The 72,089-nt window shown below is 37.9% G+C and overlaps 5 protein-coding genes and 1 pseudogene across 5 annotated transcripts; 4 read left to right on the top strand and 2 right to left on the bottom strand.

The window, feature by feature from the left end:
• Positions 1–15,003: 15,003 nt before the first annotated feature.
• Positions 15,004–21,572, bottom strand: LOC126608331 (pyruvate kinase isozyme A, chloroplastic-like). The gene is made up of 6 exons (XM_050276197.1): positions 20,830–21,572; positions 20,645–20,735; positions 20,353–20,546; positions 19,113–19,234; positions 16,453–16,931; positions 15,004–15,770 (listed from the first exon to the last, which is right to left on the bottom strand). Exons 1-6 carry the CDS (start codon positions 21,565–21,567, stop codon positions 15,469–15,471), a joined length of 1,926 nt encoding a protein of 641 aa, XP_050132154.1. The 5' UTR covers positions 21,568–21,572; the 3' UTR covers positions 15,004–15,468.
• A 5,546-nt stretch (positions 21,573–27,118) lies between these two features.
• On the top strand, positions 27,119–30,528 carry LOC126609170 (uncharacterized). Its single transcript, XM_050277161.1, has 5 exons — positions 27,119–27,340; positions 27,689–27,756; positions 29,546–29,893; positions 29,963–30,171; positions 30,441–30,528. Exons 1-5 carry the CDS (start codon positions 27,142–27,144, stop codon positions 30,526–30,528), a joined length of 912 nt encoding a protein of 303 aa, XP_050133118.1. The 5' UTR covers positions 27,119–27,141.
• A 7,185-nt stretch (positions 30,529–37,713) lies between these two features.
• LOC126609169 (uncharacterized) lies at positions 37,714–38,569 on the top strand (annotated as a pseudogene).
• Positions 38,570–40,104: 1,535 nt separating this feature from the next.
• On the top strand, positions 40,105–43,107 carry LOC126608336 (uncharacterized). Its single transcript, XM_050276200.1, has 3 exons — positions 40,105–40,364; positions 40,619–40,834; positions 42,493–43,107. The coding sequence occupies exons 2-3, from the start codon at positions 40,643–40,645 to the stop codon at positions 42,850–42,852; spliced, it is 552 nt and encodes a 183-aa protein (XP_050132157.1). The 5' UTR covers positions 40,105–40,364; positions 40,619–40,642; the 3' UTR covers positions 42,853–43,107.
• A 6-nt stretch (positions 43,108–43,113) lies between these two features.
• Positions 43,114–46,683, bottom strand: LOC126608338 (guanine nucleotide-binding protein subunit gamma 2-like). The gene is made up of 4 exons (XM_050276204.1): positions 46,095–46,683; positions 43,601–43,653; positions 43,450–43,494; positions 43,114–43,365 (listed from the first exon to the last, which is right to left on the bottom strand). The coding sequence occupies exons 1-4, from the start codon at positions 46,227–46,229 to the stop codon at positions 43,281–43,283; spliced, it is 318 nt and encodes a 105-aa protein (XP_050132161.1). The 5' UTR covers positions 46,230–46,683; the 3' UTR covers positions 43,114–43,280.
• Positions 46,684–64,497: 17,814 nt separating this feature from the next.
• Positions 64,498–68,364, top strand: LOC126608333 (uncharacterized). Its single transcript, XM_050276198.1, has 4 exons — positions 64,498–65,332; positions 65,910–66,562; positions 67,344–67,534; positions 67,721–68,364. Exons 1-4 carry the CDS (start codon positions 64,813–64,815, stop codon positions 68,094–68,096), a joined length of 1,740 nt encoding a protein of 579 aa, XP_050132155.1. The 5' UTR covers positions 64,498–64,812; the 3' UTR covers positions 68,097–68,364.
• Positions 68,365–72,089: the final 3,725 nt, after the last annotated feature.

The raw sequence follows: 72,089 nt of genomic DNA, 5'->3' as shown, positions 1-72,089 counted from the left end.
TTCCTTTTCTCAAACTGAACCTCCCGGGTACAGTGAGGCTTAAAGGTATGGCGAAAGGCCTGGGAACCTAAAAACTCCTGCACGGCAGTCTCCCTCTCAGCTGGGATACTCTCATTTAGATCAAAAACCTCAACCAAGGCATTATCCAACTCCCATTTGACCTTGGATGTCTCAAGGATAGTCACATCCAACTGTTTCTTAGTCGCCTTCAACTCTTTCTTGAGCCTTAAGTTCTCACCATTCTACCTCGTCAACCTCTCAAAGGTTTGGTCCTTGAGTTGGACGACCTCAGTCAAAGCTATGTTCTTCTTCCTAGGGTCATCCACAAACTGCTTGTTCTCTATAAACTTCACCTTGTACCACTCGACCTCTCGTAGTCTGTCGTCGTACTTAGTCATGACCTACATGACAAGATGATCGTCACTACTAAAAAAAAAAGAGAAAGTAAAGAAATGACAAAGTATCACTTACATAAGCAGATAGCCTCATCAATCGGTCATGATCTGATTCGTTCTCAGCTAGTGGCTCGCCAAGCTCGTCAATAATGGATCGACGTCTTGCCAAGCAATTATTGACATACCTAAAGCTATTTGGCTACATGGCAACCTTCAGGTCATTCCAATAAATGTTGCTAACCTCTTCCTTGTACTTTCTCTTGCTGTTGGAGCTAGGGTCACCTTCCTGGCCAGTAGACTCCATGGCTGGAGGAAAAATGGGATCAATAGTTGGAAAAGGAGGCAACAGTCGCCTCTCATCCCTTTCAACTATGGCAACAGCACATCCAATAGCCTTGGTTTCAGCTTTCTTCAAGGCAGCAATCTTCCTCCTCTTGAGATTTAGGTCTACGGACTAGTTTCACTCGATGTTTATGAGATCCCCTAAGAAACATAATGTCATCTACATGAACTAACATGGGTGATTTCCCTTTCTTGGCGCTAGTCTCCCCTTTCTTGCTCACATTTTCCACTGAACAAGAAAATCAAAGTAAGGAATACAACTTTATAAAAAAAATTAAAAAAAAAAATAGGACAAATGAAGGATACGACTTACTCGCTCGTCTCTGGCACTCGGACACTAGAGGCTGGAAACAGTACTTTTGAAACAAAGGTCATAGCTTGCCCAAATGTCTATCCTCTTTTGGCACCCTCAACATCTTCTCTACTTCGGCCAGCTCTTACCCAGACAGTTTGATGGTGCCTCGGGTCACTGCATGAAGAAAAATGTTAGAAGCAAGTAGAAATCACAACAAATAGCAAACAATGCGAACAATGGATACATTACAACCTACGGTCTGGATATGAGTAAGAACACGTCGCTCAAGTATGACACCCCTAGCATGCTCCCAATCCTTATTAAGAAGGCACCAACGGTTGTTCCAAGTACAGTAAGCTGTTTTCTTACCAAAGACAATACGCTCCCTCTCGCTTCGACACGCACACTGGGCATAACCAGTGCATGACTTCACCGGACGCATCTTCTAACAATAACGCCATTAATGGAAGGAAGGCTTACCTAACCCACACTCCATCCAAATAATATAAAACACGATCAAGGTCTCCCAGAAACCAAGGTTGAGTTGCCCAAGTGCAAATCCAATGAGAGATAGCATATGTTGCAACCATGGGTGCAAGGGTAGCTTCACCTTTAAATTCACTAGTATTTGGGTGTAAAACATGACGTGACCCTTGGGTAGCTCAGTGATCAACTCTTCATAACGCACCAAACTCATTCCTACACTGCAAGGTATGCTACATGACTACCTTAGGGCCTCAATGCATGTTTGACAATTTTGAAAATCATCCAACATTTCTTCTGTACAAGACTCTAACAAAGGCCCTAAAGACTCCGACATTGCAGGCTCTAACCTAGAGCTAGAGCTAGGGAAGTCCTCGTTATTAGGACCTCCAAGCTTTGACATCTATAACAAACAGAAACAACCTTTATCACTACGTGAAGGATCGAAACCTAAGAAGTTCCTAGGGCATGAGACAAAGCCCAACCAGTTCATCATGTTCTTAGCCAAATGCATGAATTCTCAAACAATTCAACATGAATGAAAGCATTCGATCTAGTGGAGAAGACTACCAACCTAAAGATGGTGCCAAGCACTGCCAGAATCACTCTCAACTAGAGAGCACTCTGTCTTCAAAAATCACTACAAAATGAGCAAATGAAGGCAATGTAAAGAGTGGAAACGTATCCTTCTTATATAGTTCAACATGGCAAAAGAAATTCAAAATTCAAATTCAAACCATGAGAAAGCCCCACATGGAAAGTCTTCAAACTTCCACATAAGCTAGGGAGTTTCAAATTCCAAATTTCCAGTTTCCCCCCAAAAAAAAATAAAAAATAAAAAATAATCGAAAATAAATAAATAAATAAATAAAATTTTAAATTTTAAAAAAATTAAAAAGAAAAGAAAGGGGGAAACACAACAGCTTCATCAATGGAGGGCAACTACAATTCTCAAAAGCTTCACACGCTCTTGATCAAGATAGTGTGAAGCAAAACCAATTTATGGTGTCAACAAAGATTCATCAATGGAGGGCAACTACAATTCTCAAAAGCTTCACACACTCTTGATCAAGATAGTGTGAAGCAAAACCAATTTATGGTGCCTAACAAAGCTTCAACAAATGGAGGAAAACTACAAATGTCAAAAGCTTCACACACTCTTGATCAAGATAGTGTGAAGCAAAACCAATGTATGGTGATCAACAAAACGCTTCACCTACAAAGCTTGAACATAAAAGCTTCACCTACAAAGTTGCAACCATAAAGCTTCACCTACAAAGGTTGAACATAAGAGCTTCACCTACAAAGCTTCAACCACAAAGCTTCACCTATAAAGCCCCAACATAAAAGCTTCACCTACAAAGCTTTAACTATCCAAGCTAGGGGCCCAAACAAAAACCTACAATCAATAAACCCACACCCATTACACCATAACATACAATACAACAACAACAAAGCCTTTTCCCACTAAGTGGGGTCGGCTATATGAATCCTAGAACGCCATTGCGCTCGATTCTACGTCATGTCCTCTGTTAGATCCAAGTACTCTAAGTCTTTTCTTAGAGTCTCTTCCAAAGTTTTCCTAGGTCTTCATCTACCCCTTCAGCCCTGGACCTCTGTCCCGTAGTCGCATCTTTTAACTGGAGAGTCAGTAAGCCTCATTTGCACATGTCCAAACCACCATAACCAATTTTTACTCATCTTTCCTTCAATTTTGGCTGCTCCTACTTTACCTCGGATATCCTCATTCCTAATCTTATCCTTTCTTGTGTGCCCACACATCCAACGAAGCATCCTTATCTCCGCTACACCCATTTTATGTATGTGTTGATGCTTCACCGCCCAACATTTTGTGCCATACAGCATCACTGGCCTTATTGTCGTCCTATAAAATTTTCCCTTGAGCTTTAGTGGCATATGGCGGTCACACAACACGCCAGATGCACTCTTCCACTTCATTCATCCAGCTTGTATTCTATGGTTGAGGTCTCCATCTAATTCTCCTTTCTTTTGTAAAATAGATCTTAGGTAGCAAAAGCGGTCGCTCTTTGGTACTTCCTGATCTCCGATCCTCACCCCTAAATCATTTTGGCCTCCATTTGCACTGAACTTGCACCCCACATATTCTGTCTTTGATCGGCTTAAGCGAAGACCTTTAGATTCCAACACTTCTCTCCAAAGGTTAAGCTTCGCATTTACCCATTCTAAAGGTTAAGCTTCGCATTTACCCCTTCCTAAGTTTCATCTATCAACACTATATCGTCTGTGAAAAGCATACACCAAGGAATATCATCTTAAATATATCCCTTTAACTCATCCATTACCGATGCAAAAAGGTAAGGACTTAAGGATGAGCCTTGATGTAACCCAACAGTTATGGGGAATCTTTCAGTTTGTCCTTAATGAGTTCTTACGGCAATCTTGGTTCCATCATACATATCCTTTATAGCTTGGATATATGATACTCGTACTCCTTTCTTCTTTAAAATCCTCCAAAGAATGTCTCTTGGGACCCTATCATACGCTTTTTCCAAATCTATAAAGACCATGTGTAAATCTTTTTTCCTATCTCTATATCTTTCCATCAATCTTCGTAAGAGATAGATTGCCTCCATGGTTGAGTGCCCTAGCATGAACCCAAATTAGTTGTCTGAAACCCATATCTCTTGCCTCAATCTATGCTCAATGACTCTTTCCCAGAGCTTCATTGTATGACTCATTAGCTTAATACCCCTATAGTTCATGCAATTTTGTATGTCGCCCTTATTCTTATAGATAGGCACCAAAGTGCTCTTTCACCTCTCATTTGGCATCTTCTTCATTTTCAAAATCCTATTGAAAAGGTCTGTGAGCCATGCTATACCCGTCTTTCCCAAGACTTTCCACACTTCGATTGGTATATCATCTAGGCCCACTGCTTTTCTATGCTTCATCTTTTTCAAAGCAACAACCACTTCTTCCTTCCTGATTCGACGATAAAAGAATTATTTTCTACACTCTTATGAGTTACTCAACTCCCCCAATGAAGTATTCTTTTCATGTCCTTCATTGAAAAGATTATGAAAATAACCTCTTCATCTGTCTTTGACCGCATTCTCTGTAGCAAGAACTTTTCCATCCTCATCCTTGATGCACCTCACTTGGTTTAGGTCACTTGTCTTCTTTTCTCTTGCTCTAGCTAGTTTATAGATATCCAACTCTCCTTCTTTGGTATCTAGTCGCTTATACATGTTGTCATAAGCCGCTAGCTTAGCTTTTCTCACAGCTTTCTTCACCTCCTACTTCGTTATTCTACACCTTTCACCATTTTCATCAGTTCTATCCTTGTATAGGGATTTACAACATTCCTTCTTAGCCTCCACCTTTGTTTGTACCTCTTCATTCTACCACCAAGATTCCTTTTGGTGTGGAGCAAAGCCCTTGGACTCTCCTAATACCTCTTTTGCTACTTTTCGGATACAACTAGCCATGGAATCCCACCTAAACTAAAAAAATCACAAAACCCAAGATTCTCTTGAATCTGTACAATAACACACATTTAAACATAAACGATTTTTCTTTACATCCACGAGGTTCTTATCATAAATAGACATACATGTCCTATTAACATGATAGCTCCTTATTTAATATTATTATTGCTATGTATGTGATATCACATACCATTACCAGAAAACGTGATATCACACCTACTTCTATTATTTGAATGAATATATATAGGCATATATATATATATATATATATATATATATATTATAATAGATTAAAAACAAGTCAAAATTCCTAGTTTAATGGTGGACAAAAATACAAGAAATTCACCAATACTGAAGGTGCTACAAAACCTTGAATCTGCTCCAAACTTTTGAACCTCAACAGCGACAAGGGTAAGCTTCCAAGAACCAAACCCCTGCACTGTCACAGCAAAACCCAATTTTCAAGAACAAACCCAGACATTCTGCTATCCGCAAAGCCTTGCTGCCCAGACCCTCGAAGCTTGCAGATCATAAATGGCACCCAAGTCAGCCACACACGAAAACCTTTTGTAACTCGCGACCTTCCTCTAAGCTTCTACGACCTGCAAAAGCTTCAACAACAGTCCAATCGACAACCCCTTGTCTGGAAAAACTCACGAATAAGATAAGAGCATCTTTATCTTCCTTTTTAGCTCATTGTTTATTACTTTAATATTATGTTGACCAAAATCACATCACATACCATTTTATTATTTTAATCCATTAGACACATGGGTAGGCTGATCACATTCACCTAAAACCCTTTTTAATCCATACACCCACTACACCATTTATATTACTATTGTTATTATTACATGACAATTGCTAGTCACGTGGCATAGACTGATCAAATCACATACCTGATTCTTACAATTATTATTTTATTTGACAAAACCATTTCTATGACTTGTCTTCTTGTTAAATAAAATGTTGATACACAAATAAATTATTATTTTATAATTTTTACAAATGTTCTATTGATATAACAATTTTATCATAGGACATGGCAACTGCACCACATACATTCAATGGAACCAAAATTATGGATCGATGAGCCACATGCTTATTTTGACAACTGGGCTACTAGCAAGACACCTCCGTCGGCAACTTTCCTCGCCCGAAGACTTAGGGGACTTCCACAATATGCTAATACACCTCGGTAGTCGAAAGTTTCGCGACTACTCAGTGACTTGGATCTTTCAACTCCCCAACCGATAAGCTTTCCTCACTCGGGAAATTAAGGAAGCACTATGGCAACCTAAAGGCTTCACCCAGAAAGCTTCAACATACAAGCTTTAACAAAAAAAAAATTCAAAAGCTTAGTGAAGTATGCCTTAGTGTATTTAACACAATACGCTGAATGACATAAAGCCTATTCATTGATATCTCCAAGAAATTACAGCTATGTGCATACACATGAATCAAAACAAACAAACAGAATGGAGCCTTCAGAAAGGTTGCTCATGAGAAGCCTCAATACTCGACAGAGCCCCAGAAAGATGAGGCACCAGAGAGTGATCATTTGGAGCCTCAGCACTAGGTAGAACCCCAAAAAGATGAGGCACCAGAGGTTGATCATTTGAAGCTTCAGTACGTGGTAAAGCTCCAGAAGATGGAGGCAATAAATGTCTTTGGAACAAAACCACAAACCTCTGATAATCACTTAAAATCTGACTCTCGGATTTCTGCAACTGGTCAAGCTTCATCTTCATGCTCATGGAGTAGTTATGGGCAAGCATGTGCAACTCTATATTTTCATGCTTGAGCCCTCTGGTCTCTTGTTTGAGACTTGCCACCAAAGCCATCATTCAACTTGGCGGGTTCGAGCAAGTAGGCACTGGCCCATATTGGATACAGAACCTGCGCACTGAACACTAAGAGCCAGAGAATCCTGAATAGCCAACTCATTGGACCGTTTGAAAAGTATCCTGTTATCTTTGGGAGTGTGAAGATTCTTGGCCACCACCGTAGCAGTAATGTCATTCTTCATCACAGAGTCCCCAACAATAAGAGGACCAGTAAGGGATAATAAGGATGGGCGTCATATGTTGTCTTAAGGAGGCATGGCTGCCTCTTCCACAACATTCAAGTCCAAATGACGGTCGAATAGGCAAGCCATTTTCACAAATGATGAAAGAAAAATGAGGTCCAATAAATCTCAGAAGTATAAAAGTAGGGGAAATTTCTATGAGCAGTAACTTTCTGAATGTACTTCCTGAACACAATTGGTACCCCTATAAAAGAAAGTACAATAGGGCCGCTTGTTCAAAAATTGAAGAGGCACCGTTCTCCGGATTTTGAGAGCCAAATTTCCCTGGATGAAATTTATCTGCAATTTACACACGCAATGTTAGCATTCCGGATACCACGGGTAACTTTGCCAAAGATATCTGACAAAGTTAAGACACATAAATTTTGAAGGTCTAACTACACAACTATTACCCACCAGGGTAAAGGAACAGCACCACTACTTGTTAATTGGAAAATCCCTAGATGTGTCGACCTATCCTCCGTGGCAAAGCATACTTACGAGAATGCCTAATTTTTCCTCATCTCCAAGAATGCATCTTCAACATATCTGCTTGTTCAAAAATCGAAAAGGCAACGCTCTCCGAATTTTGAGAGCCAAATCTTCAACAGGGCTGTTTGTTCAAAAATCGAAAAGGCACAACTCTCCAAACTTCGAGAGCCAGATTTCCCTGGATAAAAGTTGTCTGCAACCTTCACATGCAACATCAACTTTTCGGATACCGCGGGTAATTTTGTCAAAGATCCCTAACAAAGTTAAAATGTGTGAATCTCGCAACTCTCACTACATCGCTATGACCGAGAAGGGTAAAGGAAAAGCATTACTACTTGCTGTTTGGAAAATCCTTATATATGTCGACCTTCATCCTCCATGGCCAGGAAGACCTACAAAAATGCCCAACCTTTCCTCACATCTGAGATGACACTCCCAACGAAACCTCTCGAAATACTTAGCTTTTTTCCCCACTGATAATACCTCTGCAAACAAGTCACGTTTTTTTCCACACTGATAATACCTCTGTAAACAAGTCACACCAGAGGAAGAGTATCTCATATCATCAGGGTCAAAAGCAAGAGTATCCCATATCATGCTTTTTCCCTATCTTTTCATTTGCCCTTACTCTTACATACAAGACAAGGAGAAAGAAAAAAAACAGTCGGAACCTGAAATCAAACTTCCTATCTGGAACTGATTACCCGAAACCTTTGCCTGGTTGCTTACCTAGCATTATTCTCGAGTACTCATCCTCAACTGTTGTCAAGGTCACAAATTCCTTCGGCAAATACCTCAAAACAGTTGATACGATATTGGCTCTTTACACTGAAGTTGCCAAGCATGGATGAGTCGCAGAGAAGTAATGTTCTGAAAGACCATTCAAATGCAAAGGTTGCACACCACTTCTGCTATGCAAAAGATTGAAGCATAAGGTTCAATGATGAGCTGGAACATGTCACTACAGCATGACCGTATAATCTAGACGGATGAGTCTAAGTCAAATTCAAACTCGGCATCGCTGCCTTATCCGAAAAGCTCGATAAGCTTCAACAACCTTTCGCTGACACCATCGCCAAAAAGCAAAGCCTCGCCATACCATATCCACTACTTTGTCAACAGCAAAAGTATCCCATATCATCAGGGTCAAACGTACTCTAGATTTGACAGACTTGTTTTGACCCTCAAATTCTTGAGTCAGCTCGCTCCTTTGGAGGAAACCAGAAAACCCTCCAACCCAATTCAAGAATAAGCCTGTGGAAAGTCAACAAGTATAACAAAACACGTGTTGATTCATCCATTACTCCTTCAAAAGAAAAAGTATCTCATATCATCTCTTCTCTCTGACCTTTTCTTTGTCCTTGTTGCTACTAGCAAAAAAAGGAGAAGGAGAACAATCAGCCGGAACTCGAAATAAACTTCCGATCTGAGACTAATTGATATTGCTTACCTTGTCTGTCACCTCTTTTGGTAGATCTCCTAGCACAGCGACTTGGGGGACTCCTACTATATGCTTACCTTGTGTGTCAACATCAGTTAAAGATACTACCCCTGGATGGAGGACAAGTACCTCCAAAGAAGATGCCACATCTGCCTAAAGGAAAACTAGAGAGCATGCCACTTCTACCTATGGGACAGAGGCAAGTGAAAACGATACCACACTTCGATACTTAGAAGTTTCATGATTACTCAGTGGCTTGGATCTTGCAAGTCCCTAACTAAGGAGCTTCCCTCACTTGGGAACTTAGGGAGCACTATTTGTACCATGCTTGACCAATCCCGAAACTACTGAGCATCGATCAGCATTATACCGTCAATGGCCCATAAGAATTTCCCTCCAACTAGGAGGCCAATCACAACGCGACACATGTCAACCTCATAGGCTAATCACAGCATGACATATGTCAATATCAGAGGCCAATCACAGCACGACACGTGTCAATGTCAGCATAAAGCTAGAAACTATCTTCTATAAAAGGAGATCATTCTCCTATAATAATCCCTAATGTCATTTGTACTAAACTATTCATGTGTCAAAACAAATAACAAACACGAGATTAGACTACTTTCTAGTCCAGTCTAGTCGAGTTTCACTTAATGAAGGCAAACAAACGTACCCTTACATTTTTAAACCAAGGCCAACTACAATGTATGTGTCCTAATTTTTTATGGGTTAAGAGTGACGCATAAGCCTGAAAGGAAAGAAAAGACTACACAAGAATATCAACAGGCCACGAGACCCTAGCCATATCTACAACTAGCAATCGGCGACACAGAGGAGATTGCTCAAAAAATTTGATTGCTCAAAAAATACTGCCCAAATTGTATGACAAATCCAACCGAGCTAAATCATCAACAACAAAATTCTTCTTACTGTAAATATGTAGAATTTCACAACACCAACTATGATGCATAAGAGCACAATAATTGAAGACTAAACTTCGCAAAGGGTGATTATCCACTTTTGCATTTAAAATAAGTTGTACTGCAAGTGCAGAATGTGATCCACCATAATCTTCTTAATTTTCATTGTTCCACGCAAGTTATAGCCCAATGAAAACACCCCAACCTTCAACACATAGAATCTCACCTCGACCAAGATTAGCACAAAAACCAAAGACTCATGCCCGCCACCCCCCCCCCCCCCCCCACAATCTAATTTGATTACAGGAAAAAGGCAAAACTCTGGCAAAGTTTTGAATTTGTTTTCGGAAACTGTTATTAATACTCCAAAAAAATATAATCCTACATGTCTCCCTTATAAAAAACATTACGGAGAAATTGCACTTTGAGGAGTGCAGATGCAACTTCTCTTCCAAAGGCTCCTTGTTGGTGTTGGCCCTCCTCAGTGTCGTATGTCTTGCAGTCCTTACCTTTCTCTTCAGAATAAGATTATTCAGTGCCAATTCTTCTAATTTCATTTCTATGCAAAAGTATTATTGTACCTTTCTCTTCTTCAGAATAAGGTTATTACAGAAATGAGATGCATTCGCAGAACAGATGATGCAGGAAATACAAAACCACAAATGCATGTCACCTTGTGTTCCTCGTTCCTATTTTGCAACTTTTTCAAGCGAAAAAAACCGTCAATTCGTAAATATGTAACACTGCTTAGTGCAATTATCACCTTTTCCATTACCATACACATTCAGAAGACATCGTTATTTTCCAACTTATAATAGCATCGCGTAGTGCAAGTAGCATCCTGGAGTGCAAGTATCAACTTCTATGTTTTGCACAGAACTGTTGTAAGATATATATGTGCGAGATACCAGAAGACCATAAGAACGAAAATAAAGTCATGCACCACCAAAGCAGAGTCTGAAAACAAGTCTGAAAATCAACAAAATTACTAATAATGTTGCATTAAAAACCAAAAGGATTCATAACTTGTAATTGCATGGAATTGTCATGCCAATAAACTACTTTTCTCCCGGATTTTGATCATCTTCTGGTTGCTTTGGCTAAAGATCCAGAGGCCCTTCACTGCTGGAAATTTTCCTCTTCTCAGAAAGTAGAGGGGGATATCTTCTGCCTCCAAAAAATTAAAGGGTCTCCATCAAGAAGGCAAAGGCTCCCCATGCAAATGGTTGCTTCAGAGCAACAATGAAGGCCACCAATTTCAATTTCCTTGACACTTTTTTCGCTAAATCAACCCAACAAAGCCTACCCATGTCTGTCATAAAAAATAAAAAATAAAAAATCACTTCACCATTCTTTGTAAGCACCAAAGGCTTGCAAGAATCATACAACCAAGGCACATCTCCATGCCGAATAGAACAAAGCACGGTCCAAGATTCATTCACGCCATGTTCCTTCAGAATCCAACTCGTCTAGATGTCTAACACAAGTACATAAAGAGTCTCCCAATACCTCCAACAACATAATATCCGCATCATCGACGGTATGAGTCGGAAATTGGTTATACTTCTCATTGGCAAGATCTAAGGTCAAAATTATGTTCTGGTTTATATCTAATGGGTTATACATCACCCAATTGAGAGAACCATTCAAAAAGATGATTTGAATTTCATGCATTTTAAAACCGTTGCAAGGCATGTTTTGGGTCATTTTCCGTGAGTTGGATTTTAGGTTATAAACACTGACTTGAGAACCCACAATAACATAATAGAAAACTTTATTTGAACCCATTTAACGTCTTTTTATATCCAACTTATTCTCTACACCTATATTATTTTTAATCAAAGAACTAATATCTCTTTAAACCCAAATTTATTACATAAACTACCCTCCCAAATCCAATTCAAACTGTAAAGTTATATTTACACCCATTTAAAAAATAAATTCTCAAAATGAATAGTTTTGTTTTCAAAGAGACTCGAAAGTCCGAAAACATTATGGGTCCTTTGTCCCTTTTCCCACCATGATCTCTTCAACTAACTGGTCCCAATTCCAATCCATTTCCAAATTCTTCAATTGTTTTCGTGGCAAGTGTCAATATATCTAACAAAGCCTTGAGTTTTAAACAATAATACTCTTTGTATATATACTAGTGACTAGTAAGGCTGCTGTTATTAACATTGGAGAAAAAATAGTTGTTTAAAACTAACATTCATCTTCACAAGTTACAGTTTTTGTAATTTATACTCGTATTTTTCTACTCAAAACCTTGAGTTTTGAATATACTTGAATCTTCTGACGGTTAAAGTATTTGTGAGCATATTCAAGTACAGTAGCTATTATTTTGGGCCATAAACCAAATTGTTTTGTCTGCAATCTAATTGATGTGGAGATCTCTTTTAAATGAAGATTAAAAAACTTATATTCATAGAAAGGTTTTCATATATATCCCAGAAATTTGGTGTGTGCAACAATTGTTTAATACTTTCACTTCGGCGGTGCAAAAAGTTTAAACTGTGAGCAATCTGGGATTGACAAAAAAAAATAAAAAATCAAATACTCATCTTCTAACTCTAAAGAAAAATTGAAACCAAACAAACAAAAAATTTCCATAAGTCGAGTCATAACTTAGTTGGAGGATTGATCAAACTTTATCACCATCTATCAATAAAATAAAATAAACTTGTTTTTTCTCTATAAGAGTTTATAGGGTTTTAGCCGGAATGAAGGTATGATAAATAAGGAGTGATGGTAGGGTTTAATTATAGGGTGTGGGTTTATTGATAAATTTAAGTTCTATTATTAATTTTATATTGTACTTGATGGTAATTATGCAATAGGGTAAAAATACAATTAATATTTAAAATTTAAGTTGAGTGTAGAAAGATGTTACATGGGTTTAAATAAAATTTCCCTAACATAATCTTTGGTAGAAAACTGCACAAGTTTGACAATTTTATAGTCATCGTTAGTTGAATCATACCCGAATCCATGTTCAGCTAAGTCTTCCTTCATCTTTCCTTGGCTATAGCTACAGGTTTCCTTGTTGGTATAACACTGCAGAGGCTAGGAGCCTTGTGAAGTTTGCTTGAACACACTGCCCAAAGTTTCTCCCTTCCTAGACCAAGTCCAACAACACCTTTCCTGAACCAAGTCCCACAACATGCGTCCAGCTTTAGTAATGCTCATCCCTGCTTTCTCTCTTCTTTTTCATGTGTGAGCTTGAAAAGAAAGATTCCTTTCTGCACAATAAAAGGGACGCGCGACTCTAGATGAACATGTGATTTGGTTAGCATAGCGTTGGGTTTTGGTTGTTTCCTATGTATTCTAGTGTTTGCAATGGAAAAGAGTAAGGTTAAAGCTATTCTCTCTTTCAAGCCTACCCACGAGAAGCCAAAATCATGGACTCGGACTTTTGGTGCTCCCAAGCAGCCCAAAAGTCTTCCACAATTCTAATTCCACATAGGCCAATGAACATCCGTAACCATCCACACCATAAACCACACGACAAGCCCCGTTAGGTGGCATGGGCTCTTTTAAGCATGACATATACATGGCGTGACTCGTATCATAATACTAATATATTCATATTATAATACAAGTTGCCATGATAAATATTCGTGATTTGCATGGGCTTGGTACCCAATAAACTTTATTAACGTGGCATGATCGTCAATTTGCATACTCTTTGTTTCATACTTTATGCATGAATTTAAGCTTGGCTTGTGACGCTTTCACAACGATTAGGCCTTGAGACATGATTTGATTGTATATGACATTTTTAGGTCCCAACAACCCGCAACACCCAGCCCACGGTTTGGGCTTAGACTTTTTTTTTTTTTTTTTGCTCCAGTTTGGGCCTAGGTTTTGCCAAGAAAAAAAGGTAAAAAAACATTTGGGCCAGTAGCCCAAGTTTTTTTGCCACATGTTGGGCCTTTTATTTGTGCTCGGCCCAGCTTTGTTGGGCTCCTTCTACTGCAACCTGCAGCTGCTCCTTTTGGTCTGCCTTTTCTGAACCTAAAAGCCAAATTTTAGCTTGTTTCTTGCTTCCAGCCCGTACCCGACCATGCTGGGGTGCCTGGGGTCCCATGGCGAAGTTCAATTTTGCCAAAATTTTCTATTCTTGGCAGTTGTGAGGATATCCTCATTCTTAATCCTATCCTTATTTGTGTGCCAACACATTCAACGGAGTATTGTCATCTCTGCTACATTCATTTTCTCCACTTGCTACTTTTTTATTAGCCAACATTTCATGACATAAAGTATTGATGGACTTATTGTCGTCCTATAAAATTTTTCCTCAAGCTTTAGTGGGATACGACAACTGCACAACACACATGATGCACTCTTTCACTTCATAACTTGTACTCTACGGTTGAGATCTCCATCTAGTTCTCCGTCTTTTTGCAAGATAGAATCCAAGATAACGAAAGTGTTTACTCTTTAGTACTTCCTGATCGTTATTTCTCACTCCTATCTCATTTGGACCCCCAATGAACTTGCACTCCACATACACCAAGTGATATCATCTTGAATATGTCATGTTAACTTGTCCATTACCAATACAAAAAGATTGAGGACGTAAAGATGAACCTGTGTAATCATATGATTATGTGAAAACTTTCAATTTATCCTTAAGTTCTTGATAAGTCGTTGCTCATTGTACATATATTTTAGGGGTGTGATATCCACACACCCTTGTTTACTTCTCTCACACCTTTTTGGTTTTCGGCCATCGGATCGGATGAATTAAAGAAGATCAACGGACAGAAATTAACAAGGGGTGTGTGAGAAGTAAAAAAGGGTATGTGGATAGCACACCCCATATTTTATTGCTTGAATATATGCCACCGTACTCATTTCTTCTCTAGAATTTTCACACCAATATGCAATTGAGAAAAAAGGGAATATTCGCTCAAAGCCCAATACAGCAATGACTGCCCAAGCTTACATACTTGATGATATTATGAAGTTATATTTGTACATTATTCTACATGAGATTATTATAAAAAGAGATTCAAACTCGAATGCATCGATGAAAAGCACATATGCAATCCAATCAATGTGGCTACGTGAAAAAATAAAATGACAACGATCTAAATGAATTGCATCCACTTATTTCAACAACATGAGTAACCCAAATACATTCAATTTCAGAAACCAGTGGGGTGACATTAAACAGTAACTTGAAAATGGTTAATTGTTGATCATGCTTGATCGAATTTTAGAGACACATCAAAACAACACATAGGATCATTATTTCTGTAATCCCAAAACATAAAGATATTTCTCTGCCTTTCAACGATACGGTTCTCGTCATAACCCTAAAACTAATTAAGCAAACTAATTTCGCAAGGTAATTAATGAACAATACCAGGCAGCTCCTCTGAACTTTACGATGGATCTTGAGGCCTGCTCCGGGAAGATCATTAGGGGAAGGCTGAGTCACCTCCAGATTTCCCCCTTTTTCTTTCAACCAAAAGCAATTAACTTAGCAGTTTGATAGATGACACAAGCTAGAAGGATCGAGAAAATGTTTCCAAGCTAATCGAAATCCAGTTTTCAAGGAACATTCATAACTTGGATGCACTGCAAGACGTCTGAGACAGCAATAACAAGGTCGCCTGATTTGATCAAATTCCTGGCCTTCAGCAGCGAGAAGGTTTTATTAAGGTTGCTCTCCATATCATCGGAGAAGCTCACCCTAAACGGTATCAGACCCCACTGTAGGTTCAGACGTCTCCGTACAGATGTCGTGTTAGTAAAAGCAAAGATTGGGCAGTCTGGCCGGCAGCGAGACAAGAGAGATGCCATGTGGCCTGTCTTTGTATAGACAAAAAGAGCATCTACCTCCAAATTGTTGGCTGCAAAATGCAAACCACATCAAGATATTGTTCCAAGTGCAGAAAAAGCAATGACTAAAACAAGAAAATAATTCAACAGAAAGGATCAATAAACTCAATACTAATATAATCATTCCTTTGAATTAGCCATCTTAGGAGGAGGTTGAGAATAGACGCAACCAAAATGTTTAAAATAGATGCAGCCAAAATGCTATCCCAAAAAACAGTTATAAGATGAGAAAATAGATTATTTTTTATGTCATTTGGATATGTTGGTTCAGCTTCGCTGCAACTTAGGAGGTGCATTTTATACAATAAAAAAAGGAAAACATTTCGGAACAAAGAATCCAGATACAATGTGGCTACCAAAATGCATAAATCACATATGATTATCTCAACATTACTTTCATGTGGGTGTGTGTGTTTGGTATAAGTGAGAAATTTGCTTTTGTTATTCGTTTATTGCTTATAGTGAAAGATGCAATTTATACTACACCAGATGGAAATCCTGGCATAAATCCACCCTAAGAGAACACAGGAGCCTTTTACATCAAGACTCTCAGTGTAGATCTATTATAAGTAGTTTATATTGACAGACACGACCAACCCAGGGAGTTCCCTAACCTTAGTACTATTATACATACAAACAAACAGATAACTGCTTAGCTTAACTCACTTAGAAACGTATTTAGCGAATACTTACCCATCTTGGCAGCAGAAATGCAAATCTCCTCTGAAATACTGTCAGAAAATGAAGTTCCAATAGCTGGCAGTTCCATAGCTTCATGACGTTTCTCTTCCCTCCACCATCTTTCAATCCTCAGACTAACACTTCTAAGAACAGCCAATGACTTTTCTGGGAACTGGCCCATAGCCGACTCACCAGAAAGCATCAAAGCATCAGCGCGCTGCCTCACTGCTTCAGAAACATCAGCCACTTCGGCTCTAGTGGGTGTAGGATATTCAATCATAGATTCAAGTAGTTGAGAAGCCACAATGACTGGCTTATTTAGCTGCCGACAGACTTGAACAATCTTTTGCTGGGCTGCTGGGACCTGTTCTAGTGGTATCTGAGCACCGAGATCTCCTCTTGCCACCATTGCTCCATCTGATGCTTGAATGATCTCTTCCAAGTTCTTTAGCGAGTCAATACTCTCTATCTTTGCAATGACAGCAACATCGCTGCAGCAAAATGATTTAAAAAAATTATCTTAAATGAGGAACACATGTTAACCATCTTGGACAAAGTAGAACAAAATATTCAGTAGGAATGATATATATCTCAGTATATCTAATTCAAGTGGCAAATAGGTATATTAACCTTTAATTATTCAATCAAAATGATCGCACAAGCAACATAAAAAGGTCGTACCCAGTGCACAAGGCTCCCGCTTTACGCAGGGTCTGGGAGAGGTGAATGTCGGCTAGCCTTACCCCCATTTATGGAGAGGCTGCTCCCAAGTCTCGAACCCGAGACCTACCGCTCATGAGCGAAGGCACTTGCCATCGCACCAAGTGCGACCTCTTCGCACAAGCAACATATTAAAAGAAATTTCACAAACCACAAACCTTACACAATATATATAGGTGGTGGAAAGAAATATCAAATCTCTTAACACCGAAAGAACTAAGGCCATCTCTAACCAACCCGGCCAAAGGGCCATCGGCCAAAATATAGCCCGTTTTGACACGAAAACTGTCTCCAACCGAGGGCTAGGCCAAAGGGCTTGTGGGCCCCACCAGGCCATAAATAAGACACCAGGCCAGCCAGCCCAATGCAGCAGCCCAGCCAGCGCCTTCTGGTCCCATAAACCAGACAAGTTCCATGCTTAATCACATATCGATTGAAAGAAACAATATTGCAGCAGAACCTCTTCTTAAGTGATGCATCAACTTAATTAATTAAAGCAGCTTTAGCAAAAAGTTAATTAATTATCTCTTCTTTTCATACACAAAATAAACATTTTAATTGCATATTTTGCAAGTAATCCCATCCCCAGTATTGACTATTAAAATTTCATAATATTATTTATATATTTTTCTTATATTATGTACTTTTGCAAAAAGAATTATACCATGCATGGGGACAGACTAATAATTAAACCTTAATTTGGGCTTAAAAAAATTAATAATACAACCAGGACGCATGCAAGAGCCAAAGTATCGTTGGGGTTGGTCCAGTGGAATGTTGCATATATACGTAATTAAATTTAATTTATTTGATAAACCTAACATTAAACTATTTAGTGACGTTGATTTAGGTCAGTGTTTTAAAGACGCGCCTCGGGGCACGCCTAGGCGGCCTTGGAGGTGGGGCTTCGTCAATTTCGCCTCTGTTTTCTTGGATTGGGCAGAAACTCGCCTAGGCTTCATCGGGGCACGCCTGAGGCGTTGATTGGGCATTTCTGTTATCCAAAATCTTGCTTGAAATCTGAAATTTTCTGGAAAACTCTGTGCTCTTTAACTATGTTGCAGCGGCGTCTTCACGAACCACGCGAGGAAGAAGAAAGGTTTTTTATTTTTTACAAAGACTTGGCCCAAAACGACGTCGTTTTGGCCAAGTCTAATTTTTTAATTTTTTTTTTATAATCGCTGCAGTCCTTCTCTGCCAATTCTCTGCTATTTTCACCACCCAATATCCCATTTTCTCTGTAACCAACCAATACCTGATTCTCTCTGCTATATTTCACCACATCCCCAATTCCACAATTCCCCAATTCCTCAAACCCTAAATTCTCAATCCCAATCCTATATTTCAAATTTACTCCAATCTCATACCTCAATTTGTTTCAAAATTCTCCAAACCACCATAATTTGTTTCAAAATTCAAGTTTTTTAGTATTCTAATCTCAATATGTAATTATATATACAATATATATTAAATTATTTAGGTCCCGTGAGGCTTCGCCTCATGCCTAGGCGGAGCTATCCATGGAACGCCTCGCCTATGCCTTTGCCTTTTAATACATTGATTTAGGTACAACCTTTTTTATTACTGGTTGGTTATTGTTCGGAGGTCCTTTTCATTATAGAACATATTAAAAAATAGCCCCCTCTGGTTGGAGAAGAGTTTTTTGTCAAAGGGCTATGTTTTGGCCTATGGCTTTTGGCCCCTTTGGTTGTAGATGGTACAAAATATGGCCTAACATTGTTCATTAAAAAATAATTTCTTGTAAGGCTATAGGGCTAAACATGGCCCTTTGGCCCCCTTTCGGTTGAAGATGACCTAACAAGAGCACTGACTCAATACTCAATAGGAACAACATGAAGGAGGCTTCATAATGAAGCGAAAACATATGACCACGAAATATAATATGTATATGTATATGTATAATATACGTATTTAAGACTTAAGTTCTTTACCTATCTCGTGACCGTGCAGCAATATAGCTTTTAAGATGATTAATCACTTCCGCAGACTTGACAAAAGATACAGCGATAAAATCAACACCCTCTGCAATCCCAAAATCAATGTCCAACCAATCCTGAATATATTGAAAACTCAGAGTGTGAGAACAAAAGATAAGTTTAAAGAACTTACCAATATTATTATGTGGAAATAATACACAAGTACATTTTAGCAATAACAGAAGAAATGAAGAACAATCGCAAATGCATATCATTGCTAGCATACACAAGCACAAATGATATACACTATTCAAAGTTTGCCAATTCATGATTATGCTTTTAAGAATCGAAGTATGACCAGACCACACCCCAGAGTCCAGACAGGGTTATTAGAGTATAGAATTAGCCTTATGACCAATTTAAGATTGTGACACGAATTAATAATTATGAAAATATTCAAAACTTGGGATTCCTTTATGTAATCTAGCTCAAGAGAAGATCCATCTTTGTGATACGAAATCTGTAGGTAAGGATGCTTCATATCAGAAGACACTAATGCACTGAAACCATAACTCCATGCTTACAAACCAACAATAGAGTTAACCAAATAGTAATAATATGATAAAGCTGTGCTTACCAGAAGAAAGTAGTATAATTTAAATTTGAGAATCTTAAAAACGAAAGTCATTTCAAAACTGAAAATAAACATGTGGAAGTTGAAGAAAAGATGATTATAATAGTGTAGTCTTAGACTTTTAGCTCAGCCTTTCAAAACTTATTCTCCTCTTTTCAAAGTAATGGCATTAAATAATTAACTAGTTTTGAACAAGCTTTAACAAATATTGAAACAAAAGCATATGCAACAGAACCATCACTAGACGTGATTGAAGATGCATATATGCATTCAAAAATTCAATTTGAACAATTTGATAATTCCTAATGGACACATCAAATGTATCAATATTCAGCTTGCACATTCGAAAGCCTTGCTAATACGGTTCGAAAAACAATGTAAAGAGTGGAATGCAGCCCCTGTGGAATTTATAATGTCAAATTGTCAATCATAGTTTATAACTAGACAAATATATGTATTCGGAAGTTGGAACATACAGAAGGCTCGTCAGGGCATCGTTATGCATTTTACTCACTATGTAAGTCGCATACAAAAAATAACATTAAGAAATTCAATACATACATCAACCGATGAGTCCCTCAATGTTTTTCTTATGTAAAAGAACGAAAATAATGAGCAAACCTTAGACGAAATTGTGGGAAGCATGGCATTGCGTTCTCGCACTAAACTCCCGTCCCTCCAGAAAGTCAAATTAGCCCGAGGCAGCAACAAACCAGGATCAGTACACTTACACTTAACATCAGGACCAAGCTTCTCGATCACCTCAAACCTCACCATCCCGCCATCCACAAGCAGTTCATCCCCCACTTTCACATCTGCAAGCAACATATCATACATCAAATTTCGCATTTCAACTAAAACAAAGCGGGAAAAGATTAAAAATTTAAGAAATTTGGTGATCTAATTTAATTACCTTCAGCAAAACCTTCATAATTCACATTGATGGTGTGCTCGGGGAGAGCGGAGCCGAAAGCTCTGACACTAAAAGTCCATACTTCACCATCCTGTACATTCGAAAACCAAACTAATCAGCACTCAGCATGAAACATTGCACATAAGGTGCTTGATGAAATGTCACAAAGAAGCAAACAAACGGACCTCGGCTTTGGCGGAGGAGGCGCCACCCAAATCACCCATATGAATCTCGCTGCCTTCGGTGTCCATCATGATGGCGACGGCGTATCCCTTGTCCTCGTTGAGCCTCCTGACGCGCTGAATGACCTCGCGGTGCCACTCGCGGGTGCCGTGGCACATGTTGATGCGTGCTACGTTCATGCCGCCGACGGCGAGCGACTCGAGCTGGTCGAATCCGGAGGTGGCGGGACCGATGGTGCATACGAGCTTGGTGCGCCTGGTGGAGCGGAATCCGTTCTCCCGGAGCTCGGCTTCGGTGACGGCGTCGACCTCGATGGAGCTGGAGAGAGCATGGTCGGCGTGCGAAGCAGAGGATTGGAGCCCCGAGGAGGATGTGCCGTTGTCAGTGACGAGAACGGAAGGCTTGCGATCGGAGGAGGAGGCTCTGATGGAGAGCTTTGGGAAGAAAGGGGAAGCGGTTGTGGTGGTGGTGGTGACCGACAACCGGCGATTGAAGGTGGAGAGGAAGGAGGAGTGGTGTTTTGGGATGGCGAGGTCGGAAGGGGTGAGGAGATGTACGGACTGCGACATTGTGACTGGTGTTGACCGGCGGTGTACGGTCACGGAGGAAGTAGGTGGAGAGTTTAAAAGGGGAGAGTTGGGCGGAGTTACCGAAGTGGGGATAGCTTTGGGAATTGGGGAGGAGTTTCCAAAGCGAGGAAAATGGGGGAGGGGCAAAAACGACTGGAGACTGATGGGCATGGATTATACGACGGCGTTTTCCTAGTTCCGTTTTTGCGGAGACGTGTATGAGGGTGAGGGGAAGAATTACCGACAGGAACTCTCGAATCTTTTTTATCAGGTACTATTTGTATTTAATTTTAAATAAAAATATTTAAAATAAATTTTAACTACATGATGTACGATGAATAAATTTAATTATTAGGTGATGATTACCACGGGGCAAATGATGTGTTTGACAGTTGGCAGTTTAGATTGAGAAAGTATTTGGTGATTTAAAGATGTGTGTTTCTTTTTTCCACAAAAGAAAAACTTAGGTGCTTTGAAGAAGAGTAAATGTTGCACCCGAAATTTGTATATTTAATTTGTCATGACACATTCATAAATCCATAATGTTTTTCTTTTAACAACAAATTTTCCATATCGCTCACCCTTTTATTTTTCTAATGAAGATCAATTCAAACGTGTGACATTCATACAATATTGGGAAGAAAAGTTTTTGCTTTTTGTTTCTTACAAAATAAGACAACTAACAAACTGTTGTTGAGGTTAAAAAATATCACATGCAAACCTCATCAATTCTCGAGACCCGATCGCTATACGAGCCTCATGCCAAGCCCAAATATAAATCACATTGTGCCCATGCATATCCATCACATCAAACTTTATCGCGCTAATCACTATTCATGCTAAAATAAACCCAACTCACATGTCCAAGGCTTGTCAAGTGAATTGTGGTGTGCATGGTTACGAAAGTTTATCGGGCCTATGTGAAGTTAAGATTATGAAATACTTTTGGCTACTAGAGAGCCCAAATATCCAATCTCATAGCCTTTGAAGTCCACGTAGGTAAGCTTGAGAGAGAACCAAACTTAAGTTGCCCCTTTTCCTTAAGGAGTTGACCAACTTAGTTAGGGAGAAACCAAAGTCATCCAGCCTTGTAATTACATTAAAATCCAAACAGGCATGCATTAATGGTTAACTTTCCCTTCCTAGCTCAAGTAGAAGTTCAACACGTGAAAGCCATGAGGCCTACTATCAAAAGTGGCGGCTATGAAAGGCTAACCCGGGAAGGCATCGCCTTGGGAAGAAGGCATGATGCATGTTTCACAAAATGGCAGCGTTTACTTATCTTAGGCATTTTTCCAACCCCAAATAGAATAAAAAACTAAACACAAACAAATTAATTATGAGTCAAAGCTGAATTGACATTTCAACTTGCTCGGGTTACACCTATTGTAGTGAAGTTGTTTTTAGATTTGTCAAAAGATACGCTTTATTTATAATCTAATCGAAATATTTACATCCGTAGTGAGAATATTAAACAAGAACTTTGGGCTTATCTCGTCCCAAACAAATAGACCACCATGTTTGGCAGTAAAAAAGACAACCGCGTAGGCAACAAGGTTGCTACCCTGCGACACAAACTCAATATTTACGTCCCCAATATGCTTGACCAACAATTCAATATCAAAAAACTAGCTTTCCAAGTCAGCTTCTACTTCAATCTCCTTGTTAAACATTCAAATCAACATATGGGCATCTGATTCAATCTCAGGTTTCGTATATCCTTCATCCTTACAGAACAAGTGTAACGACTCGTATCGAAATTTATGTTTTAAATGGGTAAAATTACGAAAATACCCTTAGTGACGAAAAGGTTGACTTTCGTTAACCTTCATTCGCTAATGGTTTAGAGTTTTACTTATTCTATTCTCATAGCTCTCATCGATACAAACACGAAGGCACGATTGGAATTGATTTAGGAGCTAAAACAAAGCTTCTACGATTTTTGAATGATAAGGGCCATTTGGTAATTTTGCAAGTGGAGATATTTCCCCATCTTGGACCTTTACATGGGTGACACATGGCACCCCATTTCTGGTGCCTTTTTCCCTCATTCCTGTGATCTCTCTCTTACTCTAGAACCTTCTCATTCTCTCTCTATCTCTCTCTCTCATCTCTACTCTCTTCTCTCATTTCCAGCGAGCTCACACACATATACATACGTGCACACTGACCACCACCGTCACAATCACACCATTCTCACCACCTGGACCCTCCCTTATCTCCCTTACCTCATCGATCCCACTGTCTCTCCTTCTCGATATTGTGCACAATCATTATGCACGTGATTTTCCTACGAGGTAAGTCGATTTCACCTTTAAATACTCCTAGATCAGGTTTGGTAGGGTGATTAGGTAGTTTTTGAGACATTTTGGGATGGTTTTGGACGCAGGAATACTCGGAGGAAACCTTTCCTAGTTTTTCCGGCATGTACCACGGGTTTATAGGGAATTTCTAGCCAAAGCTGACAATAACTTGGCCCCATTTTGGTACGAACTTGTCCTCCATGTCTCTAGCTTCAATATTATTTTTGAATCATTGTTTTTGGTTGAGTTTTGACCCCAAAACGAAGTTGAGAAAACTCTCTGCTGAATTCCGACCTTTCTTTTTGCTGGGTCCGTTGACCTGTAAGTTTAAAGGCCAAACCCGACCCGAAGTAGCCCAACCCAACCTAATCTGGCCCAACTCTAAACCCAACCCAAAACCTTGGGCTTATGTAACCAAAATCCAACCCATTGAGCCCTATGCCCAACCCACTAAACTTAACCCAAGCCCAAATCAATATTGGCCTAACGCATTAAGCCCAAAACCCCAGGCCCAATACAGAAATCCATTTCCACAGTTGGCGCATGGCCCAAGTGTGGGTGAACATGGGCCCGCGTGACCTTTCTGGCGACTCATCTCGGGGCGACGCATGGCCTTTCGGGCTGCCATTTAGTGGCAGCGTGTGCGGCAGCGCATGAGGGAACATGAGGTCCTTCTTTATGTTATTCGACGTGCCGAATCCAAATCCACTATCCATTTTCTGAAATTCCATCGTTTTAGTAAATTTTTATTAAATGTGCTCTCTTTGTGTTTAGGTACAATAGTTGGAAGCGATCCAGTTCATCCTAGTTCGAGTGGTTTTACAGTAGACGACTATTTGTGAGTGGACCCCTTTTAAACTTACATGTTTTTATAAAATATTAACCTAGCATGCATTTCATATTTCATGATTTGAGCATGTTTTATAATATGATTTACGGAGAATTTATGGTTTCTTTAAATTGCTTTTACGAAATATTTATGATTTATCGAATTTATGTTTTACGAAAGATTATGAATCATTGGATTCCGGTATATGAAATTTTATGGCTTTCGAATATGATTTATTTTACGAATTTATGAATATGTGCTATCATGGATTGATGAAATAAGGTTTTGAGCTTTTGAACTCCGGATTTGATATGGGATTTTGAGATATGTTTTCGATACGTATCTAGTGGGTTATCATATGGCACATTCACACACCACGGGTATTAGTCCATGGCCATAAGACACAATGGAGGAGTAGTGAGATATTTATACCCCCAGCTTCACTGTCGAAAGCAGTGTCGAACAACTTCATTAGTCACAACTAGTGTCGGTGTGTATGTATGCTTTTTTATTCAGCTTCACCTTCGAGTGATGGACATGTTATATAGTTTCACCTTCGGGTGATGGACATGTTATTCAGCTTCACCTTCGGGTGATGGACAGATACTGCCTACGGGCGACTATGATACCCCTAGAGAATACAGTATGGATGAGATTTAGGAATTTGCCTTCGGGTGGCAATAGCACCATCATCGAGCATTGTTTGACACGTACATGTTTTACAAATGATTTTTAGTGCATGCTAAGTTTTCAGAAAAACTATTATGTAGTATTATATGCGTTTTCAAAATAAGGGATTAGTATGTTCATAAATAAAATGGTTTTCCTATTATTAGTATTAATACAAATTATGGTCCACTCACCTTTTCTATTTTGCACCCCCTCAGGACATAGCGACGAAGAGTACGACCTAAGTTTCAAGGCATTTCTCTATCAGTGACCTTGCATCTCTCCACTTGAGTATGGATTCTTTTCATGATCTTTGTTACTTGTTGTTTTACCATTCTATGGCACTTTTGTTTAGTAGTATGCTCTGAACATATTCATGATCGTTGAATATCCTGTTTTTGTTATGTTTGAATTGGATTACAATCACTACTGCTTTTTAATGTTGCATCTTCTTGTGAATCTTGTTTCTTACGTAATTTTTTAAATGCTTGTTCCTTTATATTCTCACATATTCACACACTTATGGCTTTCATCACACTTAGGTGTTGGCCAACACATGCCATCCAAGTGTCATTTGGATATCTGGGTTGGGGCGTGTCAGTTTGATATAAGCATCACGCGAATAGCCTCTACTTCTGCCAAGATCGTCGAATTAAAAACCCTCATCCCCGTTCATCCTGCTCTCCTCAAACAACCTGCAAAGTCTCGAATAACCCAACCATATCCCCCAAGTCATGTGTTCGAGTTCCACAAGCCATCACAATTAATCTTTAACGTCTCAAAAGTCAGTTTCCTCCACCTTCATGCCACACTAACTCCTTCCCGCACCCTATCCATCTTCGTTTTGTCTAATGAATCCCACCCCTCATTCACAAGTACCCGATACTTACCCACATGTTTCCTCCAAACCTCAATTGCTTCCGTCGGATTCCATGCTTTGCCTTGAAAAATCACATCATTTCTACACTTCTAGATTCTCCAAAGACCAATTCCTGTCTTCGACAAGTGATCCCTAAGGCCTCCCAACGTCCCCTAGAGTCTCATCCCACCATCCACTTTTTCTCTTTTCCTTTTCCTTTCTTTTGAGGATTGTCAAGAAAATGAATAGTTCGAATTACAACACTTATATGATGAAATGATGCCTTAGGCCATCATGTAAAGAAATATGACTCGTTGTATGAAATAATTCTTCACTTGTAAGTGAGAGATCTTAAATTTGATTCTCGCCAAGGGCGAAGTTGAACTACATATTATGGCAAGCCATATTAGAACTTAGCCTACTTCCCCACTCCTTAGACCTACTCCAACCCTTAGAGTAAAACTCAAATTTTAGGTTCTAAACTTACCCCAACTTGCTCCAATCCTTGGAGAAAATTTAGGCCAGGATTCCTCCCGGGTTAGTGAGGCTAGCCCACCATATATGTTTATTTTTTTTTATAACTATAAATTAATTGAATCAAACGGCTAAGATCTAATATAATCAAATTCAACAGTAAAAAAAAGATCTAATGGTCCAAATATAAATCTAACAACTAAAGTAATTAAAAAAATCTTTTATATTCTTTTAGGCCTCTTTTGACACACCGTATAAGACATCGGATAGTACTAATAATACAGAGTAGGGTGTTTGTGTTCATTTGTATTAAATAGCCACTGGATTAAATAATCAGGACCCGCCTACTTTATACGATAAAGACCTGCTTGCTTATACCCTCCGAAACCACGATACAATTTAGCCCCAATTTGGTAGTGAGGTGCTTAAAAAAAAAAGCTAGGGTGAAAAAAAGCTAGAAGGATTTGAGGTGTTTGGTAAATTTTCCAAAAGCAGCTTTGTTTTAAAGCTGAGGGTGAAAAGAAGCCCAAAACCGGAAGCTGCTATTTGCAGCTTCCCAAAAACAGCTGCAGCTTCCCAAACCAAAAACACGGGTGAACAGTGTAGGTTTAATGAATTTTTCAATAATTCAAAATTGCCCTCCTTCCTTACAGTCTCTCCTCTCCGCCTCTCTCTCCTTCTCGTCTTACTCCTTTCTTTCCTTCAGTCTACTCTCCTTTCGCATACCCGAACCAGGAAACCAGATCTCTCTTGTTCTCTCGTTCCAAAACCAGTGTTCTCCCTTGTTCTCTCGTTCTCCAGGTTCGTTTGGTAAGTTTCTCTTGTAAATTTTATTTATTTATTTGTTTGGATTTTTAACTTTGGGGATGGGAGAGGGAAAAAGGGGTGGGAAGAGCAAAGGGATGAGGGTATGGGTGTTGGGAAAAACAAATGGGGATGGAGGGTGGGGAAAAATTAATTGGGGAAGGTGATATGGTTTGTGGAAAAAGAATAATTGGGAAAAAAATAATTGGGGAAAAATTAGGGTTTGTGGAGGAAACAAGAAAATTTGAGAAGGTCTGCTTCTGATTTGGGTTTAGGTAAAGGATAATTTTTTATAAAGCTTTGCTTTGGTTATAATCTGTGAACTGTGCTTCTGATTTGTCATCCCTTTGTCAGTGTTCGTATCGTATCTCTCTGGAAGGAAGTGGGTTTCTGAGGACATCGCTGAGGCTGTACTCGAACAGGTGGGTTATTTTTGTCTTGGTACAAAATTTGGTTTTCATGTTTTTGATAAATCTGTTTTGTGATTGCATTTAAATGGTATTTGGTTATGTGTTTACGTATTAGTTTGCACTTGAAATGAGTTTTCTTTCAAGCATTTTGTAATTTTCGTGATCATATTCGATTAGTGGTACATATCCTCTCGTGAAACCTAGGGATTAAAGTAGAAGACCAAAACTTGAAAGAATGAAATTAGGGTAGCTGATTTATGTTAAATTTGAGCATGGAGTGTTTGCATCAACATTGACTATTGCAGGCTGGCCCAGCTGTATCCTATACAAAAGAGAAACTTTTGACTGATAATTCATACCGCAAGTTTCAAATGTTTACAACTTCAACCTCTAAATCATAGCTTTGTAAAGTACTTACCAGGTTACATGATTTCTAACGTGTCTTATAGTTTTAAGCAAGAAAATGCAATGTCAAACAAAGAAAATGCATTCTGCAAACCCAAAAAACATATGATGCCCCAAAATGAAGTCCAAGATGAACGAAATATCTTGATCATCATAAGTTGGATGCAACAAAATGCTTACCAAAAGTACTTCAGCCTGCTTGGAATTATGTCTTTAAGATTTATTGCCAAAATTCAGCATGTCAACATTATACAGTTGAAAGCCACTGAAAACACTAACGAAAATAAGAATAAAAAAACTGCACAATTCCAACTACAAAAGGGAAGACAAAAAACAGTTGTTAAAAACCAGAGGCTCTGTCACTTACGTGTACTGATGAAGAAAGTGACGCACATAATCAGACATAATTTGAGAATCAGCAGCCTGAGAACAGAATATTAGACAGATTAATGACAGAACAGAGCAACTACAAAGTCTGTTACCAACCACCCAAAAAAAGGCCTTGTTACTTAGCTATCGAACAATGTTCCTGAGAGATTGAATGATTCAAAAACAAATTAAGCAGGAGTAAAGAGAGATAAAGAATGAAATAGGTAGAAGTGGTTAGGAGTAAAGAGAGATAAAGAATGAAATAGGTAGAAGTGGTTATATGTTCTGGTGTGTTCATCTTCTTTTCTTTTAGGTTTTTTGGTGTTTGTTGGTTTGGCTTTCAGCTCTTACTTGAAACAAGGTTTTTCAGAGATTAGGATTAGATAGACTACTTGTTTCATTTCTCAGTCTTCTTGTCTACTAAAAAAATAATAATAGTCAAGTGAATATTTTTATCTTATTCATCGTGTGAATTTTCATGTATTTTTATGGTTGATCTATACATTTTTATGGTTGATCTATGTGTTAATGAATTTTCATGTATTTTTATGGTTCATCGTGTGAATTCTTCAAGGATAGTTGACATTACATTCTGAAATTTCAAAGAATAATCGAACCACTTTTCAAACTTATATGTTAATTAAGATATTTTTTTTTTCTTTCTATACTGTGGTCCTTTTTATTATAAGTTTTCTCTTCTGTTCAAACTAACTTCCACTTAATGAATTAGTGTGATGAAATGTTTATTTAGTCTAGAATGCTTTAATGGTCGTAAATTGTTGTGTCCGAGTAGTCTTATATAATAAATAGTTGTATGGAAAATCACATGGACTAAAATTACATTTGGTAAACCTGTGGGGTATCCATATAAGCATGTGTTGGTAAACCTGTGGGGTATCCATATAAACCTGTGCAATTTAATCTTGTGATTAATGGTCCAATTTTTTTCCCAAACTGTGATGTAATCTTTTGTAGTTGTATGTCGATCGTTTATTGGTTATTTCTTGGTTATATTACAAATCAGTAGTTGGTATCAATGGCAAAGAATGGGGCATCTTCGTCAAATCCTATTGCTACATGGAATGCCCACAATATATCTATATTTTGTGATATTTGCATCAAGGAGGTTGAGGCCGGACATCGTCCGGGCACTCACTTTGACAAAGATGGATATGCAAATATTAGAGCTAACTTCAAGGCAGAGACAGGGCATGATTATGAAAGAAAGCAACTGAAAAATAAGTGGGATGCACTTAAAAATGAGTGGAAGTTGTGGAAAGAGCTAGTTGGTAAAGAAACTGGCCTAGGGTGGAATTCGAGCAAGGGTACCGTTGATGCCTCTCAGGAGTGGTGGAATAATAAAATTCAGATTTGTGTATTTATTTTTTAATATGTATTATGATATCAGGCAATATGGCTTAACCATATTCTTTCTTACTTGTAGATAAACAAAGAATATGGAAAATTCCGAAAAAAGGGCATTAGTCCTAAGATGGAGGACAAGTTAGATAGGATGTTCTTGAACACAGTTGCTACCGGTGAACATGCCTGGGCACCTTCCTCTGGAGTACTACCACCAGATACAAGAGATGAATCTATAGGACAAGTTGATTCAGATGATGAGGATGAAATTGAGACCATGCAGGATATAAGGCAAGCTAGTAGGAAGGGAAAAAAAAAAGAGCGGCTAACCAAGGAGAATTGCAAAACAAGAAAGGGAAAAAAATTAGAGGTGCTGCAAAACTTTGTGGTCAAATTGACCGTCTTGTTGAAGTTTATGAAACTAGGAGTTCTGCAAACTCATTGATGTCCAAACTGCATATAGGAAATAGTATTTCAGAAGTGTTAGCGACTGTTGCACAATTGCCTGGTTGTGAGCCACCTAGCGAGTTATGGCTGTTTGCTACATGTTTATTTTGTAGTGCAGAGAAGCGAGAGGTGTTTGGCACGATGAAAGATCCTGAAGTCCAGCTAACTTGGTTGAAATATCTGTTCAACAAAGAACAATAGGGAGCTAAAAGCCTAAAACTATGAATTAGGACTATATGTGTGGTTGTACTTTGCATTAAGATTATGTATTGAATGTTACTACATGTTTATTGAATGTTGGATTATATGTTGAATGTTGAATTATGATTTCTTGTTAAACGTTGGATTATGACTTGTTCTTGAATGTCGGAGTATGACTTCTTAGTGATTGTTGGATTATGACTTGTGAAATGTTGAATTATGTGTTAGGTTACAGGTGTATATTCAATATGAATACCTCTGATGATGATGTTCAGGATTTGGAGGATGGTGTAATTATATGTGCTGTAGCGAGAGCTGTTGAAACATATTATTTAAAATATGTCCACAAAACTCCGTGTATGAATTCTTCCCAAACAGGTAATATTTGGTTGATGGAAGTACTACAAGGAAATCATGTGCGATGCTATAGAATGTTTAGGATGAACAAAGATGTCATTTATAGATTATCCAATGACTTGCAAACTAATTATGGGTTGAAAGGTTCAAGGAAAATGAATGCAATTGAAATATTAGGAATGTTCTTACATATGTTGGGACATGGTGTGAAAAATAGATTAGCTCAAGAGAGATTTCAACATTCTGGTGAGACTGTTAGTAGATATTTTGGTGTTGTGTTAGATATCGTATGTAAGATGACAATAGATATTATCAAACCGATGGATTTTGAGTTTCGTGGCATTCCCCAAGAAATAAGGAGAGATACAAGATACATGCCTTATTTTAAGGTAAATTTTGACTCGTCTTCTAACTTATTTGTAAACTATAAGTGTTTGCAAACTATAAGTGTAGGTTGACGATTTTCTTCTATGTTATTATTTTTAGGATTGTATTGGTGCCATAGATGGAGTACATGTTGAGGCTTCAATACCACCTCCGGATCAAGTTCCATACATTGGTAGGAAAGGAATACCGACACAAAATGTTATGGCTGCATGTAATTTTGACATGCAATTCACATTTGCTTGTGCCGGATGGGAAGGCACTGCACATGATACAAGGGTTTTTTTTATGCGTGCTATGGAATCCAAATTTAAACTTTCCAAAGCCTCCAAATGGTAATCTTCATACTTATTTATAACAATTTACATACTTGCTTTGTATAATTATTACAATACAAAACAAAATTTTCAATTTTTAGGAAAATATTATTTGGTAGATGCAGGGTACCCACAAATGAGAGGTTATTTGGGACCATATAAAGGTGAAAGATATCATTTCCCGGATTTTCGTAGGGATCCTGAACCAACGGGTCATAAAGAGGTATTCAACCACATGCATTCTTCTCTAAGGAGCATCATTGAACGAACTTTTGGGGTATGGAAGAAAAGATGGGCAATTTTAAGGGATATGCCTAATTACCCGTTCAATAAGCAAGTGAAGATTGTCATTGCTACAATGACTCTTCATAACTACATACGGAGGTATTCTGAAAGTGATCGTCATTTTGATGACCCCAGGGACTATTGTGAAGAGAGCGATAGTAGTGATGATGATGATGAAGAATACCAAAATTATCAAGTTGAAGGATCCCATGAGATAGAAGCATTAAGAAATAGAATAGCAGCAAGTTTGATGAATGCATCTAATTAGACTACTTTCAAGTACATTAACAATATTGTACTAATGAATCCTAACTATTCAGTCTAAAATATTTCAATTGAAGTACTTTGTCATACTAATTAATATTTAACATAAAATTTATAAATATTTCTTTTTTTAAAATAAAATATATTTAATAATTCACTTTTATTTGTTAAGAAAATTAAATTAATAGCACATATAGTATTATACCATTTTTGGTCATTTCACACAGTCACAGCTGTTTTACATAAAAGTTTACCAAACACTTTTTTTTCCAAAAGCACTTTTACGAAAAAGTTTACCAAACACTCTGCTGGCTTTATTTCACAGCCGCTTATTCTAACAGCACAACTGCTTATTCTCACAGCAGCTTTTTTTCAAAGCACATCAATACCAAACCAGCCCTTAGTCGGGTGAAATTTCTCGCTCTCTCCTTCCTTTCCAGACGCACTATCGATCCTATCTAGCTACTTTCTTTGCCTCTTTTGTGCTTGTTCTCTTGTGTGAATCCTACGTTAGTCTTCTTAAACACCTTCTTCTTCTTTGTTTGAATCCAAGTTCATCTTCTCATTTGTCTTCTTTTTCCCAAGTTCCGGCCCTCCCTTTGTTCTTCCCCCCCTTCTATTTTCTTGCAATTTTCTTTCAATTGATTGAATCTAGTTATTGTTTTCTCTCTAATTATGCAATTGATCATGTAATTTTGTGTTTTAATTAGAATTTTTGAATTTTAGGGTTCGTCGTTGGGGTCGAATTTTAGATTTGTTGTTGGTGTTGAACTTTCATCCATATCAGTATATTGTTTAGTACTTGGGATTGGGTGTGGAATTTTAGATTTTTCATGAACATCAGCAGTATTCGCTGGTCGATTGGGTGTAGATGTTGCATCGAGAAGGGCGTATTGAAGAAACTGTAGATGAGTGGCTAAAAAACAATTTTGTGTAAACACTGCCAAATGTGAGCCTTTTCAACTCAATAGTCGCTGTTGAGCATCAATTATTTATGGGTAATTATGATTTTTGCGAAGAATCAGAGATTTCGCTCGATAATTGATAGTACGCATTTAGTGCAGAGTGTAGAGTAGGAATATGCAGGTTCACTTATTACACGTAGTTAGCTGCTATAATTTGGCCCTTTTAGCAGCTCAGTTTAATGGCTTAGACATGTGTATGTATTGGATATATGTGAGTATGTGAGTAGGGTTTTCGAGTCACAATCTTGAATCTTTTGAAACATTAGAGAGCATAATTAGTAAACTTCAGCGTGACCATTAAGTTGATGTTTTCGAGTCACAATGAGGTGATAAATATACAATGATTTGAGGTTGTACAAAGTGCCATCATAGACTAGACTTCTTTCTCTCCGGAACTTGGTGTTTTGATTTTTTGAATTCGATTCGTAACATGCTTCCTTAATGGATGAATGTCAAGACATCTTTCTGATTTCATTGTAATTTTTCCTTCTCATCACCCAAACGGTATGTAGGATTTATTATCTGCCTATGACATTTCTTTTCTTGGTCTGGCATTATGTTGAGAAGGTACTTCCTTTTCACACTTGTATTTGGTACGAAGTCTCCTTCAATGTAGCGGTGTCATTGGTTGCATTTGTTCATTTTAGGTGTTTAGCTTTGTCTAGGATCACATTGGCTGATGGAAAATAACTGTGTTGTGGTCTATTGTTGTGTTATAATGTCTTAATGACACAACTGCAAATAGTAGCGGCACTGCATATCAGAGTTGTAATATTTTGGTAGGGAAGGAAACAATTATGAAATATGCATCCTGATTTTGGTTGATAAGTTCTCATGCTATTCCGTTTTCAATGTTATTATGCATTTTTGCTTTAATTAACCAATAATCATGTCTTCTTGTATTTTCTTATGTCCTTACTTACATGTATAATGTCATGCTCCAGTTACTTAATTATTTGCCACTATCTAATAATGTTATTTTATATTTTCACTAGACATGGATGAAAGAAATATTGTGGCATGCTTCATTGTTAAGTTATGGTACTTGAATATTGTGACTTGGTTGATGATGTGATTCATGATGAACCATAATTCAACTAGAAGGTGTAATCGGCAACTTGCACTTAGAAACCGCACATTTGTTAGGAGAATGGTAGAGTTAGCCTATTTAGACAGCATAATAGGATATGATGATGTTCAATGTGTGAACCAAATTAGAATGGATAGAAGAACGTTGTAATACCCTGAAAAATTTAAATATATAAATTAATTATTTATGTTATTAATATGTGAAGGAAATAGGAAAATAAATCAATAAATGGTTAAGGAAAGTTCAGTGGGAAAAATGTGAAGATCCATTCATGGATTTGAATATTAAAATAAGTATTTTGTAGTCATATTTGTAATTACAATGTATTTATAATTACGGTAGATATTTGTATCGATAAGTTAAAAAGACGAAAATACCCTAGTTGGTTTAACGTAATTATATGAGGACGTATTTTATCCTCATATATTTTGTCATATTTCTTGACATATTTGGATAGAGGACGATTTCACGAGTGTGTAGGCGAAAACCGTTCGACAAACGGGGTTATAACGAATGAAATAGAAACGAACGAAAGTAGGGGCAAAATAGTCATTTTGCCATGGTTTTGGGAAGGTTCCATATTGTGTTTTGGATGGAAATAGGCCACGGGAAGGAAAAAATCAGAGGGGCAAAAGAAAGAAATGGGGAGGAGGCGACTCTTCCATAGCTTTTGGAAGGAAATTCTTCTTTCTTCGGACAAAAATCAGAGAGAGAGAGTGTTTGGCAGAGAAATTGAGAGTTAGAAAACATGATTGTGAAGGAAAGATTCAAAGAATTGAAGGGTAAATTCCTTGTTCCTTGATTATCTTAATTTTCAAATGTAATTTCCTTAAGTTGAATTGAAACTGTTGTGATATATTTGGAGTTCATATTTTTATTTAGGGTTTTCTATCAACTAGTCTGAACATGAATTAGAGTTGAGTAATTCAGAATTGGTGTGTAGATCAAATTTCTTGATCAAGGGTTTGGTTCAAAAGGTCAATTTCTTGTTAAATTTTGAGTCATGTTAGTTTTGGATGTTGTATACATGACTTCTGGACTACCTGAAAGTATTTTGGGATTTGTTATATGAATTGGAAGTGGGCTGTTATGTAAGTTGCAGAAAATTGATTTCTTTGCAAAGAAAACTCAAGTTTCGAGTAGCCTTCTTTGGCGCTTAATTTCTAGGTCTTTATGTGCTTCTTTGAAGAAAATTTTTAGTGTGTTGAAAGTACATATGTTCATGATCGTAACCCAATTATTTTCACCCAGTTCCCTTGAGTTTTGATTAATCAAAATCTTATTTATACTTGGGTCGCGAGCTGCCAAACAGTAGCAGAAAACTGGGTTTCCAGTTTCAAGACTCCATTTTTCTTTTTGGCATAACTTCCAATTTAGAGCTCTGTTTTCTACAAAATTTATATGTTTTTAAAGTATAGAACACAAGCTTCAAAACCCATATAATATCACACAATTTGGTTTATTTTTGAATGTTCCAAAGGGAGCCTCAACTTGGTCCAATAGTGCTATTTTCTGCAGATTTTGTGAAAGCAAAGTACTATTTTTACCACACCTATTTTCTTTTCCAGATTCCTTTCTAATCTTCTTTACTTCTATTTAGGTGATATTATTTGAGTTACAAGACTCGTTGATCAGAGTGGCTAGAGAATATTATTGTGCTTCTTCGAATGTTCTTAGAATGTTGTGTGCCTGATTTGTGGTATAATGTTAAGATATAATGGTTTATGTGGTGAATGTTCGAGTGTAGTAAATGGTGAACTACGAAAGGCTTGATCTCGTTCAAGGGTATGTAGGCAGTTTAACAGGGCTGGTTGCAACCTTAAATAATCGAGAATTAATCTCTTGTTGGGAATTTGTTTCAAGAAAAGAAATTAGGTGACAAACTTGGAAAATTAAATCTTATGTTTTTGATAAATAAATGTTGGTTATAGACTTTGTGAGTGATTAAGAAATTTAAATAAAGAATTGTGATTAATGGTAGTTAGTTAAATTAGAGCTTAATTTTGGCCCATCATCGAAATTAGTTTCCGAAATAAAATTTTCGGGTCGGGGCGTTACAAATGTTCCATTATTTATGTTAGATGCTCCGTGACTATGGTAGAGTAAAATTGGATGGTGCAGTGACATAGAAGAACAAGTTTGCATGTTTTTGCATATACTTGCACATCATATAAAGAATCGTACACTTGAGAGTAGGTTTTGTCCATTGGGGGAGACCATAAGTAGGTATTTCAATTCCATTTTACATGGAGTGTTAAGGCTGCAAGGTAGACTTTTAAAAGTGCCAGTACCCATTCCTAATGCCTACCCAGATCCTAAATGGAGTTGGTTGGAGGAATTCTTCATATTTTATAAAAATTACTTCTAAAATTAATGTAATTAAATATATTGAGCTTGCTAATGTCATTGATTTTTGGAAAAATTAGTATCCGGTTCCTAGTTTTTACTGTTCATTGACTAAGACCTTATTAGTTCTCAAATTTTGATTCAAGTTCCTAGCATTAATGTGATAATGAATTTACATGTTTATTATATAATTTTTTAATATAAAAATTAGTAATTAATTTAGGGTTTAATACTCACACCTCTATTAAACTTCTAATTAATTTTCAATTCAAACATTTCCAAAATAATAATAAATTAAATTAAATTAAGTTTGTACCTATTAGTTTTTTTTTTTTACATATATAAAAAGATTCTCAATTTTTAATCTTAAATGTACCCATTCATATAATTTTTCAATTTTTTTAATCTTAAATGTACCCATTCTCAAATATATCAATTTGTTATATTTAAAATGTACCTTTTTTTTTAATATAAAATCCTTTCAAATTTTTTAATCCATGTTTAAACTTATATGGGTACATTCTTTTTCGTTGATTTGAGAATGTATCCATGTTTTGGTACAATAACTTTTTTTGTTAATTTTGGTTAATGTACCCATACATATATGTATATACACACACCCACACAATATAATAGAGAGTATAATTTATATTTTATTATTTTTAATCACATAAATTATGGGTTTTATTTAAAATCTCATTAATATAAACAATTACAAATTTCAATTTTTAATTTTTAATTTAAAAAATATAGTAACTTACATTATTACATTAATGTCAGGGACCTCAATCAAAAACTAAAAATTAACAAGGTTTCAATCAAAGAATATTGATAGTTAGAGACCGCATCCAAAGTGTCCCTTGATTTTTTTTTTATATATATAAAGAATTGCTTGGGGGCATTGAATGGGACTTACATTAATGTTCATGTCCCTGAGTGAGATAAACCAAGATACCAATCAAGAAAGGGAGAGATTGCGACCAATATGTTGGGAGTTTGTAATCTAGACATGAATTTTATATTTGTGTACCCAGGTTGGGAAGGGTTGGCCTTTGATTCCAAAGTACTTCGAGATGTGATAAGTAGACCATTGGGATTAAAAGTTCCCACGGGTAACAATAAATTATTTGTTTATATTAGTAATTTGAATCCTCAATTTTCTTATATATTGTAATATACATTTTTTTGGCTAGGAAAATCGTATCCCATGTACGACAGATTGAATGTTATTTTTGGAAAAGACTGAGCAACCGGAGTATGAGCTACAATTCCTACTGAGATGATGAAGGAGCCTAAGTAAATTAATGGAGATGAAGATGAAGCTGAGGTGGAGACTAGTTCTCCCTCTATTGCTCAACGTTCTAGCAATTCAAGTACCAAGAAAAGGAAGAGCTCAGCTGCTAATGATAATGATCTAGCTGTGACATTTAAAGAAATGCTTTCTGAACCAGTTGATAAGTTGGGTGAAGTTTTACAAGCTGCTTTTGGGAAAGGAGTGGATCCAAAACCTAAGATTGCTTCAAAATTGTCAAAGATGGATTCGTCTATTGAGGATCAAATCAAGACACTGAATATCATTTTCGAAAAGCTACAAAATGAGAGGACATTATTGTCTTTGGATGGTTCAATGAAAAAAATCCTTCGTACTCATGTTACTTGGATAAAGTAATTGCAGTTGACATTAGAAAACAACAACAATATATTTTGTTAAAAGCAACATGCATATCTTTTGTTAAAAGCTGCAGCATGTATATATTTTGAGTACTTGGACAAATTGCTTCTTACCAAAAGCAAAGCAGCATCATGCACATATTTTGGTTATCTGGACAAACTGTTTCTTACTGAAACCAGCTCGCATTTGTATATTTTGTGAATTTGGATATGTGGTTGGATTAATCTATATAACGTGACGACTGCAGTTGTGTTTTGTGAACCTTCCCTTATGTTATTGGAAAATATTGTGAATTTGATGTTTGAAATTTACTATTTTTCTTTGTTATTTGAAAATTTGTGTGGTTTTCAATAGGTATAAATATGAGAAAAGTTCAACAAACAAACAAAGATTTGTCAATTTTTTTTTCTTCCCTTTTTGTATCTGGTTCAGTATCAAACACAGTATAAATAATATGGTCAATAGTTCGATACTGCACCAAACGCCCGATTAATTTAGTCAGTACTATCTGGTGACTATTTATCCTATCCGACAGATACAGTCAGTACAGTCAGAGTTGCCAAACGAGGCCTTATAGTGTTTCACGAGTTTCATGATGTCGGTTTAGTGGTTTTTCAATATTTATCGGAATCTAAATATTTTTAGGTTAAAGTGGTCATAAAATTAAATTAAGATAGTCTACATAATTTTTTTTAAGTTACTTCAAAAAAAAAAATATTTTAAATTCATTTTTTAATAATCTCGGGCTAAAATTTTAAATCAGAATAATTGGAGGAGAAAAACTATTTCTAGGTTAAAATTTTTAAGTTTAACTAAAAGTTTGAGATGATCTTAAGATAGATATTATCATTTGGTCAAAAAACAAGAAGTAGAGATTATCCAAAACTAAGGGTGAAATGATAGGATTCAATGCTACCTATTATTTACTACTGCGTTGATATTTTAGCCATTAAATTATTTACATTTTAAACTTAACTATTTATTTTTCGTCTTTTTTTTTTTGAAATTATTTTTCGTATTATATAATGTTACATACTGATCAACACACGTCATTATGTTGTCCCAAATAGCCGTGCGGCCTCCGACACCACTTCCTGAACGATTAAGACCTAGTTTGGGAGTGAGGTGCTTAAAAAAAAAAAACACTCATGAAAAAAAGCTGTGAAGGTTTTAGGTGTTTGGTAAACTGAAAAAAATGGGCTTATTTTGGAAGCTGCTGTGAGAATAAGCTGAAATCAAAGGAAAAAGCTGAAGCTGCTATTTGTAGCTTTGGAAAAATGACTTTTTTTCAAAGCACACGGAGCTACAGTGCTTCTTTAATGAAAAGACCCACTATTTGACTGTTTTTTTTTTCCAAAAGCACTTTTACAAAAAAGTTTACCAAACACTCTGCTGATTTATTTCACAGCCGCTTAGGGCTGGTTTGGTATTGTTGTGCTTTGAAAAAAAGCTGCTGTGAAAATAAGCGGCTGTGCTGTAAGAATAAGCGGCTGTGAAATAAATCAGCAGAGTGTTTGGTAAACTTTTTTGTAAAAGTGCTTTTGGAAAAAAAAAAAAAAAGCAGTCAAATAGTGGGTCTTTTCATTAAAGAAGCACTGTAGCTCCGTGTGCTTTGAAAAAAATCCATTTTTCCAAAGCTGCAAATAGCAGCTTCAACTTTTTCCTTTGATTTCAGCTTATTCTCACAGCAGCTTCCAAAATAAGTCATTTTTTTTCAGTTTACCAAACACCTAAAACCCTCACAGCTTTTTTTCATGGGTGCTTTTTTTTTAAGCACCTCACTCCCAAACTAGGTCTTATTCTCACAGCACAGCCACTTATTTTCACAGCAATTTTTTTTCAAAGAACAGCAATACCAAACCAGCCCTAAGTATTTTTGGTGGGTACTTCAACGACTAATCAAATATTTAACTCTAAAGGCGCTTCCTTTATCGCCTTGTCGCAAACACCGCTAAGCTTTCCCCATACGGATCGCAAAATTTCTGAAACCCCAAAGCTTTTGGGTGGATTCCTGATCCAAACCCAAAATTAATCTCGGGGGTTTCTCTTGGTTCCAATCCTCCGCTTCCCGAACCATCGGTAACCGCCCTTCCCCGCCATCAACCGCCACCTCCTCCTCCTCCATCTTTCACCCTTCCGCCAATATCCAAATCCAGGTTCGATCGTTTTCCTTTCCACTTTTTTTAATTCTTGAAATGTTTCTGTTCATCGATCTGCTAATTTCGGATCGAAGCCACATTAGTTTGTCATCGCTTTTTTTTATTACTGTTTTTATTTTATTTTTAAATCTTGATTTGACCAAACCATCCAGAATTAACACAGAAATCAATATATTCATGTAATTTATTCGTTTTTAGATGTTTTTCGATTTAAAATTTTCTTTTGTTCTGATAAATATTGGTTGTTGTAGGGATTTTTGGGTTGGGGATAGAAGATGGGGGCATTCATTTCCAAGTTTTGGTTCATGTTGTTTCCTGCAAAAGAGTATAAGATAGTGGTAGTTGGGTTGGACAATGCTGGGAAGACCACTACTCTTTACAAATTACACTTGGGAGAGGTTGTCACTACGAACCCAACTGTAGGCAGCAACGTCGAAGAGCTTGTCTACAAGAACATTCGATTCGAGGTACCTTAGCCATTCCTCTCTCTTCTATGTTCTGTTTTTTTTTACATTTCGTTAACGAATGGTTATCCATTTTAGGATGGGTGAGTTTCTTGATTAAGTTAGGTTATTCTTGTGTGTGGTCGAGCTGTCGAGGGGTCCTTTTATCTGTGTTTATTGAATTCTTGTTGTTTTCTAACAACCTTTTTCTTAGACTTTTTAATACTGTATTTGGCTATTGATTTGAATTTCTCAGTTTCTTATTTTTGTTTTCTTCTCCTGATAGATATTTCTAGATAGCCATGCAGTTAATAGGGTTGTGTAAAGAAATCATCTTACCCAATTGTTTGGTTTCTTAATGGTGACTAGATGTATCTGTTACTTTCCCTCAATTGCCTGCCGTTCCCCTACTGCTATTGATAATCCTATCCATGGCAATGCCTTTGACATTTATCCCACATAATCACCCTCATCAAACCCATTTAGTTAATGGAGTTATAGTTCACTGCAGTATTAAGGGGAGGAAATTGTTCGGTGAAATTTGTTTCTTTTAAGATTATCGGTGTTGTATTGGGAGATTTACAGCAGCATGAGCTTTTAGCCCTTTCCACAAATCTTATCCTTTGCACAAATCTTATCTGAAGCATAATAGTAGTGGCCTCTTCGTGGTAACTTTCAAAGTTGATCATCTGTTCTAATAATGAAGAGGAATATTTTATTTTGGGTTGCAGAATTTTTTTAACCGGGCATACAATGTGTTCAATCATTTTGTGTCAAGTACTTTAATAGGAAGTATACCATGCTCGACACATTGAAAGGTTAAGAGTTAACCGGAAACACACCAGTTGTTTTATATGCTCTGAAAGCTCTCACAGTTTAGATATGTTTACCATGAGAGTACTTGACTTCAAGTGCTTGAACATTCTTTTGCGGAAGGATGATTAGAGTTGTTTTATGTTTTTGTTTAATATATTCATGGTTTTTATAAGAAATCATTCAGTTTCATTCTCGTTGTTTATAACAGTTTTGATATGATGAATTTATAGAGAATGAAGAAACTAATGTTATAACAGTTAGGATTAGGCGTAAATTTTACTTGGATTGTTTGTTCTTGTTGTTACTTTTTTTCATTTCAGTTTTATTCTAGTTACTTACTAGAGCCATGTGCGTGTGTGTGTCATCATTCGTACATCTAAAATGGCATAGATTTGATATATCTGGAGGATGTACTTTTGGACAGGCTAATTGTCCCTGCTGTGTTTCTGAAATATATGTCTTAACATGTCAAGCAACAATACGTCCAACTACACAGGAAGCATGAAATTTCAACATTACTTGCCAACTGAGCATGATAACTATGACTTTGCTGATGGTGATCAAAGAAGTGTAGAAAGGAATTGAATGTCGTCGTTAAAACTTAGAAGATAGTGACATCCTTCATGTATAGTGACATTGTTGGTCTGTGTCCAAGTCTTTTTAGCTCATTAAATATTTTGCGCTACCCCATTTAAATGATGCTATACATCTCAGTTGGATCAAATGTTAGTCATGCTCTCAGTTTTCTCTTCCCTTGCCATTTTCATTTCATTCTCTCTCATTCAAGGCATTATATCATGCTTAAGTTTTCTTGGTGTTAGACGCTAAGATCTAAAGAAGATACCTGCAAATCATGTCAATGATAGGTATGGGATCTTGGTGGACAAGAAAGACTGAGGACTTCATGGGCAACATATTACCGTGGAACACATGCTATCATTGCGGTTATAGACAGTACGGATAGGGCAAGAATTTCAGTTATGAAAGATGAACTGTTGAGGTTGCTGGCACATGAGGATCTTCAACATTCTGTTGTACTGGTTTTTGCCAATAAACAAGACCTCAAGGATGCAATGACCCCAGCAGAGATCACCGACACACTCTCTCTTCACAGCATCAAGAATCATGACTGGCACATCCAAGCCTGTTGTGCCCTCACAGGAGAAGGGCTGTATGATGGTCTAGGTTGGATTGCCCAGCACGTTACAGGGAAAGCGCCCACTTGAAGAAAGACGGAGAGCGAGAGAGGGAGATTTTTCATGTATCTGGGGTTTCAAGGCTAAGTGATGTATCAGTGTCAGTTGTGTATCATCAAAGCTATTTGCTCTGAGCAAATGTGTAGATCGTTCCCAATTTCAAATGCTTGAAGAATATTTTACCTTGTGAATCATTAGGCATTTCTTTAAACAATACGAGATGCCTGAAAAATTGTAATGCTCTGCCTATATTTTACCTTGTGAAAAATGGTTACATTATGCAAATTTGCCTTAAATTAAAGACACTCCCAAATTTCGCATTGCCATAAATTGTCATCTGCACAATGAAACGTTTTGTGGAACATTTGCGGGTAACAGTAATAACAAAATCTTTGAATGTCCTAATTGAAGCCTGTGTGAACAAACGACGATGGAAGCCTGGAACTCGGCAACAATAATCACAATATCCAGCATCTGCAACCTTTTGAGTCTTGGGGGCCTTCGAACCATCGATCCCAGAACGGATTAAGAGGGCCGTGTGTTCTGTCAATCGCAAGAAGATGAAAATCAGAAACGATGGGAAAGTTCAACGAAACACCGCAAAAGGAGGCGGAATAGAGGTGTTACATTGGGAGTAATGGATCAGGCCTTGTTTCCGCACTGTTTAGTATTCTGGAGCACAAACAAAAGTTGGTAAACATATTGATCCCGTTCGAAAATAGCTTTCTGGATAAAAAAAAAAAAAAATCAAAATATTCTAAGTAGCTTTGGTGCTTACTCCTTGCATGCAGATGATGCCTTATCCATCTTTTCAAGTTGCTCCAGTTCTTCCTGCACAAACAAAATGAGGAGAAAAAAAATACATTCAGCAGCCTTCATAATGATGTCATGCTGATAAATCATGACAAACAAACACACACACAACAAGCTGCTGAATCCCTTTTTCGGGGTGCCTTTTGATTACCAAATCACATAACTAGATAATCGAAACTCCTGCCCAACAAAAAGAGAGGAAAACAAATAAAGCAATAACCATTATAAATCTCCAATTCCGAAGTAAACCTAATATGTAAAGTGTCACTAGATGCTTGCCATAAAAATTCGGGGTCGTGGGAGGCTGAAATGTGTCACTAGATGCTTGACAATGATGAGTGGTAGATAAGCTTTATTATAGAAACATTCGAGAAGCCAATAAGTGCCGAAAGAAAAATTTTTAACATAATCACATTTCAAAGTTATCTTAACAAGAAAAGTATGACACTGCAAGTTCATTGACATCCAACTTTTTGACCAGAACGTTTTGTATGCCTCACTCTTTCCTCAAGGTGCCCTACCCACATGGTGGAAGAGTGAGTCACGAAACTCAAACATCGTTAACCTTAGTTGCTTCCGAAGACAGAGGATATGGAGTTTCATTTCTTAAAAGAAGGTATGATTTGTAAGTTTCAAGAGCATGCGGCATCAATTGATATATGGAAAGATTAATTAGACCCCCTCTCAAACCAAAACTTGAAAATAACTCCAGACATGACTGTCCCACCAATATATGTGGTTGCTCGTCAAACCAAAATGATAGCAGCCAGTTTAACAACTTCTACCAATATATGTGGTTTCAAAAAACTTATCTGAAGCATAACGTTAACTGCAAGTCTGACAACTTTTAGCCACAGACAATGACACCAATAATAGCAGTTGCTCCTAGGTTCGTGGACGGAGTGTTCTAACAGTCAAAAGCCCAAAGAGGTTAAATATCCAAATATAAATGTGACAAATTCATAATTTTTCTACTCAGCACATGAGAAGCCATCTTTCCAAACACTCCGATACCATTTAATTAGCCTTTATCATTTTTACGAACTTTACAGCTGAAAAGTTGAAACTTAGGACTCAAGGTACTCTGAATGTTGGTAGATCTGGCCAAGTTGACTATCACAAACCTCTTGTTATTAATACAGCCCCAGGAAACTTTAAGATAGCACTGGAGATCGCTAGATTCAACTGAATGTTCTGCCGTTTAATTTTAAGCTATTTGACTACAGTTCTTCTCTTGTGATAAGTAGGTACTTACTATGTTGCTAACTTTTTTCAATTTTATTCTAGTTTTCAGTTATCAACAATATGATAGGTCATGCATTTTCACAAACATTTGCTTGAAACCTTATTCCGCAACACCCCTGGTCATCTTTTCAATCCAACAAAATTTTGTCTTCAAGAACAACTTAAAGACCAAAATCTTGTAGTCTTGCACCGCATTTTCAGTTATCAAAACAATTTGACAACAAGACAACCATCAAAAACATTAACTTCAGAGTTTGATGTAGAGGACTCAAATATGTATACAACACATGCCAAACAAATGAGGAAAGTATGCCGCTGTATAAAGTGTAAAGCTCAACGATTCACTTCTCAAAAGTTAAAAGTGAGCAAATAAAACTAAAATACACAGGTACACCTCTTAGCTGTAAAGATCATGCTTTCTTACCAACAAAATCAATCAGTTGTTCACAAGAAACATGTACTCACCCGTCTATTATCCCATTATTAATTTATTATCTATCTGTTGCGAATCAAATTGCCCTTCTGCACATGTGATAAGGAACTACAACAACCGAGAAGGCAATCAACTATTCCCAAATGCAAACGTACATAATAACTGGACAACGACTAATAACTCCAAAAATTTCCAACTTTTGCAAAAAATACGGATAGAAAGTGGGTCACAGGGCGCAATCGGAAAACCTGACGAAGAGGGTCATATTAATCGAACAACAACCCTCATAAATTTGGGGTAACAATGAATAAGAGGGTCACATGGCTGCAATAGGCAAAGCTGAGAATACACTCCAAAGAGCGATGCATAAATTTCCCAAACTCTCACATTACACTACAGAACTAGGAAACCGAACCTACGGATTGATGAAACAAGACCACAATCTGGTAAACAATCAATTAAACCATTTCAAACTCTGCAACCATTTTAACACATTCACCACAAACCTAACAACTCTAATAAATGCATTTTTAATCCAATCCAATCCTAGATTCCATCATTGACTCTCTAAACCTTAAAACTCCAAACAAACAAACAGAAAATCCAGTGACCGTACAAATCCAGCAGCTAATTGAATTCATCCTTAAAAATTGGAAATTCTCACTATCTCACTGGCACATGCATCCAATCACACTCAGAAACGACACATAAGACATCAAAATCCAACAACATAAGACGAACTCAAATTCTCACCATCACAGGTAAAAAGAATCACACTGACCTCTAAGAATCTAGTTTCTTGCTCGAGCCGCTTCAACTCGGCATGTATCCTGTGCTTCCCTCTGGTGTCGGCGGCGGACAAGGACTGCAGCCGTAGGGTTGTTGGGCTCAATGTTTCCGACCCATCCGATTGCATCGTATCGCAGAACCCACTAAAGCTTCAAACCGTCTAGCAAAAACCCAGTTGCAAAAACCAACATATACCACAAAGAAACAATTTGATCATCGAAGAAACGCCACTGGAGTGGAAACCAACGACAACCCAGAGATCTTCATGGACCCCACAACCAATTTCTCGCCAGAAACACAAAGCCCTTTTGCAAAGGAACGGATCTAGTAGTTAAAGAGAAAGGGACAGAGACAGAGGGTTTTTGGGTTTGGCTGTTTTGGAAGGGAATGAAAGGGGAAAGGAAGCAGCTTTCTTTCTTTCTTTGTCTTTTGGTTGTTTGGTAGTGGAGGGAGTGTTGGATCAAAGCTGGTTTTCTTTTTTTCCGTCTTTTTTGTCCCTCTTTCTCTCTCTGCTTTTTACTCTCTCTCACTACTTTGAAGTCCAAGAAGGATATAGACTCATACAGATTCGTTACTTTGTTGTGCTGCCCCACGCGGTGTCTATATGCCCACTTTGCGCCCTGTAATTGTGGAAGTGCGCGCGCATGGTACCGTGGGCTTGGACAGGACACTATTTAGCTCTGGTGTGTTAGTACCAAGGAAGAAAATATCGATAATATCGGAAATATCGGTTGTCCGAAAACACGGAAATATCGATGGAAATATCGGTAAAATATCGATATCGATAAAAATTACATGGAAACCACGGAAATTGTAAGAAAAACTTGGAAATTTTTAATGAAACTTTGTAGGATGTTTATTTAGTCAATTATCTATTAGTTTATCACAAAAAATTGGAAGGAAATGCATTGCATGATGGATTTAATTGATTTAAGTTGATTATATAGCGAGCTGGCAAACATTGTGAGTGTAGAAAATATGTAGTAATTAATGAAAGAAGTTTAAACACACCATAATCATTTATATATAATTAATTAGTACAATATTTGGAGGTTTTATTTAGGATATTAAAAAAAAAAAAAAAAGTGAATAAAATGATGAAGAATAATGTGCCGATTTTGACACTTTAAATTTCTTACACATAAGAATAAGACTAAACTTTAATTTGGATGCCGATTATGTTTTTTCAAGTTTATATAAAGTAAAAGAATTGAATTTTAGAAGCCAGGAGTGTGTCAATTGAATTTTGGCCCGCGTGAAAGGTATCAATCTCTTCGTCTCGTCGAGTAGTACAACTTTCCTTTTTGTTTCACTCAATTTCGTTGAGTATTGAAAAAGTTATACTCATTTGAATCTTACCCAGTTTCCGGCGACCTCAGTGGCTTTCGAGGCAATTTCCGGCCAAACCACAACGAGTCAGACGTCGTGTAAGGTACCATTCTCTTCGTCTCTTCGAGGGCTACAACTGTCCTTTTCGTTTCACTCAATTTCGTTACGTATTGAAAAAGTTATACTCATTTGAATCTTACCCAATTTCCGGCGACCTCAGTGGCTTTCGAGGCAATTTTCGGCCAAACCATGGCGATTTGGCCGGCGTGCAAGGTATCAATCTCTTCGTCTCGTCGAGTAGTACAACTTTCCTTTTTGTTTCACTCAATTTCGTTGATTATTAAAAAAGTTATACTCATTTCAATCTTACCCAGTTTCCGGCGATCTCAGTGACTTTCGAGGCAGTTTCCGGCCAAACCACGACGATTCAGACGTCGTGTGAGGTACCATTCTCTTCGTCTCTTCGAGGGCTACAACTTTTGTTTTTTCCTTGCTTGATTTCGTTGAGTGTTGACAAAGTTATGGCCGTTTAAAGTGGGTGTAAATTTTCGGCCGAAATTCTGATTTTCTTCCTTGGTTGAGTGACTGAGTCCCACATCGCCCAGCGAGGGCAGTGAGCAAGCCAAAAACGCCTATAAAAGGAACATTCACATCCTGAGAAAGCTTGTCATCATGTCTTGGTTGGCCTTTTGGCTTTGATGAAGTGTAGTATGTTGAGATTTCTCAACATATTAATTATTTTTGAATATTTTATTGTGATATTGTCGATAATTTTAAAAATATCGTGATATTATCGATAATATCGTGATATTTTGATGAAAATTATTTGGATAGTTAAAAAAATATCGGACCTTTAAAAAAACGATAATATCGGCGAAATATTGCCGATATTATTGATTTTTTCTTCCTTTTAGTACTAGAAAGTAGACGGGAAGAGAGTCCGTAGGAATCATTACTTGTTCGGTTGCTGCTGTCCTCAGAGACCAACTTACATGGAAATAGAACCCGTTTGTCGTTATTGTGGCTTTTTGATTACTAGATATTATGTGGTTGCAAATCTTTTTAACGTAAATTCTTCTTTTGTTGAGAGACATAAAATGGATTTTAAGATGGACATTTGTGAATTGTGATCGGTAAGTTTCTCTAGTGGTGGTGTAAGTTCCCTTATTATCAGTCATGAAAATTTTATTGTGTGACGGTATGGTATAATGACACTGTGTTGCAAATTCACCTAATACAGAAGGAGATCTTAGGTCAAGTGTTCTTTTTTTAATAGAAGGTCAAATGGTTAAGAGAAATTATTTTGCATTCAAGAGATTCGGATTTACCTCTAATTTTTTTCTATAAAAATAAAAAATGAATTCACCTAATACACATGCAATTAATCGTACATTCCGGCACATTCACTTACTTCAAATAAGTATTTGACGGTGTATATGATGGCGAGGCAATTGAAGATTAAATTGAAAGGTGCAAATCCAACATCAAGATCCAAGCTTTTGCATATTCGGCCTCCAGTAACCTATTGGAGCCCATGAGAATGGCATCACTTGTTCAACTTAGGATTTGGCATGAGTTTCTTAGACCAAACTCTGTCATTTACTATGTTTTTGTAAACTTAAATTGGGTAAAGTCATGAGACCCGATTTGTGAACCCAGATCTTGGATCCATGATATGCTCAAATGATTACTGAGAAATATGTCAAATATACCTTGATAATTAGTCGTGAATCATCTACAATCTCTTTCTTGAGCAATTTGTAGACGAGGCGTCAATGTGGAGAAAATTAGGTTTTTCTCTCTAGCCTTGTTTCACGTTTGAACCATAATCCATATTTTTCCTTAATAACACATTTGGGGCGTGTTTGTTTGCCCTCGTTAAAGTTCACTAGATTGGACTACTTTGCTAAGACTACTAATCCCATGTTTGGTGCAAGCTGGACTAAACTTTAATGGGATTAAGTCGGACTCGTTCCGACTAAGAGCTTTGCTAAGTCGTCCTAGTGAGACCCCCCAAAAACCACGGGATTGCTAATCCTGTCTCCAACATCGTTTGCACACCTTTGTCGTCTGCAACTCCTACTCACTTACCCCTGTCCAGATCTGAAACCCACTACCACCCACTGAAATCTCAAAATTCAACATCTAAAATTCTCCCAAAAGCACATGCAGACGAATCTCCATAACAAATTCAAAACAAAAACCTCAAAATCCAACATCTAAAATTCCCCCAAAAGCACATGCAGACGAATCTCCCGAACAAATTCAAAACAAAGACTCAAAATCACCAGAAAATCCCGAGATTTTCCGAGAAAATCAGAGGAGGCGTTGGGTGGTGAACTTTGGTGAATCCTCTGCATAAGGAATAAAGGGAGAGGTTGGGGAGAGAGTGGATGGTGGAAAAGAGGAGATGGGAGGGAGATGGGTAGAGGAAAATAGAGAGATGTATACGAAGAGTAGGAGAGTGGAAGAGAAGTCTAAAAAATGGTGAACCAGATAAAAAGAGGGAGAGGGGAGGGAGAGAGTAGCGGAGGAAAGTGGAATGGGTAACAGTGATATGCTTGGAAAAATAAAAATTGGCCATTAGATAGGTGTTTCTAGAAACAAGTAAAATGATAGATTAATAATAAAATATTAATAAATAGAGATTAAATAATATAGTATCTAAATTTAATAGTTATTCTGCTTTTTAGTCCGACACTGCACCAAACGTTTTACTAAATCAGTCCAGCTTAGTCTAGTCTAAGCCAGTCCAGTTTAGTTCCTGAAGCTAGTTTAGTCCGAGATATTCCGGTACAACAAACACACCCTAGGTGAGCATGTGAGGCCAGGATAGGCCTAGGCCCCTTCTGCATCTCCATCATATATTTTACCAAATTGTTAAAACACCACATGCGTTCAAATTGCTCAAAGAGCAATTGTTTTGAAAGCAAACTAATTTTGTTATGAAATAAGGTCCACTATATAATGTGTTGCCACCATATGTTTTTAACAATTAGTTTTCTGGTATAACTTTTTCAATACTAATGTCTCATGAAAGCTATAAAGATTCATCATTCTCTTTAGTTTATAATTATCTGTGCCAATGTAAGTACTAAGTAGCGTGTATTTCATTTTATTTGAAAGTCCTGAGATTTAAATTTGACTCTCGCGGATAGCAAATTCGATAACAAATTATATTATGATAGGCCTAATGTGTCATTTAGCTCAAATCTCCCCTTAAAGCAATTGAATTCACATAATAAAATTGGTCTCTATTGAATTTACATTAAGAATAGAGAAAATAATCTTTAATAAACAACTGATTGAATCACATTATTGCTAGCCCATTGTGAGGCTAAGCCCACCCTCTCCCCCTTAGTGTAGATAATATCGTTTGTTAAAAAAAAAAACATTCATTTGACAACTAATTTAATCACATTATTATCAGCGTGCGAAAGACATTTTTTATAACTGGTATTATCTCCTCTTAAGATATTTTGAATGTGTTTAAAAATAGAGAAAATAATATTTAATGAACAACTGATTAAATCATATTATTGCTAGCCTATTGTAAGGTACTAATTATTAAAAAATAAATAAAAAAAAACTATAACAAAAAAATTAAGCATTAAAAAACATTGTCAAAATGATGAAAATACCCCTACCACATTTGATGCATTATTTTGAGTTGCTTTTGAAGTTTTTGTTTGAGGGGGCATTTATGTTCAATTATTTTTTGGTGAAGCTTGTGACACCAAAAAAACACTATTTATTGGACCCTTGGTTTTATATATAAAGATAAAGTTGTTTCAAAATAAATATTCATGTCAATACAAAAATAAACCTGAATTTCCTCTGTTATATTTTGTTTAGTTATGGCCTAGCCTACAGGCCCTTCTTAGCCTCGATTTTTGGCTCCGCACTATATTAGACAGAAATGACTTGTATTCTTGTATGCCCATAATTAATTACCACCCTATCATGATAATATAATAGGAAATTAGGCCATTTCCAACCAAAAGGGCTAAAAATAGCCCCGTCCAAAATTATAGTTCTGCAAAATATTTTTTTTAAATGAACAGTGTCAGGCCATACTTATATATTATCTCCACCGAAGGGCCTAAAACATATCCCCCTTAATAATTTACTAGTTTTAAGTTTGTACTTTAAATTTATGGTTAATTTAATTAAACTATTTTCAAATCTAGCCGTTGAATTTGAATTAATTATTGCAATTGAGGATTGGACCCAAAAAAGAAGGCTAAGAGGGGCTACATTTGGCTAGTATGATGCCTCTTTGGCCAAATAATGGTCTGGGCTCAATAGAATTATAATCCAGCCTTCGGTTGGAGATAAGTTTTTGAACAAATCATGACCCTTTTTTTTCTTTTGAACCTTTAGCCCTCTCTATTGAAGATGACCTTAGTCCTCGTAGTTTCACCAATAAGGTTGCTTCCAAAAATAATATTCATTAAACCAAATATATCACATGCATCGTATCATGGGCGTTACTCCATAATATTAAAATATTCTTGTAGTTTTTTCAACATTTTATGATATTTCAGTATTTTGTTGATTTCCTAATTCCTAATTCATTTTATATTTGTACTTCCACAGATTTTGGGCTAAGAGACATTGTACAAGCATCCTTTATGATGGCAAGGGTTATCTTTCATATTATTCAGTCAATAAAACTTTGAGATTTTATCATAGTTTTTAGTTTTGTTGTCGGTCAAAGTAAATTTTATTGAAAGAGCAAGTTAGTACAAGTAAGGATAGCTCAAAGAGAGAGTTCAAGATATTCAAGCACCAAAATGGTCCCTAAAATTGGCATAACTCATCAAATTGGTCCCTGAGATTTGAAATCGATAGAATTGGTCCATGAGTTTGTCCATCATCAACTATTTTAGTCATTCCGTGAAAAATCTCTGTTAACTAAGGACCAAAATGACAAAAATACCCTCAATTTGGAAAACAATGTGCAAACTGATTTGAATTTTTTTTAGAGTATTCATTTCGTCTTATTCAATTTCACGGAAGTACCAAAATGATTGACGGTGGACAAACTCAGATACCACTTCTATTGATTTTACGTTTCAAGGACTAAAGTGAGGAGTTATGGTAATCTCATAGACCATTTTGATTAAAAAGCCTAAAATAATTGATGCTATTGATGCATAAAACCGGAGGTCTTGGAACAACGTAAATCCGACCGTGAATCTACAAGTAATGTAAATAACACAAGATGTATCGTGGTTCACCCCAAGGTTTGGGCTACGTCCACACTGATTATTGTATTTCTCTGAGAAGTGAGGGACATAGCCTCTGTAATGAGAAGGGATGTGAGAGGGGTGAGAAGGCTCCAGAAATGGCCTCCTCTAATTGTGAGGGTGATGGGTCCTTTTATAGAATAAGGACTCCTCACTTATTACATATTTGCCCCTTCCTTTATCACATAATTACATTTAAGTCCCTCGAGTATTTGTACGAGATCTAAATACGAGGCCCTAAATATGGTATAAATAGTAGTCCCCCAAGTCTTCAGTCAAGAGAGTCTTTTGGCTGGAGACTTGAAATTCAGTCCATGTGTGGGCCGAAGTAACTAGATGTTGTCTTGAACTGATGTTTGATATGAGGTGGTGCTCAATTTGAAATGATGCTCAACTAGAAGTAGCACATGCTGCGAGGCTGCTCTACTCGTGGCTTATGTTGCCTTGGTTGGCTCGGCTTGTGGCGTTGAAGGTGAGGGAGTTGATAGGAGCATATTTATGCGCCTTAGTTAGCTAGTTCTTGTGCATTTAAGTTGTTTTTCCTTAGTCAAAGTAGTCTTTTAAGCTAGTTTTATGTATTTTCAGGTTTTAAAGGCAAAGTATGCAAAGTGGTGCATTTTGGAGCCTTTTGGAGCACATTTGAGCTTGGATTGGACATCACATACTTGGAGCCAAAATAATGGACGAAATTGAAGATTTGAAGATGATGATTCCTACTTGAACAAGGTTTCCTAGTTGAAGTAGGAAAGTGCCTAATTAAAGATGGAATCCTAGTTGACAAAGGATTCCTAGTTGACAAAGGTTTCCTAGTTGAAGTGGGATTCCTAGAAAATTGAATATTCCTACTCAAACAAGGTTTCCTACTTGAAGTAGGAAAGTTAAACCTAATTGGCCTTGAGTTTCAGCAACAAAGAAGTTTTCCAAGTCAAAGAAGGAAAAGGAGTCCTAAACACTTGAGGACACATTAACCTTATTCTAGAGGGATGTTGCACCTATTTCAGCAAGGGAACCCTTTTCCTTGCATAACAAGACCTTCTAGATGCTTTATCCCTTCACACCTATCTATGCCACACCTATCCCTTTCTAGAAACCTATTTCCTTGCCTTGCAAGGCTTTCTAGAAGCCTTATATTTCCTATCCTTATCTGCCGCACCCTTTTAGCCTATTCCCTTGTGAATTCTGATTTCTAAGCCTTTTTCCTTGTGGATTTGGGTTATCCAAGTCCATATCTGATTACCCTAGGGTTTTAGGTGCCTATATATACTCATATCTCAGCCCTAGCCGAACCACCACCTCTCATACACATCAATTCACGCCAGAAATCAACCATTGCTCTCTGCCGTAGCCATCACTCACTATACTCCATAATTCCTGACCTAAACACCTTTGCCGCACCCTCACCCATCCTAAACACTACTACCCCATTCCATATCCATTCCTCCATACAACTACCATCTAAAACCTGTCCCTAGACCTTGTGCCGCAACAAAGAGGAGGAGGAGAAGCTTGGACGTGCATGCCATTCAATTGTGGATTGATGGACGCTTTAGGTGTTGTCTTTCCTTTGATTTCAATGTTAATTTCAATACTCTTTGTTTTGTAAGTATGAGGAACTAAACCCCCATTGGCTAGGGGGGATTCGAAACCATGTTTATGCTTGCTATATGATTTGATTACTTCTAATTGCGTTTCATAAGTTGTGAATTCGATTTACTTATCTATATGAATTAAAACTGATTTGTGTGTGTTGGTTGAGACTGCACGCATAATTTTCATGCATAAGTTTGATGCTAGGATATAAGGGAATTTCACCTAATCGTTATGAACTTATATTCGAAAGTAGTAAAGGTTGTTGATCACAATCGTGTTAAGTAAATTCTTGGCATAAGTTTCATGCAATTCATAGTAACAAGTGCCTCGCCAATGCTTATGATTTTCATATAACTTAATGATCTTTGCTTGTATCTTTGTTATGCAATAAGGGCAAGGTGTCGAGGCACATTGTAGCAAGTATCGAATGACACAAAGTATGTTGAACCCTTTCGAAGCACAGTTGGCTTATGTATGAATGTGTTGGAATGTATGATTGAACGAATATACTGTGAAGCTGTTCATTTATTTGTATAGTCTTGTTGACATAGACTTTGTTTCATGTTGGAAGCATTCATGTTGAAGCTTTGAACCCGAGTGTTTCATTGCTAGGAATGTAAGAGGATTAGGACTGAGTTGTCTAAATCACGTCTTTATTGAATTCATGCCAAATAGTCTTCGTTACATAGGATGACGAACGGTTGAAGCTTAACACTTGTACAATGTGAGTTTACTTGTAATAGTACTTTAAATGATCAGCGTTCCATAGATGGCCAATGGTCTTGCCACTGGAGCTTCTAAGCTTGTAGGAGTCAGGGCGACTAATGCCAACAACTTCAAACGGTCCATCCCAGTTTCGACTAAGTGTTCTTTCACTCTGAACTCTATTGCAGAGTAATCTTTTCTTCAATACCCAATCCCTCATTTTGAAAGAACGAGGTTTGACCCTTGATTCATAGTAGTTGGAGATGCGCTACTTGTAGGCAATATTCCTCAAGTGAGCCTGGTTTCTGTGTTCCTCGACTAGATCTAAGTTGAGGGTAAGTTGTTTGTCATTTTCGCTTTGCACGTAGTTCTGGACTCGGAACGTTGCTTGCTCAAGCTCAACTCGGACAACTGCCTCTGTACCAAAGGCAAGTGAGAATGGGGTCTCTCCTATTGATGTCCGATACGAAGTGACCAAAGAACTTGGGGTACAAATTCTGGCCAACAATCTTTAGTCTTGTCCAAGCTGGTTTTCAAAGTTCGCTTGATTATTTTGTTGATAGCTTCAACTTATCCATTAGACTGGGGATGAGCTGGGGAGGTAAAACATAAGTTGATGTTGAACTTAGAGCAGAACATCCTGAACTTATTATTATCGAACTGTCACCCATTGTCAGTGACTATCGCATTGAGAATGCTGAATCTACAAAGGATGTTATTCCATACGAAGTCTTCTATTTTTGCCTCAATAATGGTTGCCAAGGGTTCTACTTCAGCTCACTTTATAAATTAGTCAACTGCAACGACTGCATTGCGGACCTTTCCCTGCAGGCATTGGGCCGAACAAATCAAGTCCCTATTAGGCGAAGGGCCAAAGGCTGATCGTAGAAGTGAGCGGCTTCAGCTCGGGAAAGGAGTGAGGAATAGTTACGTAGCGTTGACACTTATCACATGAGCAAGATATTCTGATGGCATCTTGGTGGAATGTTGGCCAGTAATATCCTTGGCGAAAAGCCTTGTGTGCTAAGGATCGAGATCTAGTATGATCTCCGCAGACTCCTTCATGTATTTCCCGAAGGACAATTTTCGCCTCTGCAGGCGTAAGGCATCTTAGGTATGGTAGGTTAAAACCCCGCTTGTAAAGTTAGTCATTAATGATCAAGTAACATGTAGCCTTGTATCGAATCTGCTTAGCTTGGACTTTGTCATTTGGAAGGGTGTCATAAGTAAGGAATCTATAAATCAGGGTAATCCAACTATCCCCATGTTGTAAGTTGGTCACTTCCGTAGCCATGGTGCTTGGTGCTGCTAACAATTCAACCTAAATTTTTCTCCCAATCTTGTCTTCCACCGCTGAGATGAGGCGAGCCAAAGCATCTGCATGACTGTTTGCCGCTCGAGGAATTTGGGTGATCTGATAGTGGAAGTGCTTGAGCAACAATTATGTTTGTGCCAGATATGCTGCCATTGAGCTATCCTTAGCGTTAAAGTTGTTGGTGACCTGGTTAACCACCAATTGGGAGTCATTGAAGATATCAATTCGTTTAACCCCAAGGTGTTTGGCCAAATGTAAGCCTACTAGGAGGGCTTCATATTCAACCTCATTGTTCGACGCCTTGAATTTGAAACGAAGATTATACTTCATCACCACTTTGTCAGGGGTCGTAAGGACTAGCCTCGCTCCACAACCATGTTGGTTGGACGAGCCATCAACATATAGACTTCATGCTGGGGCTGTTGGTTCTATTTTCTGAGCTTTCGAGGGTAATGAAACCACTTCTTTAGGCGTAGAAACAATGTCAACAGGATATGTGAAGTCGGTGATGAAGTTTGCCACTGCTTGGCCCTTCTCAGCTGGCTTTGGTTAGTAGGAGATGTCAAACTCACCCAATGCTATCACCCATTTTATCATTCGCCCCGAAGTGTCAGGACTTTGGAGTATCTGTCGAAGATGATGATTGGTAAGCACGATGATGGATAGTGCTTGGAAGTAAGGGCGAAGTTTTCGAGCAGACATAACCAATGCTAGAGCCAATTTCTCAATGTTGGAATATCGTGTCTCTGCATCTTGTAAGGCTTTGCTAGCGTAGTAGACAGGTCATTCGACATTACCATAATTTCAAATGAAAACGAAATTTACTGCTGAAGTCGATACCGACAGATAGATGATGAGAGTGTCACCAACCTCAGGTTTGAAGAGCATATGGGCTTTACTCATATAGTCTTTGAGGTTCTTGAATGCCTCGGCACATTCATTAGTCCATGTAATGTACTTCTTACTTCCCTTAAATACTTTGAAGAAAGGAGCACATATGTCCGTGGCCTTAGAGATGAACCTAGTTAAGGCTGCCACCTTGCCAGTAAGGCTCTAGATGTCTTTTGAAGTTACCGGTTCCTTCATGTCGAGGATTGCTTTGATCTTCTCGAGATTAGCCTCAATGCCTCGTTGGCTTATCATGAAGCCTAAGAATTTGCCAGAGCCTACGCCAAAGGCACATTTGTTGGGGTTCAACCTTATTCGATACCTCTTCACAATGGTGAAAGTTTCAGATAGGTTAGCGATGTGTTAGTGAGCATGTTTGCTCTTAACTAGCATATCATCAACGTAACTTCCATGCTTTTCCCAATCTGTTCGGCGAACATTGAATTGACTAGTTTCTGATAAGTCGCTCCTGCATTCTTTAGGCCGAAGGGCATGACTTTATAGCAATATAGTCCCCTGTCAGTAGTGAAGGCTATGTGTTCTTGGTTCGGAGGGTTCATGAGGATTTGGTTGTATCTTGAGTATGCATCCATGAAGCTCAGGAGTTCACACCCTGCCGTAGAGTCTATAAGTCTGTCAATGAGAGGAAGAGGAAAGCTATCATTCGGGCATCCTTTATTTAGGTCGGTGTAGTCGACACACATTCTCCACAAGACTTTCTGGAGCAAGAGAATTTCTTTGGTCGGATTTTTCTTAATAAGGACCACATTTTTTACCTATGTTGGGTAATTGACTTCGCGGATGAAGCCTATGCCTTTGAGTTTTTCAACTTCTGCCTTCATTGCTTCGTATCGTTCAGCGTCATAAGATTTTCGCTTATGTCTAACCAGCTTGGTCTTGGGGTTAATACTCAAGCAATGACATATGATATCGGGGGAGATGCCCAGCATATCCTCGTATGACCAGGCGAAGACCTCGGTGTTCTCTTGCAAAAAAGAGATCAATGCCAACCGAATGGGTGGTGACAAGGTGGTGCCAATCTTCACCATGCGATCTAGATAATCTTTTGATATAGAAACCTTCTCCAGCTCTTCAGCGGGTTGTGCTTGCTAGGTGAAAGAGTCATCTCGAGGATCGTCAGGTTGACTGTTGCCACCGTGAAAATCCAAGTTGGCTTCGTCCGGGCTTATCTTTATGACTTGGTCATGAATAGAAAAGGTTTCCTTGGGCACATGCAGGTGTTGTTGCTTGACCAAAGTGTTGTAACATGATCGTGCACTAAGTTGATCTCCTCTGATGTAACCATTGCCATAGGGGGTTGGAAATTTCATCAACAATATATGTGTGGATACCATGGCCTTGAGATCATTGATGCTTGTGCGTCCGAAGATGACATTGTATGCTGTTGGGCAATCAACCACCAGGAAGTTAGTGGTAATGGTAGCTGTGTAAAGGTATGTACCAATGGTGAAAGGTAAGTGTATGCTCCCCAAAGGTTGCACGATATCACCAGAGAAACTTATCAAAGGAGAAATCGAGCGATCGAGCAAGTGTTCAGCTACATTAAGTGCCCTGAAAGCTTCAGCAAACATGATATTGACCGAAGCCCATGTGTCTACCAGGATTCGTCTTACTTCAAAGTTAGCTATGTGAGCCTCCATGATCAGTGGGTTGTTGTGAGGGTAAATGATACCTCTTTCTTCCTCAGGGTAGAAACATATTGGATCCCAGTTAGGCTTTTGATACTTGACTCCCCTGATGTCTTCCACGTAAAACACTTAGTGGCCAGGCCTTAAAGCTCATTCACTGTTTTTCATGGCTCTATTGGAAGATTCATATATGGGTGTGCCGCCGCTTATGGAATATATCACATTCACTTGGCGTTGGTTACAGTTATCCCATGAAGGGTGAAGAAAGAATCGATCAATTTTTCCTTCACACGCCAAAACTTCAATATGATCACGAAGGGTGATACACTTCTCGCCGTCATAGCTGTTATACTCGTGGTAGCAGCAAAACGTGCCCGTGTTCTTCATGGGCTTGTAATCCGTGTGCCTTGGCTTTAGCTTCGGTATTAGGTGTGCTATGCTGGGGTAAATGGCCACGCATGTGGCGTTCAAGGGTGTGTATGTTTCATACCTCGGGGTAGGGCTTGTCCTGACATGTGCTTGGCCCACTGTGTTGACTGCCTGGGGGCGAGCGTTATAGTGGCGATTCCCTTGGTTATCGAGATAATGTCCCTTACTCCTTTTACTAAAATGAGACTGGTGAGGATGTAAATCTTTCCTTTTGCCATAAGGTTGATATATCTATTGACTTGGCGAAGTATTAACTAAGGTAGGGGGAGGCACCGCTGCTATTTGAAAGGTCAAGGTTTTTTCATTTGGTTGGATCTGGCTTCCACTCCTTACTTGTTGATAAAGGGTGGATATGAGGGGTTTCCCTTGATATGTCCTTGCCTCGGCGGAGGCATGGTTGTAAGCATGTGCCATCACCTCAAAGTAAATCTTCCAAGTGTTGGCATTGATCATGTACTTGAAGAAACAATCACGTAAGCCTACCGTGAAGGCTTTGAGGGCAGTCTTGTCGTCTGCCTTGGCACAACGGGAATACTTATGGCTGAAGCAGCTAGCATACATACGTAATGACTCGTCTGGCTTCTGGGGAATAGTGTATAAGTCATCCGTAGAGTGCAAGCGATCGGTCTGGAAAATGTGTTGAGAAACAAACAGTTTCCTCAATTCCTCAAATGAGTCTACCGTCTCAAGTGGAAAATGACAATACCAGTTTAGAGCTCCGCCAGAGAGGGTGGAGGGGAAAAGAAGACATCGTTCTTCGTCGGTGTGCATCCGGTATGCCATAGTAGACTCAAAGAGGTTAAGGTGTTCAATCGGGTCCTCCTTTCCAGTATAGAGTTGCAAGCCAAGCTTCTGTTTTATCTTTGCTTGGAAGGGGTGTCGATGATCCTCATTTTAAGAGGGCCAGGCCTAGGTTGGTTCCAATTAGGTATCTCAGCTTGTCGTTCTGCTTTCAACTTATTTACTTCCTTAAGGAGTTGTAGGACAAGAGGGTCCTGAGTGGAGTCATGTACCACTAAAGCTTTCTTTCGTAAATCTCCATCTCCGCTTGGAAGTAGGAAGGTTTGATCAAGAGCATGTGATTTTTCCCTTGACTCGCCGTACTGACTTCCAAGGTATATCTGTCGGAACATCTCTAAGTCCCATATACCTTCGTGTTTCTCTAGGACTTATTGCCCCTTCCCTAAATTGGTAGCCGGCCTAGGACATGGGAGGGGACCGAGTCTTTCAGAGACCCTTGGGTCATTGATCTTCGAGCTTACATAGATGGGATTATCTCGACGTTGCTTTAGGAAGTCTCGACAGTCGCGAAAGATGGATTTCGATCCTTCCACTTCTTCTGTAAGGAGATGTCTTCCTCCACTCCTCCTGCTTCGGGTCGAAGCAGCTGGGTTGTGATAAGTCTCATGTTGGTCGCCATTTCGATGAGTTGCTCGTTCATCAACAGGAATACCCATGTTGAGGGCAAATGACCCTCCGTGTTGGGGGGCACCCAGTTGATGGTTGACTTCCACATGGGTGATGAGCTCGTGTGTTTTAGTATATCTAGCCTCATGGAGCATCTCGAAGACCTTCTTATACTGCTCTTGGAGGATCTCATTTATCATCGCTATCTTGTTGTTCTGAGCTTCCAGCTCATCGACTTTAGCTTGAAGAGTAACTTCTTTTGTTCCTTCTTTTGTTGCTTCGTACCAGGTGCAAGAGGGGTGTCATTCTATGTGCTGTGGCTTCCTTCACTCCCCATGTTAGAAAGGGATGCCTGGTCAAAAGAGAGTGTACGAATGGTGGAAACCAGCTTAACAAAGCTGAAGAGAATGGGAATAAGTTTCGTTCCCACAGACAGCGCCAAATGTTGATGCACAAAATCAGTGAGGACTTTGGTACAACAGAAAGTGTGAAGTTTGTAACCTTCACTAGATTGCTTCGGTCACTAGTGTGGATAAGTATGTAAATGGATAGGGACAGGGAAGCAAACACAAGATATACGTGGTTCACCCAGATTGGCTATGTCCACAGAGTAGAAGAGTTCTCATTAATTGTGAAGGGTTTACACAAGTACATAGGTTCAAGCTTTCCTTTAGTGGGTACTGGTGAATGATTTAGTACAAATGACATTATGAAATATTGTGAGAGAATGATCTCTATTTATATAATAGAGTTTCTAGTTTCATTCTGACATTGACACGTGTCGTGTTGTGATTGGCTTCTGATGTTGACACGTGTCGTGCTATGATTGGCTTCTGATGTCGACATGTGTTGCACTGTGATTGACCTCCTGGTTAGAGGGAAACTCTTTTGGGTCCTTGACGGTATAACGTTGATCGGTGCTCAATAGTTTCGGAATTGGTCAAGTATGGTACAAACAACTTCGTTCGTGGTTTACCTGTAAATCAATAGACCCCCTCCCTTCTACTCTGCAAATCAGTCGAATCCAAAGAGAATTGCCACTTCTAAAATGAAAAGGGATTCAATTTGGTTTCACAATTGGATTTTGGGATTTAGGGTTTTGCAAGTGCAGATAGGGGTGGGTTCGGTACGGTTACCATACCAAAATCCTTGTACCAATTACCATACCAAACTTTCGGTTTGGTAAAATCTATTACCATTACCGTACCAAACTTTCGGTATACCGAAGTTCGGTATTGCCAAAAGTTTGGTTGGCATGGTATGACAATGGTAATTGCCATTTTATTTTGAGACAAAATATGTTTTTGTTTTTTTAACCCAATTCAAGGGCAAAACGTTTTTTTTTTGTACCTTTATCTCATACATTATAGATTAAATTCATCTATTATTCATCATTCACAATTCACACACATAATAATTCAAATGAAGCATCAAGATTCATCATGAAAATTAAGCTTACAATCCAAATAGAAGTTACGAACCAAAACAAATAGAAGTTAACAATCCAAATAGAAATTAAAGTTTCAAACCAAATGAAAATTGGAAGTAAACTTCAAGAAGGAGAATTTATTGATCAGTTATTCAAGCTTGAGATGTCGAAGCTTTTGGAGGAGGCATTGAACTTGTAGAAGATGGAGTTTCTATCAAGCTTACATTACAAACAAAGAAAACATATTAATTAGTAGCAAGAAGAATTAAAGTTGAAAACCATTTAATAACAAATTTACTAAAAAAATTAAAGCATATCTTTCTTGTTTTCTCATCTTCTATTTCCTTGTAAAATTGAAGTATATCTTCCGTTGGTCCTTGTAGAAGTTTACTTCACCTGCCCTAAGCCAACCACTAGTACACACTAGTGCCTCAATTATTTTAGGAGTCAAGAATACCCTAAAAGGGTTCACAACCCTCATCCCTAGACTAAATGCATTTTCACTAGCAACAGTAGAAGTGGGGGTTACAAAGATATTTTGGCTATTTGTGAAAGAATTAGGAACTCTTTTGTGTTTGATTTCCACAATTTTAAGAGATCAAAGTCACCAACAACAATGCTAATATAAGTAGGGTTTTATTTTCAAATTATTGGAATATTATAAATATGTGTTATATAATTATGTATTATATAAATTATAAATTATAAATTATTTTGTATTTTCGGTATGGTACGGTAATACCGTGGTAATGGTATCCATTACCAATACCGTACCATGAAATTTCGGTACGGTACAATACCGTACCATTACCGATTGGTACAAAAAATTTGGCACAAAATCGGTATGGCACGGTTGGCAATTCGGTTGGCACGGCAATTTGGCAAAAAAATCCACCCCTAAGTGCAGATATTAAAAAAGACGGAATTTTGATTTTCTGGGAAGTAAGTACAAGAACAAGGTTTTATAGAAAGAGATAGAATTAGGGTTTTAGAGTGACTTTCGAAGAATTGCCTCCCTCTTCGACGGATGAATCTGTCGCTGCAAGTTAAGGGCTTCGATGGTGAGGACAAGTGCAAAATCGCCCAACAAGAACCCAACGACACTGAAAGGCTCGAAACCGCATGAAAAGAACTCGAAACGGAATCGAGGTGGAGCAATGTCTCAGACATCTCAGAGGGAAGGTTAAGCCCAGATTTCCTGGTTTGAGGTGACTCCATTGTTGGGTTTTGTTAGATGCGGTTCTTGGTTGCTTGGAGGAAGAGTTGCTAGGGCTAAAGAATGTGATGATATCATATATCTAATTGGTATAATTAATGGGGTTTTTGAAGAGAAAAGGATGAGGCCAAAAGAACAGAGGAGAGAAGGGAGGGGGTTGAGGAAGGTAGAAGATGAGGCTTTTTTTTTTTTTTTTGAATATTTTTTTTTGAACCCCTTCTTCCAAGAAAAATAAAATAATCCAAGTGGACCCTTAATGACACGTGGCGTCCAGTCATTGTCCACATAGGCGTCACGTCATCAGTTAATGGCAGACTTAACAGTTTGACTAACGGATGTATGAGATTGTCCCAAAATTAACACTTTAGGTATGACTCTGGAACGAAAAAAATTTGATATACTAAATGGTGAAAACTACGAAATATGAGAGTAGTAAACTGATATTTATCCTATTAATTTTATAAAATCAATAATTTATCATTTCACCATCTCCAATTTTTACTTTTAGTTTTCAATTTTCACTTTTTTGATTTTACAAAATTATTGATGAAATATTATTGATTTTATTTTCTTGATTTTTCAATAATTTGTCATAATGGTTTTTAATTTTCACCTTTTTGGAAATTAAAAATTATTTCAAAATCTGGCAAAAAGCTTTCACTTTTTTTGTTTTCATTTTTTTAATTACTAAACAAGATTTTAGTTTTTAAAAAATGCTAAAAAAGCTCTCTTGAATGTGAATTTTTCTGGCATCTCATATTTTTTGCATACAATTTTATAACGTTGACACGAAAATCAGTATTAAACTAAAAAATACAAATGAACCGTAAAAGTTTTATCTTGAAAGAATTTTCTTGACAATTTTTTTCGAAGTAAAAACAAAAACTGAAAACCTATTATCATGCCGACATCAACTTTTCTTATACTTTAACAGTAAAGCCTATCCTGTCATCATGCTATTTTTATTGATTGGACATAACGATCAACGTATAATTGAGCATACTATTTGTCGATAATGTTAGAAAAATTAAGTTTATTATAAAATTTGTTACTAAATAACGTAAATACTAATAATTAAATTATTACTTAATTTTGAATAAACATATTTATTGTATTGGTTACGGATCACTTCATTTACAAATTTTTTCCTTGTCTCTATTTGCCTCAGGATCCAAGTCGTGGACGGTCCGAGACTCTCGGGATTTTGAATCCAACGCCACCGTCCATTTCCGCCACGCTCCGTCCTTATGTCCCTCTCGTTCCCGCCACGTGTCCACGTATCAATTAAACGCACCCAGAACCTTCCTCCAATCTCACGGAACCTTTTCCCCTTCTTTTCAAAAAGCAGAGAAAAATAAATAAAATATTAATAATAAAATAAAATAAACACTTGAAATATCCTCCGCCACTTCTCTCTTTTTCTCCAGTAACTGAGGTCTCCTCGCTCGCTCGCTCCACTCTCTCCGCCAACAGGCAACAGCTTTTCCCGCCACCGCACGAAATGGCGTCTCAGCTCGGCGCCTGTGCTCCACGCGCCGCCCATTTCTACCTCCACAAGCACAAACACCCGCTCATTCTTCCGCTAGAATCCCTCAAAATGGCGCCGTTTGGGAGAGGCAAAATCACAGGCAGGGGAAGTTTGCGGATTAGGGTTTCCGATGGTGGGGACTCGTACCTCGGCATGTGGAAGAAGGCCATCGAGAACGACAAGAAGGTCGCCGAGTTCGAAAGGATCGTTGAGAACTCTGCAAAAATCGATGTTGATGATCAGAGTGTGGAGCCTGTTGAGGAATTGGAGAAGAAGAGCGAGGAGTTCCAAAAGATTCTGGAGGTTTCGAAGGAGGAAAGGGACCGGGTTCAGCGAATGCAGGTTGTTGATCGAGCTGCGGCCGCTATCGCGGCTGCTCGCGCCATTTTGGAGGACAAGAATAAGGAGTTGAGGACTGAGGCGGGGGATCGCGGAGGTTCCGGTGGTGGGAGTGGCAGGGGTGGTGACGGAACAATTGGGGCTCGTCAAGATGGTAAAGATTTGGACATTGTGTTTGATTTTTAATTAAGCAATTTGAATTTCTGATTGTTTGTTTAAATATGGGATTTTGATTTGGGATAATGAAGATAAATATAGGTATAGTTTTGAGGTACATTTGATGCTATCGAGAAAAATTGATCACTGTTTTATTTGTTAATTGAAGTCCAGAATTTCCAAGAACAAAAAAGTTAGAGTTTGATATCCTGCATATGTTTTGGATGCTGATGGGATTATTGTTTCACGGAGATCGCATTATATCAAATTGTAAATGGCTTAATTGTTTTACGGAGATCGCATTATATCAAATTGTAAAAGTTAGAGTTGTGAATTTGTAACATATGTTGGCATTTGATAATACGAGGATATACACCCTGCAATCGATGGGGTAGAACTTTAAGTTACGGTGGGGTGGTAAGTAATGGCATGCTGATTTGGTATTTTTTAGAAGGTAGTGGATGAGCATCTGAATTTTGTGATCAATTGAATTGAATACTTTTTGCTTTTGTTTCTTATAACTTGCATGTCAGTAATTTGAGCATTTCGTTATCAAAAAATTTTAATTTCAACAGGAGCACAGATTAGGAGTGTAGTTGTGCCAGTGCCTCAATCAGAAATTTCAGGAACCAGGACTCCAGGTCCTGATTTTTGGTCCTGGGAACCCCCTCAGGGTAGTGATAAAGTTTCAGACGATGTCATTGACTTGCCAACAGCAATGAAAACTTCAGCACAGCTAAATGTAAGCAATCCTGTGTTGGAGAAAGAGCGATCTGTGGATTATCTCTCAATTCCCTTAGAGAGTAAGCTTCAAGAACCCAATCGAAGCCCTCCTCTTCCTCCTTTCCAGTCACTGATGGAGGTTGAGAAAGTGGACGTCTCTAAGGCACTTTCCCCGAAAGAGGAACATGAACTTGGTGATGAGTTTTCAGCACATGCAGCAGAGGCAGCTCAAGCTCTTGATGCGGTGGATGAGGTGTCATCATATGGAGTGAATACAGATGGATCTAAGTGGTGGAAGGAATCTGGAATTGAGCAAAGGCCTGATGGGGTGATTTGCAAGTGGACAATGACCAGAGGTGTTAGTGCTGACCAAGTTACTGAATGGCAAGATAAGTACTGGGAGGCTGCAGATGAGTTTGGTCACAAGGAGCTTGGTTCAGAAAAATTGGGACGTGATGCAACTGGAAATGTCTGGCGTGAATTTTGGACGGAATCTATGTGGCAGGTTATTCCACACACACTGCTACTTCCAACTAAATTTAAATGTTTCTCCCCTTCTTTTCAATATCACAATCTTAATGGATTCTAGCTTTGCTTTCCAGTCAGAAACAACCCTACCTAGCTTCTGCTGTGATTGCAAGTCTAAATTGCTTCCTCAACAGACTTTTAGAATTTGTTTCAATTTGTGTAGTCTTTGAGCTATAAATTATATTAATCTATGTAAATGCAGGCTCCTATTCATAAAAATGAGGAAATGCCCCTTAGAAATGCTGTGTTCCATCAACAGGATTGCCATAAGAAGTTTTATATAGCAATTAGTTTACTTGTTGTACCATTGACTTGTTAACAACAATTTCGCTTTTGCCAACAGAGTTGATATTATTTTTCAGATAGTGGTCCTAGAGTCTATTAACTCATTTTTCAAATGAATTTATGAGATAAATTGTGTTAGGTTTGATTTGGCGATGAAATGTTTTGTTTAAAAAATGTTGTTTTACACCAAAAACCCTCATGCTTTCATGATTGTGGGAGGATGCCTATTCCCTGCACCAACTGGCAGCACATATTGAATGTACGTGAACCGTATTCAAAGTGTTTTAGAACCCTGGCCCTCTATCTGTCTGCATCTCTGTAGGCACAGTCTATTTTTAATGATTTTAAGATGCATGGAAAGCTGTCATCTCTTCTCGTGTTATCATTTTTGGGCATGTTAGTTTTGTCTGATGAGAATAGGAATGTTACAAATCTTAGAACAAACTGAACAGAAAGTTTTGATTTGATTGCAGAATTGTGGACTTGTGCATATGGAGAAAACTGCAGACAAGTGGGGAAAGAATGGTAGAGGCGATGAGTGGCATGAGAAATGGAAGGAACACTATGATGCCTCAGGCCAGGCAGAGAAATGGGCTCATAAGTGGTGTAGTATTGACCCAAACACACCCCTTGAGGCTGGTCATGCTCACATCTGGCATGAAAGGTACCAAACTCCCTGAATTAAATTGATTAACTGTTTGATGGCATGCCCCCAGTAACATTGTCTCATTTATTTGTGCTGTCCGGTCAAATTGTTTCCGCATGGCAGTAGATTTCAAGAAATTGTAATATTCCTGCAGATATGTCAATCAACCTGCTCATATCTTGACATTCTTTGCATCTGTTGCAGGTGGGGCGAAAAGTATGATGGACATGGTGGCAGCGACAAATACACTGACAAATGGGCTGAGCGCTGTGAGGGTGATGGCTGGGCAAAATGGGGTGACAAATGGGATGAACATTTTGATCCAAATGGTCATGGCGTGAAGCAGGGGGAAACATGGTGGGAAGGTAAGTTTGGAGAGCGCTGGAACCGGACATGGGGTGAGGGCCACAATGGTACTGGGTGGGTTCACAAGTATGGGAAGAGCAGCAGCGGCGAGCACTGGGATACACATGAGCAGGAAGACACATGGTATGAGAGATTCCCCCACTTCGGGTTCTACCACTGCTTCGAAAACTCAGTCAAGCTCCGGGAAGTTCCTAAGCCATCCGAGATGTCATAGAGTACCATCTGTGCTAACTGCAAAGGCCGCCTATATACATAATCGTAGAGTCCCCTTACCTAAATAATGAATGTAGTTATAATATAGTGTGATATTACTTGTAAGCTTTACATTGAAGGTATTGTTTGGTTCCACTTCCACTGCATATTTAATCTCAGAAGAGAGTTCTGATTCTGGGCTTAACATGGTGTTAGTGAAACCATCCAATTAATTATTGAATTGCCTACAAAGGCCCAAGTATGAGTCTGGTCATACGATTTAAGTTTCACTTGGTTCTACAAAATTTCAATGGTTCCGATTTACACTATAATTTACTAGTCCTTGCAATTGAAGGACAACAATTGAACCGTCACTTTTTCAACAAAATTAACGGGTTAGAGGCACATGTGAGTGTTTACACATTTATGATTCTGATCATGCAGTTTAAGTATCACTTGGTTGGTTCTACAAAATATTAATCGTTGCGATTTACACTAAACACGGGTTACTAGTCGTTGCAATTAAAGAACAATTAAACTCCAACTTTTTCAACAAAACTAACGGGTTAGAGGCACCCGTGAGTGTTTTCACACATTTCACAAGTCAAATTTATCCTATCATGTCACTTGAAAATAAATTGCTAGAGTGAAGTTGTCTTGTCATGATTGGTCCCTATGCAAATGTCACATAACTGACAACCACCCCTATGAAACACTAAATGCTTTGTCCCATAATAAGGGAATAATACATCACTGTATTGCCCGTTCACCTAATATAGGCAACAACAATACTATCGTAACATTTATGATTCTGATCATGCAGTTTGACTATCACTTGGTTGGATCTACAAAATATCAATCGTTACGATTTACACTATACGCAGTTTAGCAGTCGTTGCAATTAAAGAACAACAATTAAACTCCACTTTTTCAACAAAACTAATGGGTTAGAGGCACCCGTAAGTGTTTTCCCACATTTCACAAGTCAAATTTATCCTATCATGTTACTTGAAAATAAATTGCTAGAGTGAAGTTGTCTTGTCATGATTGGTCCCTATGCAAATGTCACATGACTGACAACCACCCCTATGAAGCACTAAATGCTTTGCCCCATAATAAGGGAATAATACGTGGCTATATTGGCTGTTCACCTAATAGCGATAGGCAATAGTAGTATTGTCGCAACATTTATGATTTTGATCATGTAGTTTGAGTATCACTTGGTTGGTTCTACAAAATATCAATCATTGCGATTTACAATATACGCATTTTACTAGTCGTTGCAATTAATGAACAACAATTAAACTTCAACTTTTTCAACAAAACTAACGAGTTAGAGGCACCCGTGAATGTTTTTACTCATTTCACAAGTCAAATTTATCCTATCATGTCACTTGAAAATAAATTGCTAGAGTGAAGTTGTCTTGTCATGATTGGTTTCTATGCAAATGTCACATGACTGACAACAACCCCTATTAACACACCCTGACCCGAGATGTCCACTAGGACTCCGAATCGAGCTGTGTTGGCCGACACCTGGAGGGTGACGAAGCCATAAAGTATGATGATGTGGAAAAATGTGAATAAATTTAAACCTAAGAGTGCCTAAATACCAAAATGTGCTGATGAGCGAGAATGATCCCACTTCACACGTGACGTTAGAGCTTAAGCAAGTACAGTAGAGTGAATTAAGAATCGTACCCTTGAAATAATCTCCAATACTAAGAATCGCCACGAATCTTCGACGATAAGAAAACTAAGCTAATAAAACCTGGAGGGTGAAAACAAAACAAGGGTGAGTGGCCCTGGAAATAAAATTTTAATAGAAACCATATAAAACATTATAACCCTTTGCTACAACGCCTGTATAGTTTCCAGAAAAATCATAAATATACCACAACACAGCATCTCATCAGCAATATCAATAATCATGTGATTAATAACCCATACTAGCACGCAAGTCGGAGTCACCTATGGTGACCTGTATAACTTACCCATATCTCATCATATATGTTAACTCATCACATATCACATCATATATGCTAGCTTATCACATATATTATCATATATGCTAGCTCATCACATATCACATCATATATGATAGTCATCACATATCTCATCATATATGCTAGCTTATCACATATCACATCATATATGCTAGCTCATCACATATCACACCATATATGCTAGCTCATCACATATTTCATCATATATACTAGTTCATCACATATCTTATCATATATGCTAGCTCATCACATATCACATTATATGTGCTAGCTCATCACACATCTTATCATATATGCTAGCTCATCACATATTTCATCATATATGCTAGCTCATAAGTCGGAGTCACCTCTAGTGACCTGTACGACTTATCCATAGCTCAATAAGTATACCTGCACAGGAGTTGGAACCACCTAAAGTGGTCTGTATGACAGGACTGGGTGTAAATAAATACGCTCAAGTGCTACGATCACGTGAAGATTGTGCGAATAATCGTGAGTCACCTACGAGTCGGAACCACCTATAGTGGTCTGTATGACAGGCATGTGCACCTACCTTGGATCCAAGGTGAGCGCAAGGTGCGGGAGGTGAACATCATGTGAAGGATTGTGCCTTGGCCATGTGCGGGAGCACTAACACCGGGGTGCATATTTATGAGCTCTAAATGCATCTCATGTGACATATACAACTCATAGGCAACTTGTACGACAATGCCAGAGTTGCCTAAAACATAATGTGATCATGCCATAACTCAATCATTTCAACTAATACCATAATTCACCTGAACTTACCTGTGTGTTCCGCGTTCATCTTCGCACTTCAAAGCATTCATAATAATCGTGTGCAGGTAGTATACACATGGATATGCTATAATTCAAATCTAAAACTCAACCATATCATAGTATTTTTCCAATATATACATATATATAATGTGGCGTAAAATGTACAATCTATAACATCCTACTCCCGAATTATTTATTTTCGGAAATAATTATCGGAGATAAGTCCAACTAAACACTAGTTTAATTAACTATCATTACTTACGTTTCCTTATTTCAATTTCTTGATTCCTTCCACATTGATTTATGACCAACATCCAATCACTAAAAACATAAGGTTAAATCTCATATTTTCATCAACTTCCTTCACATTGCTCAATTCCCAAACAAGGTTTTTGTTTCAAATATTGTATGGATGCATCTAACGTCTCATTAGACTGCCTACGTACCCTAAATATGGATCAAGCCATTCGTAGTTCATATTAGTACTTCAAAGCATTCACAGTAATTATACACAATAAGAAATTTATAAACGTTGTGGAATTATCAATCACACACACACACACACACATATACACATATATAATATATGATAAAAAGGAAAAGACCCACTTACCTGAGGTCCACCCTACAACTCCCTAGTACGCATATCGAGACATCACAAACCCTCGTCGCCTATGACCAATTATCAAATCACATCTCAAAGTTCGTACCGATAAAATACACAATTTACATATAACAAATCCCTACGTAATTCAATTTGGAAGATCTGCATCATGGATTTCTGATCTGTTGCTTCCAAAGATCTACATTATACCTTTAGGACAACATCCGAAAGTCCCATTACGATCCAACGGTCAGATTCCCGCCAATTGCCAAAACTAAGTGGCGGTTAACCTTTTATTTCATGAACTTACAAATTCAATTCGGGAAGATTAGTATATAGGATTCCAGATTCGTAAGTTTCTACATTCTTCAAATATTATGTACTACAATGTAACAAAGTTTGGTGATGATCCAACGGTTGGATCGTCGATTCACATAAATACCTATTAACGTATCGTAGAGAATTTAGGTTCCAACGATCAACCTACATCATTCAAATATCAAAACTGAATTAAAGACGGCCTCCTGGCCACGCGCCGCCGCGGGTGGCGGTCGGCCGCCCCATTTCGCAGGAATATCCAACTATTTTAAAAAATTACCAAAATTGACAGGAATGAAGATCTCAA

The sequence above is a fragment of the Malus sylvestris genome, chromosome 16 (assembly GCF_916048215.2).
Source record: "Malus sylvestris chromosome 16, drMalSylv7.2, whole genome shotgun sequence".
In the NCBI taxonomy this organism is placed as follows: Eukaryota; Viridiplantae; Streptophyta; class Magnoliopsida; order Rosales; family Rosaceae; genus Malus; species Malus sylvestris.
Note: the sequence above shows the minus strand (reverse complement) of the source record. Positions and strands in the feature narration are given on the sequence as shown.

Bases quoted from the DNA above. Each gene is read 5' to 3' on its own strand.
- LOC126609170 (XM_050277161.1), top strand. From the start codon at position 27,142: ATGAATTTTTCAATAATTCAAAATTGCCCTCCTTCCTTACAGTCTCTC. The intron at 27,757-29,545 runs GTGGGTTATTTT...ACAAATCAGTAG, and splicing joins CTGAGGCTGTACTCGAACAG to TTGGTATCAATGGCAAAGAA. The intron at 30,172-30,440 runs GCAAGCTAGTAG...TTTATTTTGTAG, and splicing joins GAGACCATGCAGGATATAAG to TGCAGAGAAGCGAGAGGTGT.
- LOC126608338 (XM_050276204.1), bottom strand. From the start codon at position 46,229: ATGCAATCGGATGGGTCGGAAACATTGAGCCCAACAACCCTACGGCTG. The intron at 43,654-46,094 runs GTCAGTGTGATT...TTGTTTGTGCAG, and splicing joins AAGAAACTAGATTCTTAGAG to GAAGAACTGGAGCAACTTGA. The intron at 43,366-43,449 runs GTAACACCTCTA...TGCGATTGACAG, and splicing joins CCTGATCCATTACTCCCAAT to AACACACGGCCCTCTTAATC.
- LOC126608333 (XM_050276198.1), top strand. From the start codon at position 64,813: ATGGCGTCTCAGCTCGGCGCCTGTGCTCCACGCGCCGCCCATTTCTAC. The intron at 65,333-65,909 runs GTAAAGATTTGG...TAATTTCAACAG, and splicing joins AATTGGGGCTCGTCAAGATG to GAGCACAGATTAGGAGTGTA. The intron at 67,535-67,720 runs GTACCAAACTCC...CATCTGTTGCAG, and splicing joins GCTCACATCTGGCATGAAAG to GTGGGGCGAAAAGTATGATG.
- LOC126608331 (XM_050276197.1), bottom strand. From the start codon at position 21,567: ATGCCCATCAGTCTCCAGTCGTTTTTGCCCCTCCCCCATTTTCCTCGC. The intron at 20,547-20,644 runs GTAATTAAATTA...TGTTGCTTGCAG, and splicing joins TTATGAAGGTTTTGCTGAAG to ATGTGAAAGTGGGGGATGAA. The intron at 19,235-20,352 runs GTTTGCTCATTA...CAATATATTCAG, and splicing joins TTCCCACAATTTCGTCTAAG to GATTGGTTGGACATTGATTT.
- LOC126608336 (XM_050276200.1), top strand. From the start codon at position 40,643: ATGGGGGCATTCATTTCCAAGTTTTGGTTCATGTTGTTTCCTGCAAAA. The intron at 40,835-42,492 runs GTACCTTAGCCA...TGTCAATGATAG, and splicing joins ACAAGAACATTCGATTCGAG to GTATGGGATCTTGGTGGACA.